Raw genomic sequence first — 67,033 nt, forward strand, 5'->3', positions numbered from 1 at the left:
ATCAGCAAAGAGGTGACACTGTAGTGGGCCACTGACTGTCCTGTGACGATCCCACCTGTCGCTCACAGTAGCCACACCCTTATTAATGCAGAACTTTAAGCCTTGATGCACTTTAAATGGGTGAGCCGCATAAAAATCCACCCCCTAAAACTATCACGACTGAGGAAATTAGCCACATAAAACAAAAATACTTTTTTGTACTTGGCTGAAAGTATGTTTATTTCTACTGTGAAATTGGACCTTTAAACATGGCGGACTATCAAGACTGACTCACTTCAGGGCCCAACCTCAAGTGGACATTTGAGGAACTGCGGTTTGTTGCACTAACAGTCAGGGTGAACTTCATTTTATCTGGGAAATCTGCCCAAGAGCTTCACATCATCACAAATAGCCCCAAAAGGTTCACATTCACAGGATGTCCACTGGTTTCTTATCATTTATTCAATAATACAAAACCCTACAATGGCAGCTAATTTTATGATGTCTCTCTGTTCTGTCACTGCGTATATCTTAAAGTCTTGGCTGCTTCACTCATTAGATAGGACACGAGATGTGTGTTGAAACAATGAAAGTGAAGTCCTGCATTTGCACTGATGCCCTGTTTGTTGTGGTGATGGACTCGAGGCTCTGCGAAATACCTCTATGGACCATTTTTTAATTTGAGTTTCTTTCTCGCCCAGGTTAACTTTTGCAGCCTCTCATCCTCCAGCTATGTCCAATAAAACACTGCAGCAGATTTTCAATTTCAGGTGCAGTTTGCTCTGCTGCAGTGGCCCGTCTGCTGTGATAAATCACATGCAGCAGCTGTGTCCGTGAATCCTGTTCCAATATTTTACGCCCCTGAACACAAATGCCATAAAACAAGTTGCGTGTTCATAAGACCAAATGTGGAAGTTTCAGTGGTGCCACTTTTATTCCACTTTACACATGCAGAACTTGTAATGTGGTTCTCTAGTAAATAAGGACAAACTCAATTTCCCTGCTTATTGCCATAGGAAAAAATGACTACACTGTCTGACTACAGTGAAAAGTGTTTTGCATTTCCTATTGTGTTCTATCAGTAAGAAAGGGACAGTTTAGCCTGAAGGTTTTCAGGTTGTGAACACATTTTTTGTGTATAGAGTTTAGAATGAATTTTGCATGACGACATTTCTTAACATAATCAGCTGTCAGTCACTAGAATAATCACAGGCAGGAATGTTGCATGACCCACAAATTTGTACACGTGCAAATGCATCCTCACACATACTTCGTACTCGATATGCAAATAAAACAGGGACAGGAAAAAAGAAAAAATAGAAAAATGCTCAAACCCCAAAATTTTACACTAAAATTCCATAACCTCAGTCTAAATCCAACCACAGATATTTTACTGTGGTCCATACTTTAGTTAAAGTTTAAAATCAGTATCTATCCATCCACCATGCACACGCCCTGTTATCTGTCAGGTCGGGTCATGTCTGTATTCTGGCCAATGAGGAAGCCTTCACAGTTTAACCAGATGTGCTGCTGAGATTACAGGACGGACGGGGACGACCAGATGTGCAGCTAACAGAACGCTGCCAAGTTTGTTTTGATGTTTTTGGTTGTGAAATCAGCTCAGAAACAGACGAGAAGTTTGTCCAAAGGGACAGCTCATCAGAACGCACAACTACACATTCACACAAAGTAGGAAGAGCGACAAGTTGTGCAGTGATGTGTGTTGCTGAGGCCACTGACACCATCATGGAGGTCTACTGGGGAATCAGTTCTGTTCACAACAACTTGCTGACTCGTGAACAGAAACTTCGGCAAACTGACATAACTTGAATAACAGACAGATGAGTTATTGCAGATATTCATCATTTTCACCAAAAACTAGTTTTTCAGTATTGCATTTCAAACAAGCCACACTGATCCGGTACCTCTGTCGTTAGGCAACATTTACACAACAACTTCTGCTGTACTTTAGTGACAAATTACATCTTTACTATTGCCTCCAGCCTGCACAGGACTGATGTTAAAATTAATGCTACAAATGAATGTTTTTCTCATCTGTCACCTCTATAGTAGACAACTACATTAGATTATGGCCCTGATTAAACAACCCAATGATATCTGCTGGTAGGAGACAGGATGTAGAGTGTGGTTTCCAGTGTAAAAGCTGTCACTTTGTGAGATTGTGTCAGTCCAGCAAGTGATAAACTAGTCCGTCACAGAGATTACTGATATTTTGACTATTTGTTTATAAAACACTTGATAAGAGCTCATGACTTCTAGTTTGGCAGCCAAAAGAAAGTGCTACATTCCCAGAAAATCCTCTAGACATGAACCAATGTGAGTAGCAGTAAAATTCTGGAAGCTCCAACTGCGATCGTTAAACTGCAAAGAAGCCAACTGATAGATTTAGTACACGCAAAAAACTGAAAGGTTGACTTTGATACAAAAACTTTTAAAACATGTATCAGGCACTCAATAAATCGACAGCAGGAAACATTAAAATCAACCGGAGACAGCCTTTTCATATGAGTTAACTCGTTGGCAAATGTTTTACCATTCCAGTCATCAAAAGAAGAAGAATTTCGAGTAGTAAATCTGTCACTGTTATCACATCAAAAGTGCATTAGGTGCTGTGCCAGAATGGAAAGCTTCGCAGGTGTGGCAGCAGACTTTTGAATTCAGCTGCCAACCAATACTGGTTTCTACAGTCTTTCTGGATGCAGAGAAACACACTGCAAGAGAAGCTTGTTGTGATGTGATGAGGATAGTTCAGTACACAATATTAACCTCCTTCTGTGAGGTATCAGCATAGAACCAATGTGATGGGTGGGTATTAGGCACCAGGTCAGCTGTGGATGACGTTTGAGTGTCTGTATGTTGACTTCAGTCGTGAATAGTTGTTGTAGTTATTATCATAGTTTTGGTTTTGGTTAGAGGTAGAGAGGGTGGATAGCTTCAGGTTCCTCTGGGTCCACATCTCTGCGGACTTCACATGGTCCACCCACATCTCAGACCAGGTGGGGAGGTCCCAACAGAGACTGTACTTCCTCAGGAAGCTGCGTCAGGCTCATCTCCCCCAAAAGCTGCTCATAAACTTCTATCGCTCCACCACTGAGAGCCTCCTGACCTACTGCTGTACAGGTGGTTCACCTGCTGCACTGCAGAGGACAGGAAGGACCTGCAACGGGTGGTGAGAGCAGCAGAGTGGGTGATTGGGACCACACTACCTCCCCTCAGAGACGTTTACACCAGCAGACTTCAGAGGAAAGCCGGGGGAATCACCAGAGACCTCTCACACCCAGGATCCTCTCTGTTCTCTTCCCTCCCCTCAGGTAGATGTTACAGGACACTTAGAGTCAAAACCAACAGGCTCAAAAGCAGTTTTTATCCCCAAGCTGTCAAATGTCTGCTCCCTCCCCCCTGAACGACAATACCACATACCTGCAAGTGCAATATTTATGAGTCAGTGCAAGTTATACCATGTGCAATTTTGCTCTCTTATGCTGTATATATTTTTGTAAGCTGTTTTATACAGACTATTTTTGATGTTGCTATTTGGAGAGCACTAAACCGATTTTCATTGTTCTCTGTAACAGTGACAATAAAGATCTATTCTATTCTATTCTATTTCTAGTTCCTGTCCTCCCAAAGAGACTCTTGAATGTTTGATGTCTGATGGTTGCTTTGTGAACATCACACAAACAGTTTTAGTTAAATTCAGAAGCAGGCAAGATTTAAAAAGCCACTCATTTACAGGAACCAGAGCTAAAGTAAGACTAGCCAGACTGTTGACAAAAACAGTAATTTTACCTTCCCAAACACTAATCCCACCACTACTTTAACTAGTTAGTTCCTTTGTGTTATTGTATGACTTTGGTGGTTTAATACATTCGCTCCAACCAGATGTAAAATGTTTAATACGTTGGTTTGGATCTGGCTGAACTCCTGTATTCTAAGAGGTAGAAATACAGTTATTGTCAGTGGAGTCTGGTGGCTTCAAAGAGAGCACAGAACTGCATGCAAGCTTCACTTTCCTGTTGGACAGTACTGTCTGACTAAATATAGTACACAATTAAACTGGTATAGATTTTTTTGGCTGGGCTTTTTTTTAGACGGCTAAAATCCATGTTGCTACCGACCCGTCAACAGCAAGCCCATCTCTGCAGGTCCTCCTGTCTGCATACTGGGAGTGTGCCCATTGTAATCTAGTTTAAGTAATAAACTGATCACTGATAACTACTTCATGCAACCCACTTAAAAGAAACCAAAATATCCCTTTGTCCCCTTAAGGGCAGTGCACTGTAACTCCCAGTAAATCACATTGACTGACCTCAGACAAGTGAATGAAAAACTTGGAAATGATAGTTTGTCACACTAACGCATGACCAACCAATTTATAGAGGTTCTGGGACGTTCAAATATTAAATCTTACTTTTTAATAATGGAATTAGAACTCGTACAAAACCTTTAGCTTGCTCTTGGATCTTGACACAATACAAAGGTTACTAAAGGCGTTTCTGTGTTAATCAGTGAGTGTGAACTAAATGAGGCTTTCTGTTATGGCTCTTTTATTATGGAGCCTTTTTCAGAATTTAGCCTAAAAGTTTGAGTCTTGGGGAACCTGTCAGATGTATCCAAACACTACATACAGACCCAAAGGTTGCATTAGTCACGCACGCACGCACGCACACGCCCCTAATTCGGTGTCCTAATTCATGTCAGCAGGCTCACTCCGCCACAGACAGCAGCCGCATGCATGCAGGTCTTTGCTGCAACATGCGCCAAGAGCCATCTGTCCTGTAACAGAAAGAGCGGCGTAGATTATGGTGTCCAGAGAGAGAGAGAGAGAGAGAGAGAGAGATGGAGGGAGGGTTGAGAGAGAGAGAGAGAGAGAGAGAGAGAGAGAGAGAGAGAGAGAGAGAGAGAGAGAGAGAGAGAGAGAGAGAGAGAGAGCATTACGCACACCCTGATCTTCTCTACACAGAACCAATGTGGCGCACAGACAGGCGGCAGCCCTCAGAAAGTGGGAAGTTTTCGCCAAAGGATTCTGTGTAAAAATTAATCACCTTCATGTCGACTCTGTTGGATACTAACCCACCGATGCTATGGTTACCTTTATTACGGTAGGAACACCTTTTATTTCATCTCACTTGGTGCGTCTTAGAGCATTTTTGAAAACTCTTTGGCTCCTTGAGTGACAGTGAATGAGCCTTAGTGTGCACTACGTTCAACAGACTTTAAAAGGTGACAAGGTCTCAAAATGTTGCACCTGAAGTGTGTTAGACATCGTGGTAAAAAGCTTTGGAGCTGCTGGAGATACAACTTGCATAAATAGCTTTAAAAGTTTAGAAATGGTCCGATTTGGCACTAATCGCTTCTAAACTTTGATTGCACATTATATTTTGCAAAATAAATAAATAAAAATACGAACTGCGTGATACGTTGAAGGGCTTATTCCTTCCTCTAAGCTTGAGCCTCGGCAGGTAAAACTAAACAGACTGTAAGACACCGTGCGCTGCCTCCGGGCAAATCAGCATGGACAAACTCCTTTTACTCGTCTCGCTCTCTCCGTGCGCACAGGTACACAAAAGGGTTGGGTATTTCCAACGCAGTCTTACGCACACAAACATTAGAAACTGAGATGAACTCGGGAGTTGAGCTCTTTTTCAAAGGCGTGTGCGGCGCGTTGGAGGGAGCGGATCTGGCTGAATGCGCACGGGAACGGTGTGGTTCAAGCTTGTGTCTTCGGATTACCCACGCGCTAATTGTGCCTCGGCTCGCGGTTAGTGGGTGTGAAAGCTGATATGTCACAGATGACTCTCAAAACAAAGGCGGACTGTGCGCTGAAGCGGCCTCCTTGTGCGTATTTGTTTGTGTGCATATAGATTATGAGAAGCTGGAGAGGCTGAAAGGCCTCTGTGCGCAAAGACGCACCTCTCCAACGTCTTCTGCAGCCCTGAACTTTCCCAAAACGTTTCTAAATAATTCATCTTTTTTTGGAACAAGTGTAATGTTACACGTGCCAACGACACTCAGAGCTAAAATGTGTATTTTACAAACCGTGGAAGACTTTAACAGCAGATCAGACCAAGTAAAATACCGAGAACTGAAGCTTTCTTGACTTTGTGGAAGTGAAGTTTTCTGTGCAGAGTTTTACCGTTTGTTGGTGCACCAGCATTTGGAAGCTGGAAGCAGCTGATGGAACTGGACAAATAATCCTGTAACTACAAAATTGCCCGTGTGAGCAGTGTGATAACATGGATGGGATTCTGCGTAATGGCCTGGTAGGTGATGCGGTGCAGTTGTGTGATCGGGCATGTGGTCCGGGCAGCTTTTGCGTAATGGCGGGCATCAGCAGGCGTCTTGAGCCTTTGGTGGAAGCGTTCCTGCTGTTGCTGGAGTCCACTTCAGTGTGTGCGTGCTCGTGGTGAAGTGTGTGCGGGCGCGCAAAGGCCGCTGGAGCAGCTGTTGCAGCGGCGGATTTGACGCAGAGCCTCTCCTGACATGCAGGCACACAGCGGGAGGAGGAAATTAGGGCGCACGGACAAGCTTCTATTCTGTAACTTTCTTCACGGGCGCTTGAGTCAATACCAGCCTCCCAGGCATCCTGAGACAAGTTCACTGCTCCAGCTGTGAGCTGTTGCGTGCATGTAGTGCATCTCTCAGCGCAGTGCAGCTGCAGGGAGTCAGTTTAACAACGTTCATGTTGTGCTTTACTGCGGTAGGAAAAGAAAAGTGAGGAGTGAGGGGTGTGAACAGATCATAGGCGGGGCTCATGGGAAGAACATGAAGTACAGTAGATACGGTTAAAACTGATTATGTTACTATGGAGAGGTCCAGTTGTCCCTTTTGGCACCACTTTCCAATCTTTTTGTGCTTTTGTGAGTATCCCACTCCCCTCCTCAGTCTGCTCTGCTCTGCCCCTCTTGTACCTGTTTCATCCACTGCCCCAGATCTTCACGTGTTGCAGAACTCGTCCAGCAACAACAGAGGACAGAAATAAACATCAATCTACAAGAAGTCTAGGAAGCAGTTTGGATCCAAGGATTCTGGTTCAACTGAGAAAATGTGTCGGGAAAATATGAATGTGTAGCTCTCAAAGTGGCTGTGAGGAAGGATGACTGCCAGTAGCTCAGGAGTCAAAGATCAAGATCAGTGTAAACTTCATTTCAACAGAAATTATTTCAGTTCATTTAACACTGAACCTCAGAATTATCATCACTGACTCTTTCTGTACAGTGTTGAAAATGACTGCGGTTGTGTTTGAATCTCACAAAAATGTGCATCTATAAAGTGGAGATTATGTTACAAGTGTGCTCAGTCAACTATCCGAGGCCAGTTAGAGGTTTAAATAAAGAAACAGATGCAACCATGTGATGTGAGTTTCACTTGTTCTGTTTTACCGCTCTCCTGCTGATTGATGGGGGTTGGATCAGAGCGTCAGAGTTAGAGGAACAGGCAGCCCGGGTGGATCTCCGCACAGATGTTCTATTAACTTCAGTTCATGACACTTCCAGAGAAACTGGCTGGGAGTTGTAGCGTCCTTCAGCCCCGCCTCTTCTGGAAATACATTCACTCAACATGTGATGCTTCACATTTTTTAACCCTCTCTTCATGCATCTTGGTTACGCGTAATTCAATTTATACTTAACATTTCCAGAAATTTAATAATAAATCTTTTTTAAGTAGTAGGATCAGTTGATAAGATCACAGAAAACAAGGTCGTGTGACACTGAATCTGGCAACGTGTCAGAAATGTGTAATCAGCTGGAATTATTCCCACCACAACAAGCAGAAAATCACATCGGGGAAGTTGTTTCCGGAAATTATTCAGTGGCACAGACCTGGATTATGAATCGTGGCCACTGCCCTGCTGCCTGAGGCTGGAAAGGGATCCATAAGTCCCATGTTTACTGAATGTCAGCATGATGCGGTTATCTGACTAATTGCAAATTAGTTTGGAATTTTGCACAACTGAACTCTAACAAAAGCTACACAGGATCCTGCACTTTTAGCTTATCCTGCAGCTCTGTCTAGTAGTAGCAAAATAAAAATTAAGTTATAAAAAGTTGCTGATATTGTGCTGAGATGGTGCATTTTCCTAAAATAAGTGGAATTTAATCAAATAAATAAATTATGAGAGACTGCCATTGATGAAGTGTTTCTCCGGGATATGACTGTTGATTCAATTGGACTTAATAAAAACTTGAAGAGGGTTGGACAGTAGAGGGTCGCAGTGAACAGTAAACAAGATCATGGGACAGGTTTATGTGGCCCTGCTTAAAGGCCTCAGCAATACAACTATATACAGGAGTTGCAAAGAACTCACTAAACCTTCATGTTTATATTTACCAAGATGTCGGCTCACGTTTGGCATGAGGGTCATTTGAGTTGGGAGCTGATCCACACATACAAGCTCATATTAGACAATTTATTACTCTGCCAAGGAACACGGTGGAGCTTTGTGACGATTGGTGATGGTTTGTCTGTCTGTCTGTCTGTCTGTTAGCAACATTACTCAAAAACAGATTAACAGATTTGGATGAAATTTTCAGGGAAGGTCAGAAATGACACAAGGACCAAGTGATTAGATTTAGGCAGTGATGTGGCTTATTGTCTAGATCCATAGATTTGCTAAGGATTTCTGTATCATTGTGAGATAGCAGCATGGCATCACTGTAACTATGACAACAAGTGAACGCTACGTCAGCTGCCTGCTGACGATCACATGATTGTGATCCTACTACAAATCCACCACTGTGGACTTACAGGGACTTATCCATCGGAAAGGATGCAAGAAATAGTTGATTAAATTGTGGGGGTGTTTTCGAGTCCCATCAATTCCCGCCGCCTGCTACATTTTAGGTCACATGATTTGGTATCCGTACTTAATGTACACATGCATAACACTGTGTTCAGCGTACAGTAATTTTGTTTGTGGGTACATCTATATAAAATGGCCACATTCTGTGTTGCCGTGATTTCTGATCATCAATAACTAATAAACAAATGTTGCATTTCTACAAAAAATGCTGTATTTCTGACAATGCCGGATGGAGGAATGGACAGCCTTGGCAGAGTACTGTGCTCTCTGAGTGCTTTTCTAGTTTTCTATGGCTTCATAGCAGTTATGTTGCATTGAAGTGCATTTTTTAACTCCCAACTCCCAGACCTCCCAAACAGCAAGTCATACATTTGAAGAAGACATGTGGAATGTTTAACAGTCTAGAAAAACAGTTGAGTAAGCTACTTAACACCTCAGAATTAATTTTTACTCTAAAAAGACAGGTTACAACTGCTCATAAGCATTTTGTGAAAACAGTGTGCTGCACACAGAGATGAGTATTAGCTTCTATTGATGACAAAAATAGTTTAACAACTACCGTTGCACTGTGCACACACTCTACATAGTAAGGAAATATTGCACGGGTATTAATACAGATATCCTAAAATGGTTATGAGCATTTGAATCATGAGGTTAGGAGCTTTCAAAAGATACTAAATCAGGGCTGATGTCATTTAAAAAGAGCAGAATAATATTTACTTGGTCTGTATTTCAGACCTGTGAGTGGTAATGGATTAAACCATGGCAGAAGAAGAGGGAGCCACAAGAAGATGTAGCCAAAACAAATAAATACATAAAGAAAACATGTCATGTATTTTGGTAAATGGTCAGTACTTAAATGTCACCTTTTAACCACAGGTACACTGTAAAAATATCATGTTTAAAAAAAGTAAAAATGTGGCAGTAATTGAATGAATGTAATAGATATTATAAGTACTTTAACAAAACGTGGACAATCTGTAAAATGATAATTAAATAGATTATTTTAAAATTCTTTCTATACATTTTTTCCCTTTCAAACAGCTGTAAATGTCTGTAAAATATTTTTTTGCTGATTTTAGTACAGTAAAAATGTTTTGTAGTTTCTGTTTAAATGCTGTAAAAGGGAAAAAATGATCATTTAAAAAAAAAATAGAGTCTTCACAGTTTTGGCTTGTTTTTGAACTTTCAGCATGTAAATTAATACCTTTTCTGTAATTTTTGTTATCTGTATATTAATAAAACAGGCAAAATCTGTAAAATAACAGTAAACTGTTAAAAACGATAGTTAAAAGGTGCTAAATTTTTTTTTATCATGTAGGCTCAACAAAGTGCTTTACAGTGTATATTTCATTCATCCATTCACAAACACTAGTAGCATATGTGCCAACATAACTGCACAAGGGTTTTCTAATCATCAATGAGCCTTTCAACACCATTAGCTAACACAATGTAGCATTAGAACACAGGAGTGATGGTTGCTGGAAATGTTCCTCTGTACCTCTATGGAGATATTCCATTAAAAATCAGCTGTTTCCAGCTAGAATAGTCATTTACCACATTAACAATGTCTACACTGGATTTATCATTCATTTAATGTTATCTTCATTGAAGAAACTGCTTTTCTTTCCAAAATAAGGACATTTCTAAGTGATGCCAAATCCTCTCCACCACCTGAGGACCAGCTCTGTTATTACACGTTTGAATTCGGGCAGGTTAACTCCTCATCCCTCATGTTTTTGTCATTACACAAACCTTCCCACCTCAAACTAGTACAAAAAACTTTTACACAATATTCCAGATTTCTAATATTCAACCATTTTTATACACTAATTTAAAAATGTTCCTAAAACAGGTGGATGACGATGAATTTAGTGTGATAGTGAATTTGAAGAACAGCTACAAACAGTAGCTTTTGCTTATCTGAGGTCAACACCTCACTTTAAAACACTAAAATCACTTAGCCATACTTCTTGTGAATTGTTTCTGCTTTTCAGAATGTTCAAGGGTTTTGTAATTAAAGTCAAGTGGTGCTCAAGCACAAGATTTGTGTTAAAAGCGGTGTTTGTAAAAGGTCAAACTTCTAAATCAGGCCTTTTGTAGCAGTTTACTGGGTGTTGTGACATCATGTTAGAAGATTTCTGATCTATGAAGCTAATCAAAACCTCATAAATATTCTTCACAAGTGATGCTAGTAAACTGCAGGCCTCATACCAACAGGGTGAGAAAGGGAAGAATGTTTTTTGAGTTTATCCTCGGCGTTTTTTTCCTCAACTTTCCCTCATTTTTCTGTGTGGACCAAGCTGTGCCTGTCGTCTTGTGGAGGCACTTTCACAGCTCCGTCTGCTCCAAGATGGTTTACACATTTAGCAAAGTGTTTACACTCTGCACATTCTTATGGCTAGTTAGAGCCAAACATACTGTAAGGATGTGGATTAGACGGCTCTCTTCTCTGTGCAGCTTCAGTGCAGACACATATAGACACACCAGGACACTCATTTAGGACGTTCATTCCTTTAACCTGTAACCTCTTACCTTCATGTAAACAGTCCTAAATCCAAACCAAAGTTCTCAGCAGCACCGTCCGGTCTTTTCTTCTTGGCTCTTTATTGTTTTTCCCCACAATTCCCTGCGAGACAGAGCAGATAGAGATCATGTGATTTCAAGGTGAGGCCCAGCCTTCCCAGTACTTTGATCATATGATGGTTCATCCGTCCTCTTTCTGTCCATTCTGACCTCGTAATCTGCCTCTCTGTCTCAACAATTTTCTTTATCTTCTTCACATCCAATGTCTGGATCTTCATGTTCCTCATTTCCCCCCCTTTCTCTTTACATCTGACTTCCTCCCAACCTTTTTTTTTTCTTTCTGCTCTCTGTTTCTCCATTAAAAGAGGGACTCGGTGACCTCCAGATAACATCCTGATCCAGATACAGCTGATCTCTGAGAGTGTCTGCTGGGACGAATTCCCACACAAGCCCGTTTATCACTTAATACGTATAGCCAGTTATAGATCGGGATATTCATTTTTAATCTAGATAACGACAGGGTTGTCTGTCTCCTTCGCTGTCCTGCGAGTCTTCAAAATGACAACTTTTAAGGAGCTACCAAATGTAAGCCAGGTTTGTGACATTGTGCACTTTTAGATGATTTCACAGAGTTTTACAAGAATTATTAGGTTTGAGGAAATTTCAAAATTCATACAGGAACACTTAATCCCTCAGTTTAGCTGGAAGGAATTCATAATAATCTAGAGATAAATCATTTTGACTGGACTGTTCAGAACTTACAGGAATATGAATTGTTGGGGCTGGCTGAAAACACAAATTTTACATCCTATGAAACTGACAGCAAACATGTAATATATCGCCTCCTCTGTCTTTGCTGACAATACATTCACAGGAAGCAAGGAGATAGCAAAATAACTTATTTCTGTCCGACTTTCGAGAGTCTGGCTTGCAAATCCTTATGCAAAGAGCACATATGAACCTGAGACGCAATGACAGTTACATTTTGTAGATCAGCTAGTCTGTGGAGATCATTTTCAGCCTTGTGGGTTCACATTTACACCCGTATTTAGTTTGTGTTTGTGTATATAGCTTTCAAAAGTTTGGGTTCATGTTTTCCATGAAAACTCACAGTTTTTTGCATGTGCTAACTTAACTGCACAAGGGTTTTCTAATCATCAATGAGCCTTTCAACACCATTAACTAACACAATGTAGCATTAGAACACAGGAGTGATGGTTGCTGGAAATGTTCCTCTGTACCCCTATGGAGATATTCCATTAAAAATCAGCCATTTCCAGTTAGAATAGTCATTTACCACATTAATAATGTCTAGACTGGATTTATCATTCATTTAATGTCATCTTCATTGAAAAACTGCTTTTTTTTAATCCAAAGAAAAGGACATTTCTAAGTGACCCCACACTTTTGAACAGTAGTGTAATTGTGATCCACACGAAACATATTAATAGCAACTGCAAAATTTGATCTGTATCAGTGGAGAAGTATTCAGACAAGTAAAAATACCAAGAACGGGATAGATAAATACTCCATTACAATAAAAATCTTACTAAAGTAAAAGTACTCAAGTATTACCCTCACAATGCACTAAAGGTTTCTACAGTTTGCTCCCTCTGGGTTGGAGAGGTGTGTTGTTGCATTAAGCGAAATAATTTAAATATCACAGGATTTTTTTTCATGACTGATGGGAAAATAGCCATGGCTTGGTAGATGGATTGGTGCAGTGTCAGCAGTAATGCAGGTGTACTCCATCGTGGTAGTGAAGAGAGAGCTGAACTGAAAGGCAAGGATCTCAGTTTACCAGTCCATCTCTGTCCCAACCTTCACCTCTGCTCATGAGCTTTGGTTAGAGCTCGAAAGACTGAAGTTCTACTGAGAATGAAGAATGAAGTTCTACCAACAATGACCAACACTCCTGACTTTGGCACAGCAGATTGGTGGTTCAAATCCCGGTCAGGGTGCAGTTGTCCAGTGAGGACCCTTAGGCAAGGTCCATCGTGCTTCCCTGCCTACCTACTTCATGTTGTATCTGCAGTCAGATGTACGTTGCTTTAGGTAAAAGCTAGATGAAACTGCAAATTGTAAGTTGTGGAAACAAGTGGCTGAAATGATGTTTCTCCGAGCTCAAATCATTGAAGTAGAGTCGCTGCTTCTTCGCATTGAAAGGAACCAGCTGAGATGGTTGAGGCATCTAATCAGGATGCCTCCTGGGTGCCTTTCTTTGAAGGTTTTCCAGGCACTTCTAAGTGGGAGGAAACACCAGGGTCCACGCAGAACTCACTGGAGGGATTTCGTATCTTATCTGGCCTGGGAACACCCCAGGATCCCCCAGAAGCAGCTTGAAAATGTCGCTGGGGAGAGAACATCTGGAATGACCTGCTTAGCCTGCTGCTACCACAACCTGCCTCTAAATAAATGAAAGAAAATGGAGCGAGTTAGTGAGTTTGTTTCCCCATATCGACTGTACTTAGCAGTGTGCACCACAGTAAATACACATCTTAGTAGTTAGCCTGACTGTCACATGGTTGTCTAGAGGACCCATGTCTGCATTTTCATTACATTTAGTATATAAGTCACACAGATATACTTTGCAATTGGATTACATTCAGTGATTATATGAGATTAAGATCTGGAGCCTTTCGCCATTAAGATGATTATTGTTTCCAGCTAAACCTATGAAACTACAGGTAATGTCAGGACTAATTTACTTCAAATCTGTCTCAGTTGAGAGTTAAATCGACTTAGTGGCTCTTTTTTAATCTGCAGTGCTTTCCTGATCTGCAGAAAGAAAAGGCCATGATATAATTTACAGAGATGTGGAGGCTCGGAGGTCTTGTTTTTGCCAGAGACTTTACTGTCTTTCACTGTTCCTTCTCGACCGCCATGGAAGAACTGAAAAACCAGTTTTTTGTTAAAGGGCGGCTGCTTTTCTTCTTCTCTCACCCAGTTGACCCATCACAGTAGTAATAACAGACAGGCTGCATCCAAAGTACTTCTCAGTTAAATGATGGTGTTGATATAGTGGAGACAGGAGAGAGTAGGAATGTTAGCAGTGATTGATTCACTTTGATAACAGTCAGCTTGTAGTGAAATAAAAGTGCAGCTCCAAAGTGTTTCAGACAATCCAGCTGAAACCACCTGTTGTATGATCACAGCTCAGGAGTTTCGTTTTCTTCCTCTATAGGTGACATTGTGTGGATTGATGTGGCCACCTTTGATATTTGAGCTGACAGATGTTCAAGATGGCCCGAGGGTAAAACCTGCTGCCTAATGTCCCATCCACAAACCCAGTCCCCGATACTTGTCACCTCATTTGGTTTAACATAATACTAATGCTTACTTCAATCTTTACCCTGAGGCCAAAAGCTGAGCCCCAAACTCGACTGATGAATCTGGAAGAATCATCAAATAAAAGTCCTCAGTTGGGTAAAACTAATGGATCATACCAGCGTCAACCACCACATTTATCTATACTGTGAAAGTCACATTTACTGTCACTGTGACATGAAAGCTTTAAAGAGGTTTTCTGCAGTTAATGACACCCTGCAGACAAGCTGTTTGGTTTTCAGCTTTTAAAAAGTCAGCTGTTCTGAAGTTTGACTTTGAGGATGAAGGCATTGCCGACAGCAATATGGAAACTGACATAAAACCATTAGGCAGACAAGAGCCCATAAAAGCTCATGAACTGGCCGGCTCTAATGTGAGTTATCGATGAATATTACAGTTCTCTTTTTATTGGTCTTTATCTGTTTACATTTTGGCAAATTGGTACCAAAAGTGTGCAGAATTAGTGATCTTCAGTCCCTGTTTGCACTGTACTCATGGACATATGCACAACTATCACTGGATTAGTGATTAATATGGAAGGAAATCTAAAATTGACACCATCTCAGGCAAGTTCTGAGGTGTTCTTTCTGTCTGATTTCCAAGTAAATTCTGGAATATTTATTTCCGATGGACAACAAAGAGAATTCTCTAGAACTGTAAGTCACACTGATTGACATTAATATCTGTATCACGTCTCTGTGTCAAGATTTGACTGAGATTTGTGGAAGAAGATAAAAGAAAGAGTCAAATTTATGATTCAGACATATTTTAAACAGTACATTTACTTTTTCCTGAACCCTTCTGTGCCTCCCTGATAAGGTGTTTAACTGTCTGTTTGGTATTTGTCTTGCAGAATAGCAAGTAAAATACCAATGAATAGAACTAAATCTAAAAAAAAAAAAGAGAGAGAGAGCACGATGGATATTTAATTCTTCACCAAATTTGGCTTTAAATTGAGATTTAATGTCAGCAGAGAGGACTGTACCTTTGTTTGTAGCTGAATTTGAAAGCAGCTTTCTTGCATCAAACTCGTTCAAGTCAAGTGAAAACAACAAAAGCACTCAGAGAGCACAGTACTCTGCCAAGGCTGCTCATTCCCCCCATATGGCATTTTCAGACATGCAGCATTTTTTTTCTATAAATTCAGCATTTGTTTATTAGTTATTGACGATCAGAAATCACAGCAACATAGAATGTGTCCATTTAATATAGATGTACCACAAACAAAATGACCTAGACCGTGTGCATGCATGTGTACGTTATATACGGATACCAAATCACGTGACCTAAATATGTAGTGGGTGGCGGGAATTGATGGGACTCAGAAACACCCCCACAATTTAATCAATTGTTCCTTGTATTATTTCCAATGGATAAGTCCCAATAAATCCGCAGCGGTGGATTTGTAGTAGGATCACAATCATGTGATCGTCAGCAGGCAGCTGATGTAGTGTTCACTTGTTGTCATGGTTACAGTGACACTGTGTCGCTGTCTCGCAATGATACAGAAATCTTTAACAGATCCATGGATCCAGACTATAGGAGGCATCAATGTCAAAATCTAATCACTTGGTCCTTGTGTCATTTCTGACCTTCCCTGAAATTTCCATCCTATTCTGTTAGTCCGTTTTTGAGTAATGTTGGTAACAGACAAACATTCAAATCAACGCCAATAGTCACAGAACTCTGCTGAGGCTCTGCATCCTTGGCGGAGTAACAAGAAAAGCACATTTGAAAATGGAGGGGGCTTGAAATGTATGTTGGTAGTCATGCATCTGAAAGCCTGTCTGTATGGTGTGTTCATATACTAGTTGGAAATATCACCAGTATTGCTGTTCTGGGAAACCCTGGACTACATCCATGTCCGACTACTTTCACATCCAGTGGAAACATTTTACAAGTTCTCACTTTCTGTTTTATATGCAGATGGACTGTAAGGAAAGGAGTCGATTATGGGCTGCTCAGAATTTGTGTTTTTAGATTCCTTTCTTGTCCTCAGGGCATTGCCGAATGTAGTAGTTGGGGATATTTCTCAAATTACCTGCTGCTATTTTTCGGTTTGTATTTTAGATATTTTTTACTTTACCTCTTTTACTTATGATGGAAGCATTAGATCACGATGCCTGATGCAATTGCTTGAGGCACTTGTATGTCGCTTTTATCTCAACGTGGCCAGTCAGTCATTTAACAAACTCCTCCACTTTGGTACAAACTGTTTAGAATCTGCAGCAACATACACCAAACATTCTACCATATTCTTCTCTTTTTCTTGTTTACCAATAAATCATGCCTGACCTTAAGTCGGGACAGATGGAGGATAGATACACAAAAGGAGATTATTTGTAGAGCTGGTTGAACTACCCAGCCATAGGGTTTGGCAAGACAAATAGTAGAACCAAAGAGGAAAGAAAACCCAACCACATAATTTAATTTTTATATTGAAGAACAATGGCTTCTTGGCCGCAGTGCGTGTGGAAGGACTGCGGTGGTTGATTTCCTTACATCTGATTAGCAATGAAAAGCACAAATTGGAAAATAGAGCACAGAAAATGGTCGACTTTATTTGTACTAGAAGTGCATTGCATGAGACGGAGCACACTTTAGCAGAACTGTCAACAGATGTATGAAGGAAAAAAAAGACTTCAAATAGCTGCGATCATTTAAATGTTTAAATGTGGGAAACAAAGAGATTTATCACTTAGAAGTCCAACTCTGCATTGCACAGCTTTCCCGTGTCCACTGTGTATTTTACACATGTGTACAGAGCTTTTCTTTGGTCTGTAGATTCTTTTTTTCTTCGGACAGTATCAACATTGCTATTTTGCTGATAAGGAGTACAGTTTTCTCTATTATTTTCATTGCTATTTGTCCAAAACTCACAGCTGTTCAGTTAAGAGGAACTGTTCCCATTTAGGAAGCTGGATCCAGCAAAAGTTAATCCTTTTTACTGAATATTTATTGAAATTGTTAATCAGTTATCATCATTTTTGCCAGTTAATTTTCTGTTAGCCAGCTCACATCACAGCAACATTGTTTCTGGCATCTGATTAGAGTAACATGTTTACAGTAGGATCATTTCTTTGCCAAGGCAGAACTAAGGTTGAGACTTGTTTTCAGTCCTGTTTGTTAGTCTGCCTGTCTGCAAGGTTTTGCAAAAGCTACTGTGCTGAATTTCATGAAACTTGGTAGACAGGTGGAGCGTGGCCAAAGGAAGAATTCAATAAACACTGGTGTGAATCTGGGTTGTTTTTATGAGACTGTGGTCTCTGACTCCTCTTCTGGTTATTTTTCTGTACATCACCTGTTAGATACTGAACATAGCCATATGTGTTTCCTGTCTACATTTCCTTTGTCCATTACTCCGCCACAGTACGCAGCACAGTTATGTGATGATCAGCATTGGTGGAGTACTGTTCTCTGAGTGCTTTTATAGTTTTTAATGCAACGTAGTGGTTAATGTCTATGGTACTTGTTGAGACCGTGCAGAATTCATTTCAAAAGCTCGCTGTAGCACACCAACACTTACATAGGAGTTTATTAAGAGCAGCAATAAAACAGCACGTAGCCACAGCATTCTGTTCCACTGAGGACATCTTGGCTACATATGACTATGCAAGCCAGATATAGCTGAATCTAAATTTAACTGAACATATTTTTTTCATAGTTTTGGCTGGCTGGATGACCAGTGTTGGCCTAAAGAGAGAGCAGGTTAACAGAAACAGACAAAAAACAGCTTAATTGGTTTTTGGACATGTGGCATCTTTTCTTACAATCCGTCATCATTCCCAGATGATAAAAGTCAGTGCAGTTATTTGCTTTGATGTGACAGGGCTTAAGTGCAGCTTTGGACACAGAGCTGTACAGTGTTTTATTTGAGAAAACACATGCTGAGTCCAAGAGTTAAGTCCCATCTGAAAATGAAAGGACATCCCGTCTTATAAAAAGATCACCTACTGAATATTCTGACAAAGTTGGCACCAAAACACACTGAAAACTAAACAGGAAACTAGGTACAGCAAATTGTTACCTCTAAATCTTTCAAGACAAGTTGAATTTTATGACTGATTTTCATAAAAGGGTTGTTGTTTTGAATCTGCTTTGAAATGCTTAGTGGTTTCAGGTAGACCGTTTACTGGAACTGCTTTTTGGAAAGCATAAACAGTGTCTTGTCAGCATCTGGTAGTTTGGGGTAAATGAAGGAGTGAATCCTCTTAGTCACACAAGACTGTACAAAGCAAAACAAAGAGATTCTAACGAAAACCCTCAATGTGCCAAAGCAGACCAGATCTGCTGCCAAACCATTGACAGAAGGTTGTTAATGTGTCAGTGAATGTGATGCTCCCTGCTGTCAGAGACTCTCAGACAGAGGCCAAGAACAACAGCATGTTCACAAGAAATTTGCACCAAAATGGTTGTTAAGGAAACCTGAAACATCTGTGAGTATTGATGAAATATTATCCACTTCTGTGTGCACAGACATGTGACTGAAAAGCTGGTTTAATGATGCTTTTATTATATTTATAAGTACCTGCCAGCACCATTAATACTTATGTTTGTTGAACTGGTAGCCATAGTTGAAGAAACAACCAAACGCAAGTGACTATATTATGATGACAGCATTCATCCCAAAACCTTCACACTCATGTAAAGCTGATCAGAAGTCTATAAGGTTAAAATAAACTCCAGTGAGAACTACTGAGCGTGGAGTAAGCTCCTTGCAAGTCTGATCTGTTTGAGAACAGTTTCAAGTTTCATTTGTAAGTGAAAGACGTGGTCTGCGTGTTGCTTCTTCACACAGAAGTTGCATCAAGTATGAAAGTACAACAAAAGTTTGCGGCAACGTTTCAGGCAATCTGGTTAAGAATAAGTGAATCATGGTTATCAGCTCAGACATCGGTCTGGCTACAATTCCTGCCACTTCTCTTTTAACCACGAGATACACAGCCAGGAAAACATACCACCTCTGGACCTCAGTCAGATGATGAACAGTTCCTGGGAGAAGAACAGAGCAAAGCAGGTTCTTTTGTGAACAGAGTCATCACTTAAGTTCCAGAGGCTCAGTAACTGTCAATCCTGTTGTTGACATGCAACGAAGATTGAGCCAAGATGAAACGGATGATTTTCTTTCTAAATGTGCCCTTTGCTATGAGCAGAAAAAACAGTGCATGTAGGTGTGCTCCGCATTTTACAGTACGACTGCATTTTTAAGCGTAAATACCACATTACATCGCAGTTATAAAAGTACTACTTTCCATCACTGTGGTTAACACATTAGCTGTCTGTGCCGGTTAGAGCAACACAATACAGCTTGATGATATTTTAACTTTTAACTCACATGCTGTCAGAAAAAGGTCACAACTGCTGGTCGCAGTCTGGAGCCCTGCTTTGTTTAGGTACAATTCTTGGAATACAATCAAAACACACCACAGTATTTTTGCCACAAATGGCCTCTTCTACATACAGAGACAGACCAGGGAGTTAACAACATTCGCGCAAATCAAGACGGGCTCTCTAGTTTGACCTGTTTTCAGATGGGTCATGACCGCCACATGAGCTTGGCCAAATGCACTTGCAGATGGGACACCTTGGAGATGTAAGGAGAGTAGTATCCAGTCAGAGTGCAAGGAAACAGAAGCTGACGGTCCAAAACAAAACCAACAGCAGGGCTACAAAGAGGGCAAAGATGGGACACAGCAGATTGGGTGGATTGTGTGGATGTAAGAAAAGGAGCGGAGGCTGATTGAAGTGAGTGACTCCTTGCTTGTTTTGTTGACTATCCTGACCCGTTCCCTCCTGTCACAGATCTCTCCAACTAGAGTAACTTAATCACTACATCTTGTTTGAGATCAGTGTTCATGTCTACATGACAAAAGTCAGTGGTGGTGTGGCCTGCACAGCGCTAATAAAAAATACCCAGTCAGCTGGCAGCTTCTATGGCTACACCTCCGCTGCCTATTTTGCCCATTTTGTTGGTTATCTAGCTGCAACCATTAATCCAGGAAATACTACTATCACACACATATGCACACAGGCACACACAGTAGCAAGGTCAAAGCCACTGTCGAGCTCCACAGTCTATTCCTGTGTCTGTGATTGTATAAGGCTTGACACCGGATTAGCTCCCCTGATCTCTGTGTCTGATTTGGTTTGGTAGCCTATTACTGTTCTGTCTCTCACTCAGCCTTTGCCATCAGTTCATTTACCACATATTTTACTTGGTGTGCAGATCACACAGTTCTCAGCTGTCAGCTCACTCCTGTGCTCAGCCTTTGTTCGGCCTCCTCCTGAGGCTCCATGTCAGGCCTGTGGACGAGCTGTGGAGTTAAGTGTTGGTGAGATATGAAGTCTACTTAAACGTAACTCTAGAGTCCTTTCAGCAAATCAAATGTGTCACAAAATGCCTCGCAGACAAAAAAAGAAGCAGAAAATTGATTGAAAAATGAGACCAAAAGGAGGAAAGACCACAGACTTTGCTCGGTGTGGGAGTGTGTGTGTGAGTGTAATCTCAGTCAAAGTGGACCTTGTCAAATGTAGGACATAATGAAAACCACATCAAAGCAAGAAAAGACTCTTTTCTTTTAAACGACAGACATCTATTACAGCTCTGCTGTGTCTACTCAGCCTGTTGTGTAAGAAGGACTAAAGAAACGTGTGTCAACGCTGCAGCACTGGTTGATCCAACAGAGCAGGGAGCAGCAACATGTACCATCGAGGGTCAGGAGGCTTCACTACCAAACACTTAGCAGCTGCTTTTACTCATCAGATCTCTTTCTTCATTTGAGGTGTGAAGGCTCTGACAAACCAAAATGTGTCAGTGAAACACAGGACTCTGATATGATGAAGTCTTCATACTGTGGCACTTGTTTATGAGTCTGTGGTACATTTTGTCTACGCTTCATCCAGTCTTAATGCCATAGTTGGTAAGACACTCCGCCAATATTACAATTCCAACAATTATATTAAAAGTGTCGCATTACTGAGCATGTAGAGTTGCAAGGAGAAGGTGTTATTCTAATGCCATCTGGCTGCTGTAACAAAACATGCCGGTAAACTGCATTATGGGAAAGCAGGATGTAGTGCTTTGAGAGTCAAACTTCGCACTAAAAGTCAGGATTTGTCAGCCTCTCCTGCCTCAGTTCTGTTACATTTTAAAATCTACCTCACATAAGTAACTATGCAAGGACTAAATGGATGAAGTAGTTCTTAAATGTAAAAATTAGTGATGGGACGCGATTGAAAAAATGTATCTCATTTATTCAAGGCTTTCTGATTAATCACAATTAATCACATTCTTGTCAAATAGCAATATTTGACACAATTAGCAAAGTTTTTCAATTCAAATAATTGGTTGACGACTGAATCAATGAATAGACATATATGTGAACTTAAACAACAAAAATGTTAGTTTCATTTCTATTTATCTGCATTTTTCATCTGTCTACTATAGTCACAGATTACTGCAAACTCATAGTGCAATTATATATATTCCACATTTTAAGACTTTTTTAAACTGAAGCACTTCCAATATCTTGAAAAATGGCCTATTATGGGATGGCTACACCGCTTGCCGGTACCAGGACTGTCGTAGCTAACGTTAAGGTACATGTGAACAGGATCCATCAATTTCTCGCATCCCATCCATTGTCTATGTGAAATACACAGTGTGTGCACTTTTTGAGCTGCATTCAGGTGCGTCGCCTCAGAGCTCATTTGCATAAAGTATTCATTTATGCAAATGCAGCGCAGGGAGCGGAGGTCTGAGGCATGGCAAAACTTTCATTAAACATCTAAAGTAGCCATCATTGAACTAAAACGAGGGCAGATTCAGCAGCTTATTTCTCACCTCAAATGTTTTCAGAAATACTTTTCGCTGAACTGTTTTCATAATAAAAGAGAAAATTTGTGACTGAGCCGCTATGTTGGTCCGATGCTTCAACCGAACTGAAGGTCTGAAGGCTGTCATGTGACCAGCTAGTGGTCCACTCATGACACGCCCACCAAGCAGGTGATATTCAGATGCGTTTCCATGCAAGAAAAAACAGCCCTGTGGACATGTAGCTTTAATTCTGGTGCTAACAGCAACATGTTTTGCATTGAGGTGATACCGTCAGCTTGAAGAGCTGCAGTGCTCAGAAAACTCTCTGCTGCACAATTTGCAGATAACCAGGCTTTTATCCAAGCTGACATCGGAAAGATTTTTAAAAGAAAACTTTCCGCTCAACAAGCTCAATGCAGTCTCGTCTTCCTTCACTGTTCACCAAACTTTCTTGTGCTGACGTCACTCAGTGCCTCCTGTACATCTTTTTCACAGCTGGAAAAAAGACTTAAGGTTCAATACCACCACCTACTGAATGCATTCCTTTTTTAATGTGTTATTTTTTGCAATTAATTAATTGAAATTAACGTGTTCAAGTTCCTGCGAAAGTTAAAATAGATCTAATAAACAAAAAATTAGGGTAATTGCAACAAAGACTAAAACGCCACCTTGTCCTGAAGTGTGGTTGTCGTAACCACTGTTCTTTCTAGAAGAAAGAGGGAAGATGACGTACAACAGACATCTCCATTCATACTCAAACTGAGGAGCCACGGGCTTCCAATTTCCTTGTAATTGTTTGAAGTTGTGTTTGCTTGCCTGCAGCTTTTCTTTCTTAATTTGCTGCCACATTTCTTTGCTGCATGTTGTGGAACAGTGGAAAGCATGGACAAGAATGCGTTTTCTGGTTGCATTTGTAACAAAATGGAGACCCTCTCTTAAAATTCTCATTATAATTCCTCAGGGTGCAGTTAAAGCTGAGGTAGGCAGTATTCCTTTGCCGTTACAGTGCAAAAATTTCACACTAGCCTTTCAACATATTGCAATTAATTAGACTGAGAAGAAATTAGACTTCTGCACCTCCTCTTAGGTCTGTTTTCAGGCTCTAAAAATCCAGTCTGTGATGGTAGATTAAGGGTTTGGGCAAGTCACAGGTTTGGTCACCCACAGCAGTGGAGTTGTGTGACTGGTGTGATTAGGATGTGGTGCTGCAGTGGGTTGGATGGAAGACTTTTACTCACAGATAAGTGTCCACATCCCAGTAGAAGCTACAGGTGAATGTTAACTTTGAAGTGTGTAATTGTCTGTCTGAGCCTGATTTAAGAGTTATTTTTCTCTGTTGAGAGAGCTGGATTTCACTGGCAAACATGAAATGTTTTAAACTGCAGTAGTTTGAGACATGTTGTGGGTGAAAACACGATTTAAAGGCAGCTCCAGCAGAAAGAATCAAGACTGTTGGCACAAATGTTCGTGTCTGTAACATTTACAGGAACAATCTGCACTTGGCTGTCATACTTTATGGCAGGTTTCAGCTAATGGATGGAGTCGCTGACAGATAGAAAGCAGTTCTGAGGGCCACAGTCTTCTAGTGGGTCCTCCAAGACAATAAAAAACTGAGGTTCAGTTACTAAAGCTCAGCTTGGCAGTAACAGAATAGAAGATCAGTGAGGACACATTTCTGTACTAAGTCACTATATTTTTCAATTTCAAAATGTCTGGTAACTTTTTCTGCTGAAGTCACAAGTATAGACACTTCTTGGGAGTTATTGGAATAATATAAGTGAGCCGATGACTTGCAGTTTGCACATTTAGATGCACACAGTGGGTCAGTAATAGTTGGCTGGACTGTGTGTTTAGAGAATCAGCAGGAAGAGTCCCTCGTTCTTCTCTCCACAGTTTGTCTGCAGTCTTGCTGCGAGGTGTGTGTTCTCCTTTGTTTTTCCTGTCAGGTGAAGGAATGTGTACCTGTAGGTACGTACGTAAGAATGTATGCACATGTGCTCAGAGTTAGAACTCACATCCCACCTCGGTGCACAGACGCACTGCTCTTCTAAACGCACTTTGGCCTTAACATGCTTAGGAACTTTCCACTGCCTCTTTCTACACAGAGCTTGAAACACTGCATACACTTTAACATCACTTTCCCTCTTTTACACAAACACACAAACACCACTAGGAAGCAGCTTGCTTTTGCATCCACGCACGAGCACAAACTGGTTTTCTCAAGAGATAAATCACAGTGAATGCGCATGACTCACCTGGCTCACGGCGGCGAAACATTCAGAGGGTAATTCACTGTCACGATTGGAATTCTGCCCTTCCCTGCACTTACCCTAACACCCCCGGGGGTTAAAAGAAAGCAATGTGGGAGGTGGAGGAAGATGAAGAGAATGAACCACATGTGTAGACAACCTAAATAAGTGTGTAAAGTGGCGTTTCTCATCCATTTGTTGGCAAATAAAATGTGCTTTGGTCACTTTTGTGTCCAGACGAGGTTCAAACTGTGCCTCTCCCACAGCCGTCTTTTATCTCAATCAGAGCACTTTTATGAGTTTAAATTGTATTTGTACTTTCTTTGTGAATGTTTTTTTCTTCTTCTAAAGCAACATCTGACTTGCACCACAAATTTCCAAGTGCTTGAAAATTGCAGGATATCTGGGGAATTCCTTTATCAGTGGAAAACCTGTGAACCCTCTCTGGTTCTCCATCATCTCCTTTTCTCACTATGCAGACAGAACAGATGGCAAGGAGTATGAGATTTAAAAAAAAATCCAGATAGAAGACTTGCAATCAACTTTCCACTCATGCTGCACATTGCCCATGTTTTAATTCCACTCTGAGCAAGTCAGTTTTTACGAGCTGCATAAAAACCTTTGGGCCTTTCGCCATTTTCTGGTCATTTCTGCAGCACAGAAGCCACTTGTAAATAGTTGAGTGATTACATACAGCTATTCAGCATTACACTGGTATATAAAACATGTCTATATCCATGCAACAAATGTGATTAGCAAGGTTCATAATGACATTTTTCTGTCTCTTTTTTATGGGGGCACTCAAGACCATGTTTTAACATATTTGTTCATGAATTACAATTTGTGAAACTGAAATACTGGGCTGGAAATTGAGCCACAGACTGTCGCTCTGTGCCACAACATCTGGAGTCCATTGGACAGAATCAGGGCTCAGACATTGCTGGGTGAAAATCCCTCTGGAGGATTTGCTGGTTTGGCACAGTGCTCCCTTAAGCCCCTTCACTAAGCGCCCCTGACTGCATCATCACTGGGGTCTCCACGGTAACTGCCCAGGATACCATCCTCGCCAAACTGAGACATTTGTGCTTTCCGTAGCCAACAGGTCCTAACAAATGGGTGAGGGCTGTTTCTATTTTAGATGAGCATGCTTTATAATAATTAAGACTGACTTGGGCCATAACAGTACTAATATGGAAAAGTAGCTATTATCCCTGTTGCCCCAAGCCGTGCATGTGAAAACCCCCCAATGAGTTTAGACTCCAGTAGTTTACATCCGTCTGTGTGTTTTAAGGTTTTACTCTAAACATTTTAACTTTATTGAAAAGTACAGACAATGCAGATTTAGCATCTTTCTGGAGTCTATCCCAGCTGACTTAGGGTGAAGGCAGGAGACACCTGGACAGGTCACCAGTCTATCACAGGACTACACATAGAGACAAACAATCACACTCACATTCACACCTACAGAGAGTTTAGAATCACCAGTTAACCTCAGCATGTTTTTGGACTGTGGGAGGAAGCTGGAGAACCTGGAGAAAACCCACACATGCACAGAGAGAACATGGAAACTCCATGCAGAAAGATCCCAGGCCCGGATGAGAACTAGGGATCTTCAAGCTGCAAGGTAAAAGTGCTAACCACCAAGCTACTGTGCAGCCCTAAATAAATATAAATAAATACAATAAAAAAGGAGTCAAAGGGCACCATCTCAGTCATCTTTTATCTCCTGTTAACTAACCTATTCCATCTGTAAGACGCTGCAACTTTGCACCACTGTAAGCCAGGAACAAAACTCCTGTGTTTGACTCATTTTTCTTTGGACATTATTCACTCAATGAAATGATTTTGTAGGAAATTCTACAGACCAAGAAAGTTCTTAAGAGGTTGGAGGTGGTGGAGGCATTAGTCTAGCAGGAGACTGAGGTTTGTGTCCCATTTTCAGCATTATTATTATTATTATTATTTTGACTTAAGTTTTAATTTTCATTCACTGTTTGATTCGATTTCAGCACCAAAACGACTCTGTTACGTTTAGGAAAAAAAATCATGCTTCCTTTCACAACACGTAGCTTGAAGCTGCTCCTACATTTTCTTGGTCACCGTGGTGACAAGTCTTGCTCCTGTCTAATGTTTGACTGGTTGGCTGATAAAAGAGCAAAGGAAGGAATGCGATACATGATATGATGCTGATTTGAAGCATTCCATGGAAGTGCGAATATCAAAGTCTGCTGATGCTACAGACTTAACAGTTATTAAACCAAATATCCGCAGCGTTCAAGATTCCACTGTTAATCTCTATTTTCACTTTTAAGATACACTACTGTTCAAAAATTTGGAGTCACTTAGAAATGTCCTTTTTTAAAAAATAAAAGCTGTTTTTTCAATGACGATAACATTAAATGAATGTCTAGACAAGTCTAGACGCTGTAAATGTGGTAAATGACTATTCTAGCTGGAAACAGCTGATTTTTAATGGAATATCTCCATAGAGGTACAGAGGAACATTTCCAGCAACCATCACTCCTGTGTTCTAATGCTACATTGTGTTAGCTAATGGTGTTGAAAGGCTAATTGATGATTAGAAAACCCTTGTGCAGTTATGTTAGCACATGAATAAAAGTGTGAGTTTTCATGGAAAACATGAAATTGTGTGGGGGACCCCAAACTTTTCAACGGTAGTGTACATTCAGCTAACTATGACTTAAAACTCCTTCTGTTTGTTGCACATACAGTAATCTGTTAGTAACTTGCAGCTAGAATTCCTTAATGACTGTTGCAAGCAGCAGCCTGTGAGCAGCAGTGAATATTTCATACCAAAAATATGCAGTGCCCCGTACAACCTGTATAATTAGTCCCCTTTTGATATTCCTAAGAATAAAACCAGCAGAAGAAAAAAGAAAAGGTCTGACAGGAGTTGGCAGATCCACTGTGGGACATATATATATATATATAACCGTTCTTCAGGTACAGCACACTGGGAGTCGGTTTCACTAATAAGATTACTTTGCCAAAAGTGTCGTTGTGCAACTGAGACAGCAGAACACACCTGCATCCACCTGGAAATGTGGCCAAAAACAACATACATTAATCCAGCTTGGGATTGATGGACGATGCAGATGCTAAACTCAAGTAACATGTTTGTTTTCACTCCTGAGATTTGGTCATGTTGCTCTGCTTTCTGCCATCAGGGCGTGATGTCTGAGGATAGTTACTCTGTGTGCTGGTGGTTAGGGCTTATCTCTACTGTCCTGCTGTTGCTCCACATGCAGCAGTTAATCACTCATTGTAGAGCAGACGTCTACTACTGTGGTCTGGAAACAGAAATCAGAAGTTAAAAGTGAATGTCAGGTGACTGAAAATGGAAAATGATATCACAAGCTATGAATTATTGCCCCATTGATCTCCGTTTCCACAAACTTTAAAATGAGTCTCTTTGAAATGAGGGACTAAAATATTTGGTTGCATGTCTCCTGCTTTCCTTCCCTCTTGAAGTGTTTCACAGCAGTTGGTTTTCCTTATTAACCCTTTCATGCATGAATTATGATAACCTCAGTCAGTATTTTTTTTTTTTTACCAACTGTTTTTATTCATCTTTAGGCATGAAAAACAAGGTTTGAACTTTATTTTTTTCAACCCATTTTTACAAAAATATATTTGCATGTCCACTCAGATGGACACCATGTATTTTGTTTTAGAAATATGGATTTAACAAACAAATGAATAAAATGATATACAGCGTATCGAACTGTGAAATATGATGTGAACTATAAAATCATATAATGTATGCATAAATAATCAAAACAGTATTGAGGGATTCACTCTCCTGTATAGATTCTCAAGTCTCTCGTTCATTATCCACCGTCTGTCAGCCATATCAGGATGTACTGCCCCAGCACTAACTTACACTGAATGCTTTCATGGCTAGCTTTACTGCAAGGAAACTATTCTAAACTTTGCCAGTATGTCAAAATAAAACTAAAATCTGTTTTATTAGCCAAGTCACAACAGAAAGAGCATACACTCCACTGGCATAAAATTGGACCCGTCTCTGAACTGAGGATAGCATGACACTAATAATAATATCTTGGCATAATACCTTGTGATGCATCCTCAGCCTCCTCTCCCTCAGCACCCTCTCATTGTCCTCAGCTCCACTGTCACTACTACTATTTACTAATCCTTTCCTTTCTGGTAGCCATTGCTCCTCACTTCTACTATCATCGTCCTTCTCACTTGACTGTGGTAATTCCTCTACTATCCTGTAGGCCCTGCTCCTGAGCTCTACAAAATGTAAATATATACAAAAGCTTGAAGTTACAGTCTAAAAACATTAACAAGCTTATTTACAGCCATAATAAGTTCCTTCAGATGATGTATTTTCAAGAACAGCAGCAGTAATAGCCTAATTGTAGCCAATGAATTGTAGTTGAAATATAGCTCATGATGCATGATGTACACTTTAGTAGACATGTGATTAATCTTAATTTCCTCCCAATATTAAATTAATACTTGGAAAATTCTGCAATTACATGACTCCTTAGATGTTACTTGATGTCACCATATTTTTCTTTCCTGCAAGGGTCTCTTTTTATAGCAGCTTTGACCAAAAGAAAATGAGCAACTTGGTGTTTCTGGCTGCCTGTCGGCCATCTTGGTTTCACTCTTTTTTTTATTAATTTGCAATGGCTAGCCAATCACTGGCAGTGCATGAAATGATGCAATAGGATCCACTGGAGTGGCTGATGTGCAACTATGCTATCAAAACTCATGCACATACAAGAAAACAGCTTTTGAATAGCTGTACACTGCAGTGACCTCTATGCATGGAAGGGTTAAGCATCACTGCAGGTAGATTACCAGGCTGACAGAGGTTCCACACTGATTTACTGCTCACTGTCCTTTTCACAACAACTTCTTAAAATAACCATCTTCTCCCACTCACTCCTTTCTGAGGCTCTTTTGCCTCCTTGCCATTTTCATTTTTCATGTGCTCTCCTTCCTAAAAACTTGCCTAGTAGAGTGGATAGGAAGGCCCTGTGATTGTGCTGTTGTGGCCAAAAAACAGTGCATAAACACTGAGTTGTGCATTAGAGCCCCCAGATGCCACAGTTTAGGTCATTTTCGTCAAATGTTCTCCCTCAGACGGGTCAGGATGCCTCAGTAGAACCCTGCTAGTCCAACTCTAATCCATGGCACACAACCACGTGCATGTTAAATAAACTAACAGCAGGCTGCGGATGTGCCTTGTCCTGTTTTGTAGACTGGAAACTCTTCCTATGTGAAAACTGCTGTTTCTTCTCATAGCTGCAGACCCACCTCTCTTTACCTGTGGTGATCCTCAACACAAAAGTTGGCTCATGCTGCTGGCTGACACAGAATGTGATGTTTTCTTCTCTGCTCTAGTCTGATGTCTACGCAGTGATCACAAAAACATGTGAACACAGGTCCTGCTGTTGATAGTTTGGTATCACATGGTTTCTTGACATGATGCACATGTGCGACTGTGACCCGCCACAAACAGTCCCAGAACTTTTTAATCGCGTCACATAATGATAAGATCCAGGTCTATTCAGCCTCCTTTTAGGTCTGTTTTGGTCTCCAATAACTTCTGAGAAATGTCTTGGCTCTCTAGCTGCTCAGTTGGGTTTCTTAAAGTCTGGACTATTCAGATGTGCATTAATATTGTGTGAACATTACTGAAAACCCTGCAGCAGAATGTTGTTCTTAAAGATCACAAAGAAAAGAATACTAACCAGAATAACAAAGAATTGACAACTGAACAATAGAAAGCAAAATATATATAATTATAATAGTTCATTCTCCGGCAGGCCATGCATATGAGCTGGTTTAGACATTGGTTAGACAGGCTAAATGTTGTATTTCTTTCCATACTTTCTCTTAAAGATGGTCGAATTGACTGTAGTTATTACTTCGCCAAGGAAGGTGTCGGAGTTATGTGACAGTCGGCGTTGGTCTGTCTGTCCGGATTTGGATGGATTTTCAGGGAAGGTCAGACATGACACAAGGACCAAGTGATTAGATTTTGGCAGTGATGCAGCTTATAGTCTGGATCCACGGATTTGTTCAAGATTTCTGTATCATTGCAAGATAGCGGCACGGCATCACTGTAACTATGACAACAAATACAGGCCACTTAGAGTCTAAGGCAAGGAGCATGGATGAGTTGTTAGACATCGTTTCAAATGATGATTTTGTTCACTTTTATTTACGTGAGTGCATATTTATAGTATTGTTCTCGACCTCTCACTTTGATATTTGGGATTTAGTAAAAGAAAAATTTGTGCTAAATGCTAACTTTGTCATCTGGTGCTGTGCAGGTACAGTGGGCCTATTTATTGGCTGCAGTTTGCAGACTCAAATGATGAAACGGTGACCTTAAAGATGCGAACAAGCAGCTGTTAACCTTCCTTCTTCCTATGCTTTTCTTTCCTCCCTGTCTTGGCACATCTTTTAGCTGGCTCTGTGTGCAGCCTCTCTGCCAGAAGTCGACCAAACTACTTTGATCCTTCACTTTGTGTTAATCAGACAGATGGGCTGGTGTCTGTCTTGCTCTGACATGTTACTGCTCTACTGCTGGGAAACAGCAAGGCAGAGGGGTGTGTGTTCAATTATTTGTGCCAATATGGAGTGTATTATTAAAACACAATAAGGTTATCCAGAGCCTACAAAAAATATTCACAGCCCTCGGAAGTTTTCCATTTTCATTGCCTTTCAACATTGAATCATGGTTGGATTCTTTTGGCTTTTTTGACAAGAATTTACAAAAAAGCATGAGGTTGTAGTTCTGAGTTTATTTGAACTGGCCTTTAGTTCTTCACTGTCTGTGTCCTTCATGATCCTCTGAGTACACAAAAACAACCACTGGTATGCACATGCACGCACACAAGCACGAGAATGGACGAAAAAGACACATACACTGACAGGAGCGCACATACTTGACAAATAACACAAATGTACATGTTGCACTTGTGAAATTATTCACTGACAAAATCATGAAGTATAAAATATCCGAAAAGGAGTATTATGAAACATAAGCTTTTTTCCTAAAACCCCATCTCAGTTTTGACCATCAGTCACTCAGCACCCCACTCCCATAGTTATTTATGTACATACTTACAAATAAAATATTAAATAATTAACACAAACAAATATTAAATAATCAGTGATATACCCGTGTCAAAACCCCTCCTCCTCCCTGTACCTCATGAAAACCATATTTTCTGCTGCTTTTTAAACTGGGTCGTCAGGTATGTTGGCTTATTAGTTTTTGCTTTGTTTTGTCTTGTTTTGTTGTTTTCTCATGTCTGAATAAAAAACATTAATTAATCAATTAATTCATAATCTAAAACATAAACCTGTGAATAAATACATTTAGGAGAGACGTCTACATATGATGTCGATCCAGAATATATTTTGCTTCAACATAATAAAAAAAAACAAAACACAGCGTTGCAGGAAGTTATCTGTAAGGTTGCTAAAAGTTGGCATCAATTTTAAACAGTCTCTGACTATATATTTAACGGGTTTTCTCCGAATATCTATGCAGCAACTCAACACTCAAAAGATTTGCAAAAGATCACGATAAGACATATTACTTTCTCACAAAACATCAGCTCTTTTGATTATGGTGAAGGAAGAAGAGTCTTCTCACTGTCTCTCTATCTCTGTTTTTTTCTGTATATCTTTGGCAGTGTGTTATATGTCTGAATTACAGTACAATTTCAAACTCATTTCTGCTAAGTTCACTGTACAGATTCGAGGTACACAACTAAACCTCGAGAGAGAGCTGGTTGAAATCATGCCAGTGACTGCTTTCACTTGAAAAAATGTTGCTTATGAGCACAGGGTACATTCCAGTCCTACCATCCGATGTGGTATGCAGAAGATTTAGTATGTCTCAATACAAAGTATGCCAAATGCAGCATGCCAAAAATACCAGGATGTCCGACTATTCCCCTGCGCAGTGGAAGATATATTCTATATATTCTCCAAGCAACAGAATGTTCTTAGTAAGAGCAGCTTTAGTATGTGCTGACAGTAAAAATTAAAAAGTTTGCGATTTGGAACGCAGCCATACAGTAATTCAGACAGCCATTACGTTTACATCCATGACAGAATTGGCAAAACAAATGAATTTCACATCATTTCCAGGAGGCAGAACTCAGAAATACTTTGTGTTGGGACACTCTGGTACTTTGTTTACGCTGAGGCTCAGGTCTATCAAAGTGCTGCTTTGGTTGGTTAACCTCTGCTCTGGACATCTGGACAACGTTTAGAGGTTCACTGAGTCTTTGTGGTCTCTGATGTGGGTTCAAACCCGCAGTGAGCAGCAGTGTCCTTTCTGAACTTTTCCTTTTATGTTGACCCTCAAAAGGAATGTGGATCCTACACCGTTTGTGCAAAGTTTTTATATTCTCACTCTACTTTTGGGGGCTCAGGTGTTTTTACCTGGTGGCATGTGTCCCACTGTCTGATTATTGAAACTGTTTTTAACAAAACAGTTTCAATAATTGCAAAGAAGAAAAAATTGTGGGCAACATTGTTGTAATAAATTTTTAGATATTCACTTTTCCCTTCAAAGCCATTATTTTTTTTAGCTCGTTAATATTTCTTCTTCCTTTCTTCTTTCCTCATAATGTAAAACTTTTTTTAAAGATCACACTTTTCTAAAAATATCTAAAATAAACAACTACTTTCAAAATATTACAAACTTTTTCAAAAAATATTTACTTTTTTCTTAATATCTAAAATATTTCAGCAAGTTTTTTCTGAAAATATTCATACCTTTGTCTAAATATCAGAAAAACTTTAACTACTGTCTCAAAATGTTAGATTTTTTTCAGATTTTTATGTTTTACCTATTAGAACATCTTTGTTCTGGAGTATTTCAACCGTTTTCTTGAAATATTTTCTCTGTCTTTTGTTAGATGGCGTAAATGATGATTAAAAATACTATTAAATATCTCTAATTAAAATGAAGGAATATTATGACTCCATTCTTCTAATGTTCTCAGAGGTTCCACTGGAACTATTTCTAAAGGAGACTCGACATGAATGAGAATGAAGCTCACTGATCAGGTGAGTTTGTTTCACCTGAACAGTCGAGGTCACGATGGTTCCGTTGACTCGTCCTGGTCTTCGTTCTTTGAATGAAAGTCCTGAACAGTAAATGTTGTCACTGTGTTTGATATACATGCGCACACCAAAACAAAGGCATCCCATTTATAAGTCAGTCTACAAGCAAACACACCACAAAAGCCCAGTCTGTAAAAAAATACAGCTGAACTGCTTTCCACATTATGTTTTGGGGGAAATATGTTTTCTGCTGTATTGCATTTCTTTGTCATGTTTTACAGACACGTTCCTAATCAACATATATTTGATTTGTTTTATTGCTGTACTGCTTAGATCAATCAATCAATCAGACCTTTTTTTATATTGCACATTTCATACGAACAAAAATACAACACAATGTGTTGTACAAAAATAAAAATTGCAATAAAACAGTGCAAGCAACCCCTACTCTCACAGTCAAGTTATGAATAAAGGACTCTAAAACACAGGGAACGCTATCCTGTATAACACATGCAATGTGGAAACACCGCATGAGATAAAATAAAGTAAGATAGAATAAGCTAGCTAGATAAATACCTGAAATACAATAAAGGAAATAAAATATCTATCATTAAAATAGAGATAGATAGAGATAGAAAATATGATGGGGCAGAACTCGTCACTCTGGTAACCCAGAAAATGGAAAAGAGGCTTAAAATATGTGGTGAAAGAGTCGGATTTTAATCCAAACCATGCTTTTTTTCTACAGCTAGTGGAAATGAAACTTAACTGGTTAAACAATATTGTTCCCACACATGACATGAACCACGGTTGCCTGTTTGTAAATCCTGTGACTGATGCTTCCACCTATTGCAAACTTTGAGAATACAAATGTTTCCCACTACGTCACTGTGCTACCTTACCAGGAGAACATCTCTTTCTTCCTAAACATAACTGAAAATTCAGTTTAGTTGTATAGGAAGTTCACTTTTGGGAGAGAGGGTTTTCTCAGAGCTGCACATTGGCTTGGTGGTGAGCACTGTCGCCTAGCAGCTAGAAGATCCCCGGTTCATGTCCCGGCCTTTCTGAGATCTTTTTGCATGAAGTTTGCATGTTCTCCCTGTGCATATGTGGGTAATCCAGCTTCTTCCCACAGTTCAAAAACATGCTGAGGATTCGAAATTGTCCATAGGTGTGAATGTGAGTGTGATTGTTTGTCTCTATGTGTAGCCCTGTGATAGACTGTTACCTGTCCAGGGTGTCCCCAGCCTTCACCCTAAATCAGCTGGGATAGACTCCGCCCCCCTGCGACCCTAATGAGGACTAAGCGGTGTATCGATGGATGGATGGGTTTTCCCATAATAACAAAGTCCCCTGAGTGTGTGAGCTCTGAACGCTGCCACCCTGAGGCTGATTATCTGAACCAATCCCTCAGGTGTTAAAAGCTCAAAGGGCATAATCCTGCAGCTACCTGGGACTCTCCCACAATGCACACATAATCCCTCTCACATTTGTGAAGCCAACATATGCATTTGCATGCATTTCTGCGTAAAGTCTGTGGTGGTCACCGACAATTTCTACACTGTGGTCTGCTGAGGCTAAAGCCTGCGGGTGGACAAAACCGAAAGAAGAAGCAACTTATTCAAAAGCCTGACTCAGTTCTGGACCTGGATTATCTACATGGATGCTGTGGAAACTCCTCTCCATCATCCTCTACTCAGTGTCCTGGTCAGACATTCAACCAGACACTAAGACTAAAAGCTGCCACTGAAGGTCAAAGAAGTGTTTCCTTTCTGTGGCTTCAAAATTCCACAAAAAAATAAATAAATTGAAAAAAAAATTTCTGCAGAGGTTAATAGTTTATTTTCTTATTTTGATGTTTCAACACCAGCTTGCATTAGATTAACACCTCCAGTGAGCATGAAGAGCGGGTGAAACGAGGATCTTGGCATTTTTCTCTGGCCCTGTTTTCTACCTCCGTAGTTTGGAAACAGCATCAGAAACAGAAAGTAAGACACATGCACATACATGCACCTGGATAAGTGATTTGCATGAGACATAACTGGTTTGTGTTTACAGTGGAAAATGTGCTGGATTGATCGATCAGTTGCTTTGATTTTACTCTTATATTCTCCTCCTTTACTCATGGATAGAATTTCTTCCGTGACACATGTTGAAATGAAAACTCATTTGTAAGACCTGATCCTGTGACACTTGTGTTGGAGCTGGTGTTTGAGGAGGGTTGCTTTTCAAAGACTCCTGTGGCTGAGCAGGGCTTTAGCTGAGGATGAACACACAAGCGGATAGAGAAAGGAGAAAGAGGAGAAAGCAGTGAAGTGAGGATAAATAAGAGCAGATAGGAGGGTGAGATGATGAGCGGATGAAGAAGGGATAATGTCAGACATTGACCCAATGGCTCTTGATCCCCGTAAGCTGAAATTATGAAGAGAGCAAAGGGGTGAGAGAAGTGTCCCTGTAGTGTGGACAAATGTTTATTCCTCCAAAAATAAAATCTAATTTTCAAATTTTCTTTTCATTTTGACATGAAATCCCCACATGTTATCTGTAATCATCTGCACTTGACCTGAAAACCTCAAGATTTGTCTGTTTTATACTGCAGGTCTTGTGACAGTAGGTTGGATGCAGTTTTTATTTTTCTTGGTGTGCAGCCGGTCATTGCATTCCTCTATTGCCGTTGGGATTTAAGTTACTAAATGATCATCTATTGAATTAAATTTTAAAAAAGAGACACAAGGATGTGCTGATTACAGAAATACAGAAAAATGTTTAGAGTCACTTAGAAATGTCCTTATTTTTGAAAGAAAAGCATTTTTTTCGCTGAAGATAACATTAAATTAATGATAAATCCAGTCCAGACATTGTTAATGTGGTAAATGACTATTCTAGCTGGAAACAGCTGATTTTTAATGGAATATCTCCATAGAGGTACAGAGGAACATTTCCAGCAACCATCACTCCTGTGTTCTAATGCTACATTGTGTTAGCTAATGGTGTTGAAAGGCTAATTGATGATTAGAAAACCCTTGTGCAATTATGTTAGCACATGAATAAAAGTGTGAGTTTTCATGGAAAACATGAAATTGTGTGGGTGACCCCAAACTTTTGAACAGTAGAGTAGAAAGTAAACAGAGAAAGTGAAAGGAAAGTGTTGCATGGTTATCCCATTCAGTTATTTCTAACAGCTAACAATCACTCAGCCAGCTCCATTTCTTGCACATGTGGACATAGTGTCAAAATTTCCAAGTGTCTTTATTCACGTCTTACTTCAATGCACTGAAAGTAGTTCAGCCTCGGCTACACCTTTTGCATTAATTACGCTTACAGTGCAGTTATTAGTATTCTATAGTAAACAAGAAAAGCACTCAGACGGCAGTACTCCGCCGAGGCTGCTCAGTCGCTGCATCATTTCCGACAGCTGAAATTGTGAAAAAATTTGTGATGGAAATCACGATCCTATAGAATGTGATAATTTAATATAGATGTATCCACAAACAAAATGACCTTGCGTTGAGCACAAGTGTGTGTTATGCATGTGTACGTTATGTACAGATACCGAATCGTGTGACCTAAATATGTAGCGGGTGGCGGGAATTGATGGGACTCAGAAACACCCCCACAATTTAATCAATTGTTCCTTGTATCATTTATGACGGATAAATCCGGATAAGTCCACAGCTTTGGATTTGTAGTAGGATCTCAATCATGTGATCATCAGCAGGCAGCTGACGTAGTGTTCATTTATTGTCATAGTTACAGTGACCTTGTGCCACTATCTCACAATGATACAGAAATCTTTAACAAATCCATGGATCCAGACTATAAGCTGCATCACTGATAGACTCTAATCACTTGGTCCTTGTATCATTTCTGACCTCTGAAAATTTCATCCAAATCAGTTAGTCCAGTTTTGAGTAATGTTGCTAACAGACAGACGGACAGACAGACACCGATTGTCGCATAACTCCGCCATCTCTTGGGGGAGTAATTATCTAAGTAGACATGACAGCATTAGTTCATCTTTCAGCTCAAAGTGTTATTTCCCAGTAATGTTCTACTTCACAGGCGTTTAGCTTGGGGTGCATCACTTTTTGTGAAATCCATTTTTCCAGGAATTTGTCATCTTAAAGTGCAAAGAGAACAGTTACATCAGCTCTAAATGGCATTACACAGTCCTACAGCTATTTCTACTGAGGGTTATAGGCCTGGGCAAGTCTTTATCTGATGTCTCTAACTCCTTGTTAAGTGGTTATTGTCATTCATTCAAATTCCCTTGGAATCTTATTGGAAACCTGGGCTTTGCATGTTCACAATGGAGGAAGTAGTTCTTGTGCGTCACTGAAGTCCACACAGGTCCAAGTTGACCCATATGCAGACATCTCTGTGCATTTGAAAATTTGATGGTCCGCACTGCACATGTGCCAGGAAAACAAGTTGTGCTTAAAACAAAGGTTTTTTATGAGGAGGGACTGTGTGAGGAGATTCTTGGTCATCCACAGCTTTTACAAGAGTTTCAATTGAAGTAGTGGCTGCTGGACTGCTCTGTCTGCCTGCTGTGCTCAGGACAGCTCCAGAATAATCCCACTGACATGGTCCTAGCCCAGTCTGACACTAGCTGCTGTATTCTGTAAAAAGTGCAAAGTCACAGCCTTTCAGAAACATCATGGCGTCACCATGGACCTGTTGTGGTATGAACGGAACCACGAGTGCTTCTACTGCGTGCTTTCAAGGTCCACTTTTCTGGACAGGCAGAAATTCAGAATTTGCCTTAACAACTGATTCTGAATGCTCTTTTTCATTTTATTACTGCCTGCAATATTTCAAACTGATCTACTCATAAAATAAATGACAAAAATGATGCTTTTTGAGGTATTTCTAAAAATTACAGTAGTCTAACAGCGCTATCCTCTGTGGAAAATATACTGTTTACTGTGGCTGCTTCACAAAAAAGTCTTTGATCCGGATTGATTTCACCATTTAAATGTTATCATGGGGAAACAGCAGCCAGAGGAAATGTTGGAGGATATGAGGATACAATACTTTTATATATGACTGGCACAGTTATAGTACAGTAGATGGCGATGCTGATATCAGTGACATAAGACCACTAATAGTACCACTGGATTACATGCTGCAATGATTCCTGTAAATACCTTGTCTGTAGGTAGACAATCTGAATCTAGCCCGGCAATCATAGTAGGCTTTGACAAAGACTGTGCAGAATTATGAAGACAACATCTCTGATTCTTGTTCAGTACTTTTAAAACTTCACTCTGTTTGTTGATTTAACCCCTAACGACTCATATATGTGCAGCAGTGGTCCACAGTTAGAAGTTTTGTCCACGAACATAATCTTTCCCTGCCTTAAAATTTCCTCGATGTAACTACACCATTGATTGTTCCAATACACACAGATCAATGTAGTTCCTGCCACTCTCTCCGCTGCTAAATCACTTTAGCTCCAGCACACCAGCTCACCAAAACTCTGTTCAAACCCTGTAAAACTCGACACGATATTTTCAACCACACATTCAACACGTGTTGGAATGAGAAACTGATTCTGAAAAAGAATAATGATGCAAAAAGCTCCACCCTACAAGATGACCGGATTGTTTCTTAGATGTATTACCCATGAAACCTAAGAAGTCAGAATTTTCTCCAACTTTCATCAAGGTGCAAGTACTTAGCTATGGCAGTGACTGCTTATTTTGCTCATGATGTGTCTCTTACCATATAAAAAACATATGAACATGTTAATAAGGTTAAAAAATAAGTTAAGCTATCCATACTGTGTTGATGATAAATCAGTGTATCACACTTTTAACAAAAGCCTCTAGAAACAGCTTATTGCCATCCAGACAGCAAATACTATATTTATATTCTGAGTACATTTTTACACACAGAATTTGAACTACAAAATTCATACGTGAGCTCATCCAAACCTTTTTCATGGCCTCTGCATGTAAAAACTAACAATAAATGTCCCATCCAGCCTGCTCCTTCTCCTCCTTACTGCCTGCAGTAAAAAGATTATCCAAATAAAGCTGACATTTAAATAAAGAAAGCAGTTCCTATTTTCTATAATCTTAGGATGTAAAAGCTGACACCCATTAGAACGGCTTGATCAAGCCCTGACCTGTCCTCAAACTTTTGGCTTGCGTGTCAATGATGGAGAATCAAGGTAGAATAAAAGGCTTGGAGAATAAAAGGCCTGCATCTCTGCTTTATGTTGCTGATGTACTTCCAATGTGGTTTCGATTAGCGTCCGCCCCTCCAAGTGTGAGGGGTAACTGGTTCATCAAGTGAAAAAGTTCAAGTGTCTCAGCCTCACAAGCGTGTAATGCAGCAGCTGCAGTGTTACAACCTTATCTGGACTGTTTTGGTGAAGAGGTTGTCTGAAAGCTAATCTTACAATTTACTGCTCACTTTTACATTAAAACCAACACTTGTGTTCATGAGCTGTGGGTAGCTGAGAGGATGGAGCAGCAGATGCAACTGGTTGAAACATAAGGCTCTTTCGAAGGGTGTCACACATTATCTGTCCATCTACAACATTGTTATATAGTAACGTTGTTGTCAACTGGAGCCATTTTGAAACTGTCCATACAGGAAGCTGAGACTATGTGTTGTATTTTATTGTTGGAGCCTGTCAAAGAAGAATTTCTGTCACCATTTGGGACAGACAATAAAGTCTATCTATCTATCTATCTGTCTATCTATCCATCTATCTGAGACTTGGCTTCCACAAAGAAATCCTGCACTCGTCCTGTATGTTGTCTTTTGTCCATGATGTCCATGTTAGTCTTCATTGGTTCAAGGGTGCTTTTTCTGACATGGAGCTGTCTGCTGTTACTGTCAGACTCACTTTTAGCAAACTTGCAGTCAGGTTGAATTGTGTGCGACAGTGAAATATGGTGTAAGTTTCTGTTGTCTAATGGGATAGACATTTATGTATGTAATACTGTATATAATCATAAAAAGGGAGAAGGGGCTATTTCTGTCTAATTCCTGTGAGGACTGAGCAGTTTCAGAATCAGCAATAATTTCTTGCTGGTATTTGCCATATCACTCTTCACCCGATCCCAGTAAACAAACAGACTCTGTCTTGTTCTGTAGTGTGAAAAGTCACAAGAACAAAATTCATTTGGACTCACGACCACCCAACACTTTTACACAAAAATGAATACAAAGAACTTCGTAGGTTCTTAGGTGCTAGTGCACCCAACAGGAAATTATATCACGTGTAGAATTTATAATTTTCCTCTTTTCTGGAAGTGTTACTGTTATCCATCAGCTCTCTTTCAAATGCCACCACTGTTTGTTCAATAATGTTTGAAAATGTTTTATTTTCTTCAGTAAATGGGCAAAGACTATTCTATAGCCTATATAATGATTTTGATCATGATATTGATATTATGTTATTAGCTAATGTATAGCTACTATACTTCAATATTTGTTCATTTATCGCAAGGCATATTGTTATTGCAATATTGAACAATGCTTTTGTACATTGTGGATTTTTCACATATCGTGCAGGCCTCGGGCAGCGTTAACTTTTACTTCATCAAGTACAGATTTTCTGAAAGATCATTAGGTTGGTTGCATTAGTCTGCTTGTTGAAGTGCCAGTTGGTCGGATATTAGGCTCATGGCGATGTGTCTGTCTTTGTACAGTGTAACGCTTATAGCGTTATTATTCCAACACCTACTGGGAAACAGCCAATTTGGTGTCTGCTGCCTGAAAGCAAGTATGTGGAACAACTATACGTTAGACACAGCAGTGGTTTGATCTAAGCACTAACTTCAGCGTGCTAACACACTGATGATGTTTCCACTAGGAATATCACGAGAAACAACAGTTTTTGCTACGGTGAGACAAAATTCTAGAAATGTGAGGATACTTTTTTCTTTGGTACTTAAGGGTGTTGCTGAAGGAAGTGCGGGTGAATTAACAGGTCCATTGTGACCTTATTTTAGCATGATGTGGTTGGGTTTTCCCAGAGAGTTCTCCAGCTAAAAGATTAACAGTGTGGTTCATTGACAATAAAAAATCCAACAAGACATCTTTTGTTAAATTGAAGTCACATGAGGTGTTGTTATGTGGGGTGACAAAGTCCCTAAAACACTACATTTCACTTTCACCCAGTAGTGAGACTGTATTTAGTACACAGTACCATTTGAATGTCACATGAAGTATATATTTTCCTGGACTAATTATCCAGTTAAGTGTGAAGTACAGTGCTGAGAGGCATATGGTGAATTTCAGGCTTACTGCTTTTTCCAATCATTTCCTGTTTGAGGAGGGAAGTCAGTTTAAGGAAAACTATGCAACAGATCATCAGTTAACAGTTAACAGTTAACAATTTCCTGTCCTGAACACCAGGGCACAGAATCTCTGGTGACATGAGGATTACGTGAGGAATCCTCTGATTGTTCCCTGAGGCCTCAGATGTTTCTTCTTGTCCCTACCTGTTCACTGAATAATTTACAGCAAGTACAGTGTGTTTACTCATTCACCTGCGTGCACTGAATCGGAGTCAATGTTTCGGTGATTACTTCAGCCACACCTGTGGTTTGAGAAAGTGTTCAGACCTCTGTGGTTAAATGAGCAATTTGGGTTCCTCAGAAAATCTTGCTCAGACCGCAAGCTAGAGGCAGTGTTGGTTGTAATGGTTCCAAGAATAACTCTGTGGAAAAGAAGACACCAGCTTGATCTCGTCTTTGCCACTCTATGACCAATCACCCATCAGTGAGCTCAGGTGTTCAATCAACAAGCCAAGCGTATCATATGCCTACCTTGGCAACTGAGTGGAGCACAACACAACAGTAAAACACTTGCCTAACTCTGTGTAGGTCTCTCTCATGCCAAACAGCTCTGAAATGTAATGTCTGGCACTGAGACATTGACAGTGGATACTTTGGGTCCTGTGGAGTGTTATCCTGATACAACATTTCTATCCTGATGAGAGTGGTCTCTTCTAGGATGAGAATGCTCACATCCATAGGGTCTCAGGGGTCACTAAATAGTTTGATGAAAATAATGTGAATCAGATGATGTGACCTTTGCAGTCACCAGATCTCACATATGGGAGGTTTTGAACCAACCATCATTAAGGGTGCCATGTCTCCTAGAGTTTCACAGACTTAGAGAATCAAGTCTACAGAACAATGAAGCCATTATTACAGTATGTGGTGGCCCCATACCTTACTAAAACACTTTTTGTTGTTCTTCTATTTATTGGTCATCTGTAGGTATCCTTTCTGCCTAAGACAAAAACATGCAGTTTGGACAGCCCAGACATTCAGTTTAACAGGTTTGAAGAGAGACTGAGCTGCAAGTTCAGATTACCAACTTTCTTGCCTCTCAGTTTCAGACACTATTAAACAATCCAACATGCACTTCAGCACTGTGTCTGCACAGGAGGTGTAGCGAGTGCAGTCAGCTAGAAGAGCAAGAGCAGCTTTACTCCTCTGTCTGTTAACACAGATTGTGTTCAGGCTCAGTCCTTGGTCACTTGTATTTGGCAGAACTGAGAGCCTAAAACATATTTACTGTCACACAAGTAAAAGAGAATAAATTGGACTGGAGGTGTAAAAATACATTGTGGCTTCTGTAGAGAGGTTGATTAATTCAAACAGAAGCGAATGACTGTAAAACAGGCTGAGATGCTGAGCAAGTGGACAAGTGTTCCCACATACCTGTTCTTTCTATTGGTGTTATCCATGTTAGCACTGTGGTACTATTCTGCTGACAACATAACGTCTGAGTTTTATCTAAAAGAAAAAAAAGAATAAATAATAGGAAATCAGTTTGTCATTAATTATTAGCCCTGTGACCACACATTCAAACCTAGTTAGTTTGTAAATAAATTCACCTTGATGCTTTTGAAACAAGTGGACTAATATCCTGACAATCTGTGGTTGCACTCCAATATATTGTTTCACATTTTATGCTTAGGGAGCATTAACATCTGCCAGCCTTGTTCTCTTTTTCCTCATCTCTCTCACACAAACATTTTGACTTTCAATGACTAAATTTACTCCTTAACCTTTAACCTTTGTGTTACCAAGAACTAATTATATGCTTAACCCTAAACCCTCGTCCTAAATACCATCTTGTACCAGCGAGGACAGGCAAAGTGTTCTCAGTGTGTCCTTGTGCGGACATTTGCTCCTACAACACGCAGAAATACAGGCCAGGATATAGCACACACAGACTCTCAATATCACCTTGGTCAGTGAGAAAGTTGTCGCTCAGCCACAGTACCTTGTTTTCCTCCTAGAGCCTGAATGTCAACATCATAGACTACATGGAGAGCTTTCATGGCAGTGATTATAGCAGCAGAAGGGAAAAGTAATTTGTGGGGTGAATTGTTTTCATGAACACATGCTTGATTTATGAAGAGAACCTTATTCTTGTATTTTTGGACTTACGTATTAAGTGGAGTGGAAACTTACAGTTTACGTCAGTTGTCATTAATTTTATAACAAGTCCTGTCCCATTTTAAGGACCAGCAGGTATTACTGTACTGAAATTCTTTTTAATGTGCACTATGTGACTATGTTTGCATCACTGTTTGCTTTAACTGTGTGTGTCATTCAGAACAACTGATGGTGTTTATTTGCAGTGTCGCCAAATTTAGCATTTTTCTGGTCTCCCCAGGCTGGGCAGGGTGTGTACAGAAAGGGTTTTGGGTGGATTGTGTTAGTTTTGGCTATTTCTTAAAAGCTGTGTTGATAGAAATGATGCTGCAGCCTGGTCTCACGCCCGACTCGTCACTTACAGGAGCTCTGTTTGGATCACAGATTGTATCGACGGTATGAAAAGCCTAACCTATGTCAATGTGCTTAAAACCTGCATTCCCTCTAACAAGCAGCAGGGGGTGACTCCTCTGTTCGCAAAAACAAGTCAGATTGTATAGACATCTATGGAAAAATGACCCTACTTCTTACTTGATTTAGTACCATGGCAAACATTTTCCTAATGAGTTTTTTGTCTCAATCGCTAGTTTCAAGACTGTTTCAGTACAGCATGATGTTCATTTTGTAGACTATGGTCCCATTCAGATTTAAATAGATTGTAGCAATTAAGCAGCATGTTTTAGGGCAGGGCTACCTTGTGATAGGCCTTTACTATATCGCATACCCAGTGTTCTGAGGATCTGTCAGATCCACCGCTGCTAGTTGCTACACCTGCTTTCAAAAGACCAAGATGGCGATGGCCCAATGCCAAACTCAAGGCTTCAAAACCGTCCTCCACAAACTAATGGGTGATGTCCCAGTCACTGTGTACATCTTTTATATACAGTACAGTCTATGGTCAGTGCCTCATTGTTTCACATTTGAACACACGTGGTACCCTTTAACATAGTTTTTCATCGTGTCCAGTAGACTTATAAACACCTTTAAATGTCAGAAATGGACACTTTGAAACCATGAATCAATGATTATGAATGTTCTCTACTGATGTAGTCACTGTTGTTGCTCTTCAGGCAACAGCAAGTTTGCCTTAAAGCACATGGCTAATGTTGTGAAAGGGTATATTTTAACTCAGATCTGTTGGCTCAACCAGCAGCCAACAGCAAGGAAGAAACTTTAGGTCACAAAGTAAAGCACAAGGGAAACAATGTACTAGTCTGACATGTGACACAGACCTCAGTCTGCTGAGTGAACGTCTCCTCCAACCTCATTATAAGGTTCTTTTGAACTAGAAAAACTGTCCACTGTTCTTTTTGTTTCGGTCTGGAACAGGTGCACAAACATTTCACTGAGCATTATACTATGAATAATTGTGTTTGTGATAAAGGTCTTGAATCTTGAATCTTGAATTCACTGACGTCACATATTCATGTGGGTGGCAAAGACACCAGACGACAGGTTGACTGTTGCTGTGTCCAGCTGTCCACAGGTTTAAGTAAAGAGGACTGACATGGCACTAGCGCTGGGCTCAACAACCTTTTCTCCCAGAGAATAAAATAAAATATGCAATTTCAAATTGGTATGACACAGAGATGCAGGCACACTTGTTACAATAAAACCCACACAAAAAAATTCATCCACACAAATGTGACAGTAAAACCTCTAGCATGTTGAAAAATATAGTTTTATGATAACTGTGTAAGTTTGAAGCTGTTTATTCCCTCATCACATTACATACCATCTGTGAATGAGTTTGCAGCAATATTGCAGTGATGCTTCTCACTAGACCTGCACACAACTGCTTTGATTTATAAATAACAAAGCAGTACGTGTGTATGTCTTTTCTGAGCCACTGATTGTAAGGTGACATTGCTGTTGAACACATTCCCCCTCCCTTCGCCCATACAACAGCTGTATCATCCAGCCAAAACACTGCTGATGGGAACAAGTCACCTCGGTTTGCCTGAGGCTGTCTGGGAAGCCCGCTACCTTCCACCTCTTTCTTCCTCGTCTCTATGAAAGACATTTGAACGTTCATTCATCCTTTGCTTATAGGCATGTCTTTTTAACTTGTGTTCAAGCAGAAAAGTATAACTGAGCATGACACTGACACACAACAGGATATGTTGTAGCTGGTGATCATCAAACACAATCTTGCTATTCAAAAATCGACTCCCAAGTGTTTCGTAATGGGTTTATTACTAGATGGTCTCACATGGGTTTTGCTGTGAGAAGAAGCATCTTTTGAAGTTTAAGGATTCAGTTCTTTAAAATGTCATAACTCTGCCCTAAGCAATTTTTAGAAAACCATGTTTTATGTAATACTGCAGTAAAAGCACCTCATTGTTGGTTTTACTGCACATCAGAATCTGAAAAGCTATCAAGGAATGCTGCATGGTTAGATTGTTTTTACCATGCAAGTCAGCGAAAGCGAATCCTACTAGCAACTGACAACTGAGTGCATATTTCTAATGAGGAGATGAACAATCTTTGCAGTTAAAGTCGAGGCTGATGTAGATTTGTCACTTTGGACAGAGGCAGGTCAGTTGCTTACCTCTTTGTCTAGTCTTTCTATAGTGCAGACATGAAAATCATTTAGTCCATCTCTTGGAAACGCAAGCAGACAGACATGTTTTCCAAAAATGTTGAACTCTTTAGTCTAAAAAATGACTGTAAAAGGCAGTGCAGGAGAAACTAGAGAAGCACTCAGAGAGCGCAGTACTCTGCCAAGGCTGCCCAGTTGACGTATCATTTCTGATGGATGAACTCTTTAATAAAAAATGACCTTGCACTGAGCACAGGCATGTGTTATGCATGTGCACGTTATGTATTGATACCGAATTGCATCTAAATTATTCTGTTGATCAGTTTATCACTTTTGCCAAGCCTTTGTTTTGCTAGTGTTAAAATAACCGTTCCCTCCATGCTTTTATTTTGAGGGCGTATTTTTAATGTTATGGGCTTTAATTTTGTCACCATTCCAGCAGCACAGGAAGTGTTTATCTAAGAAGCAGCTTCTTGACATGACGAAGAAGCTGCTGAAAAGTCCGAAAATTCACATAAAGATGAAAGAAAACAGTCCGTTGCTGTTGCTGTCTAGTAAAGGATGTGTCTAAACTTAGAAGCATTGAGCTGGAATGGGGGCAAGCTCTTACTGTGTTTCCTGAAGAAAGGAGTGAAGGACAGAAAGGTGAATTTGTGTTCAAAATAAGGCTGACGGCTGAACGTGAAGGCTTTGTGAAACACCAGGAGCTTCACCATTGTCTGGCTGGGGTTTGCTACATTGCGCGACCTAAATATGTAGCGGGCGGCAGGAATTGATAGGACTCAGAAACACCCCATAGTTTAATCAATTGTTCCTTGTATGATTTCCATCTGATTAATCATGGTCATTTTGTAGTAGGATCGCAATCATGTGATCGTCAGCAGGTAAAGGACACAGTGTTCACGTCATGGTTACAGTGATGCCGGGCCGGCAGCTATATCTGGCAATGGGAAATCCTTAACAAAGCCGTGGATCCAGATTATAAGCCGCATCAATGCCAAAATCTAATCACTTGATCCTTGTGTAATTTCTGACCTTCCCTGAAAATTTCATCCAAATCTGTTAGTCTGTTTTTGAATAATGTTTCACACAGACAGACAGACAGATTCACAGACAAACGTACGCCGATCATCACATAACTCCACCTTTCCTTGGCGGAGTAATGAATAAAAACACTTCCACCAGGCTTGCAGGGCTGTTGTCCAGTAGTTGGAGACTGACTGGATTTGGAGACTGTTGGAGGATACGTTTTTGAAGGATATGCAGAACATCATAAATGAGAGGTAATCAGTTCCTTTTCCTCCAGGAAATGATGACTGACTTAAACAACCTTTCTGAGAACTACGAGCTGAAAACCTGGGAGAGAACTGGTTCAAACCGGAGAAGATGGTTGCGTGCAACCAAGTTAACTGTAGGACAAATGTCTTTAAGGACACTGAAGCTTAGAACAGAGCCAAGCCATAAATCAATGCATTAGAAGTAGCGTCTTGGTAACATCTTTGCCAATACCTGGCAGCAATATAACTAGACTCATGGCTGCAGTAATGCAGAAGTCTTAGACTAATATGTCCGGAGGTTCAGACTAGAGTTGGATTTTGATCATTTTGGACAGTATGCATTTAGGAAATGTGATGATATCATATGAAAAGTTTAATAGGTATGTTGATCTGCAGTGCAAAAAATATTTTCACAAAAAAGGCTGTAAACTTGTGAGATGCTTGTATATTTAATGGAGATATTTTTGTGACAGGACTGGTCACCTTAGCAATGTTAAGAAACAACCTGAGCTGTTTAATGTTTGCACAGGTGTATATCAACCCTAACCACAATCTTTTCCTGAACCTAACCAAGTAGTTTTGTTTGTTTTGTAGCACAGACAAAAGCAGATAGCTACTGAAAACAGTGACTGAAAACTGCAGGATACAGCAGGAAACAACAGACAGCGGCAACTGAAAACAGCAAGTGAAAACACAGAACAGATAACAGCAACTGAGAAAGACAAAACAGTGGTTAGCCTAACCCTAACTCTGTGAACTAACATACATACTGCACTTTTGATGTGAGACTACACTGTAAAGAGAAAATTTAAAAAGTGAAACGTACCCTGACAGCTTAATGGCTCAACAGTCATAAAGGCTATTTCTGGTTGTTCCTTGTAGACAAGATCTTTGTGTGCTGGAAAATCTTACCTATCATTAAATATAAAGTTGACCAATTTGACCTTTAAGCATCTCTATAATTACCAAGAATTTTGGTATCCAACAGTTAGGCAACTGAATCTGTTCTGTTCACTAAGAAGTAGGGCGTTCCCATCTGGAATCATCCAGCTGGTATGGGGATGTAAGCTGGAAACCATCCCATTACAAAACTATCACTCTACCAAGTAAACTACTGTTACTATTCAACACTGCAAAAAAGCCTTGTAAATTTCAAGGCCAAACTTTCCAAATGTAAGCATGGTTTCACTCACAATCAGGCTGTCTGACCATTAAAATAGTACTTGAAATCTCTAAATAGGATCAAAAAGGCAAAGCAAAAAGACCTTCAAGCAATCTGAGCCTAGGTAATGCAAAAGAAGTGTATGGATAAATAGATATATGCCTTGTTTCTAGTTAAGAGCAACTCAAAAACTAAATTTCTTAAGCTGATAAGGCAAGTAATACTTAACTTTAATTCAACACTGTCCTTAGAAAGCACCAAATAATCCTTAAATGGTAAAAACAAGACGAGCTACATTTTTTAATCTAAATATAAAGTTTAAAATCTTGAGATCATGAAGACATCGATACAAGTGTGATGGGACAGAGACGCCTTATGGGGACACAGCTAAGTGTGCGGACAAGTGACAGGAAGGTTTCAGTGTGCAAAAGAACACTAGTTCCAAGTGACTCGATGTGTTCCTCAGAGAAGAATTGTGGGTGTTTTATGGCCGCATGGTATGTTGCACATGTTGCAGCATGTTAGTTCCCATGATTAAGGTGTGTTCAGTTGGAGACACGCACTGCTGCTGTTATTTACATTCTGGTAACTGGGCTGAAGCCCAACATTCTTGCAAAGCCTTAAATTGTAACACAAATAAACTAAGATTTTTGAAGTGTGACACTGTATAAGCCCCGTCCCTTACGACAAAACTATGCAACCCTTCCCATTATATTGGAACAGGCCAACAGCCAACAACTCCTCCCTTTAACGATTTTTAAGTTTCATTTATTTGAGATGGACATCAGTAAAAATGATATCTTTGTAAACTGCAAGTCAAAGTCACTGAATTATAAAATGCGTACAATGTCTTTCTGCATTCAGATTTGACTGTTACTCTGAAGAAGGGTTCATTTCTGAGGACAAGTACCAGAAATGGAGCATCTTTTAAAAGTTTATCTCTTTCTGTCTTTGCAGATCTTACAGGTGAATCTAGTGATGTCCATCCTGCTGTATGTGATGGTCCTCGTGTACCTCTATGGTATCCAGGCAACCAACATGGACAGCAGTCACCAGGGGCAACAACAGCAGCAGCAGCAGCCAAGCCCCGACCCTTTAAACTCCCTCATCATCCAGCTGCTTCAGGCTGACCTGACCAGGGGGAAGAGCAGGGGCAACCAGAGCCAGCAGGGGAAGAGCAGGGACACCGAGTCGCAGGACACGCTGCCTCCTCTCCTGAGCGCAAACTTTCCTCTAGAGGAGCAGGGAGACAGGGAGCAGTGGGGGGCAGGAGGTCGCAGTGGCGGGAGCAGTGATGGACTCATGGACCAGCAGGTCATGCTGTTGAACACTGACCTCCTCAGGCAGCACAAGCGGTACAACTCGCCTCGAGTGCTGCTGAGCGACCGGCCGCCACTGCAGCCGCCACCGCTGTACCTCGCAGATGATTTTGTAAGCGGTGGACCGGACGGGATGGCAGCGGGAAACAAAACACGAAAGAAGCGTTATGCTGAGCACAAGAGCTACCGAGGGGAATATTCTGTTTGTGACAGCGAGAGCCAGTGGGTGACGGATAAAACCCAAGCGATGGACACCAGGGGGGACCCTGTGACTGTTCTGGCCAAAATTAAAACCAGTGCCACGCAGGACATCAAACAGTACTTTTATGAGACACGCTGTCGAACCCCCAGACCCTTCAAGGGAGGCTGCAGGGGCATCGATGACAAAAACTGGAACTCTCAGTGCAAGACGACGCAGACTTACGTACGAGCACTGACGCAGGTTCGCAATTCAGTGGGCTGGAGATGGATACGCATAGACACTTCCTGCGTTTGCGCGTTGTCGAGGAAGCGTCATAGGACGTAAATAAAACAAGCCTTGCTGGGGACTACCTGTTTGGAATTCTACATCCCATATAGGATTTAATTTCCACTTCACAGAGCTCTCCACCAAAGGATTATATGTCACGGTGGCGAACAGCAACGTTGTGCTATTAAGTGATACTTCTACTGAAGAAATCTTGGGTCCATTTAAAGGATATTTCACACCAATGTGCTGCACATCCACACGCTGGTGCAGCACTACTGTTACGGAAGAACTCACATGAGAGGGTCTGGGGAGGGAGGGAACGAGAGTGTGAGGGAGAACTGTACATATAAATTATTTAAATTATATGAAATGCATGTAGTTTATACATGTTTATCTATCTATATATGACGTATGAATATATTTGTGTTATTTATTGAACGAAGTCTTCTTCAAAAGGAAAACAAAATGTCTATAAAAAGAAATGAAACAAGCTATGAACTCACTTTGAGACTATGCAGCAGAGCTGGGCTGCAAAGGTGCTTCACAGTAAGACTTTACATGTGCCTTGACCAGTGTGGCTGCAGAGCAGACAGGTAGGACACGGTGACTCATGCACAGCAGTGGCCGCACAAGTTTTGGAAGTGAACCCAAAAAGTGACAGAGCTGCAGGGGCGTGTCCTGTCCAAATTCTTAGCATTAATGACGCAGATTACTCTATCAGAAGCTACGAGACATCCTACGACCAAAACAAAGATTTGAGATTTGTGACCAAACATATGCATTCACACAGCACTCACAATTGACACTACTTTTATGATGTAATGCACAGCGAGTCCATTTATTCCTCTGGGAGACAGTTTTGTCAAATAAAAATAGAAACTCCTCTTGTGGAATCTGCTGGCAGTGACTGATGGAGATTCAACTGTTTGGTTTTCCACAGACCACCGTGACTGTTCACCAAGTTTTACTCTCACCTGATATCATGAGCTGTTTTTGTTTCTTCCTTTTAATAAAAAAAACTTATATTTCTTAAATTTGGAAACATTTCATTAACAAATATACATTTCAGACTATTGTGGTGCCAAAGACTAAGATTTCTTGGGTTATAGTATATTGCATTTCTTCACCAACTAATACAGCCTTCCATCAAGATCAGTTGTGACCTGCTGACTTTGCAGCTTTGGTGGGTATGTTCCCTCAGTGAGTTATTAGGCAAATATTATTTGTTGTATATAAGCAGCTACAGATGAAAGTCAGAGTGTGAGGTTAAATAATGTAATGGTTTAGATAAGACTAGTGATAACCTTTAAGTAAATGCACCCATTGGGACAACAGCCAGAGTTATGTTGGACTAAACTAATTACAATTTAATGGTCAAAGTTATAAAGTCATATGACACAGAAAACCTTTTTTGGCCATCACTCAAGAATTCATGCTCATGCCATATTTCACACAGATGTCTAATAGAATGATGCAGTGATGACATTTTAATATCCAAAAGGTCAAAGGTCAACTTTACTGCTTCATCAGTATGTCCCAAAACACTTTTCTGGCCTTTATTCAACACCGTAACTCAGGAACAGAGGGCAGACACTGACCATATTTGTCATTTGGTTGGATACTGAACTGGTGACACTACTATTGGGAGCCCACCTTGAAACTGTGGTGACTGTACAGATTTTCTGTGTCATATTTGTGTTCATCCATATTTAGAATCCTACTGTCACGGCTACAAAGAATTTGACTCTGTTTTTGTTTCTCCCAATGAACTTATATACATTACTGTTCATATGTTTCAGGTCACTTAGGAATGTCCTTATTTTTGAAAGGAAAGCAGTTTTTCAATGAAGACACTACATACAAAACATTAACTGAGTCATAAATCCAGTCAGACATTGTTAATGTGTAAATGACTATTCTAGCTGGAAACAGCTGATTTTGAATGGAATATCTCCATAGAGGTACAGAGGAACATTTCCAGCAACCATCACTCCTGTGTTCTAATGCTACATTGTGTTAGCTAATGGTGTTGAAAGGCTAATTGATGATTAGAAAACCCTTGTGCAGTTATGTTAGCACATGAATAAAAGTGTGAGTTTTCATGGAAAACATGAAATTGTCTGGGTGACCCCAAAATTTTCAAGAGTAGTGTACTTCAGAGTCCTCTCTACAGTGTCTGCACTGTCACTGATGTAAAATGCAACATGACTGCTTGACAGAGGAATACAACTGTAAGGCATTAATTGTTCTTATTTTCCACAATCCCATTACAAGACCACAACCAACAATGAATTGATTCGAGTAAGCTCCAATGTAATACCAACAACAGTAGGACTTCCACAGAGTCCACAGTTCAGGCAGAGAGAAAAACAGTAAAGGTTAATCAGAGATCTATTCAATAGTCATTTATTCTGCTCGCTGATCATAGGAGTCACAGTTTATTTACAGCACATAGCGACAACTAAAAGGAACCCACTCACAGAACCCATATGCCTGAAGAGCAGAGCAGCCCTAAGGCGACAGCGGCAAGAAAAAAATCCCTTTTAACAGGAAGAAACCTTGAGCAGAACCCGGCTCATATGAGGGGACCCATCTGCCACTGGCCGGCGTGTTGAGAGGGACAAGGAGACTTATAACCCATTGGGATACAAGCATGATAAGAGTAACATAGATGCTACATACAAAGTAGAAGGCAACATTGAAAGTGATTCATAAATTTACTGTTTTGTTGCAAGCCTCTGGCATTAAATATACTACATATATAGCTGGTAGTAAGATGCCAACAGTGTGTAGATGAACACATCAAGTATAGTGAGGGTGATGCAGAGTAGACTGGTAGAAATGTGCAGCTGGGAGCAGTGGACTGGAGGAAGGAGCAGCAGCATCCCACAGTGGACATGATGAAGGCTAACCCGGTTGACATTATTCACTCACATTGCAGTAATGATTTAACAAAATGACAAAAATCAATTATCTGTGGCACAAATGGAAAGCAGATGCTGGATCAATACAGATGCACTCCTACAATGGTTTCCACTGTTTGCAGCATTGACATGGGATAAATTGCATGGTGGTGAACCTCTCTGATGTTAATCACCAAGACATACTTATTTTCAGATATTAGTTACAATACTAGGGTGGGATGTGCCAGAAAGTTGCAAAACTTGAATTTGTTGGTAAAAATTTAAAAGCAAACCATTGTGGGTTACAATCTTCTTCCTTTTTTTAAATGAACAGATTCTGCCTCAGAAAAACCGCAGTAAAAATACACTATAAAAATAAGACAGCTATTCGGTCAGTTCATTGGAACAACTTGTAGCCTTAATCAAACATCAGACCTCATAAGTGTGCTGAAAAACTAAAGATCAACACAGGCGGAGCAGCATTAAAACAACAGAGGAACTTCAAAGACAAATTCCAACGTGCCACGGAAGCAGATCAGCAGCAATGTGAATGGCAAAGATACGAATCAGCCATTTACAAATTCCTGAGAGGTTACTCTACAGCACAGAGATGTGTGTGCTTGGAGTAAAAGTATTGAAGGAGACATGGAAACTCAGAGGAGCTTCCAGTGTAAGAGCAAAACTTTAAGGATGATTGTGAGTGTGATAGCAGCACATGTCCTGAGTCACTATGAATGTCAGTCAAAGCAATAATTAACATGTTCAGAACAGATTACACTGATTTTCAGGAATAAAGTTTTTCAAAAATGGATACGTGTGTTTTTAGAATGAAACTACCCCAGTGTCACTAAAAGGATCAGAGGACTGTTGCTGGATTTAAAATACTCTGCCTGTCCAAAAAAAAAAGTTGCCACCTGGATTTAACTCAACAAATAGGTAAGAGCGTTCCATTGGATCTTTACTGCAGTGATGAATACGTTTCAGCTGCAACAACTTATTTAACCCTAGCTGATGCAGGGAGGAGCTTCTCATTTCTTAAACAACCATGATGGAAGACATATCCTGTGGTCATGGAAAGGATGCTAATCTGTCTCAGAAGGGTCAAATTATTGGCCTGCATCAAGCAAAGAAAACAACTAAGGAGATTTCTGAAACTACTAAACTCAGGTTAGAAACCGTTCAATGCATCATTAAAACCTGAGGGATAGTGGAGAACCATCATCTTCATGGAACAAATGTGGTCGGTCATGTGGTCTGATGAGTCCAGATTTACCCTGTTCCAAAGTGATGGGGGCATCAGGGTAAGAAGAGAGGCGGATGAAGTGATGAACTCATCACGTCTAGTGTCTACCAGTCTGTGGGGGTTAGGGTTATGATCTGGGGTTGGTCAGGTTCAGCAACGTTATGTTCCTAAAGAATGAAGCCAGTTGACTACTTAAGTATAGTATAAAGTACCAGGTTTTTCCATCAATGGAGTTTTTCTTCCCTGATGTTCATGGACATGTTCCAAGATGATGATATCAGGATTCATGGGGCTCACATTGTGAATGAGTGGATCAGGGAGCATGAGATGGATTGTCCTCCACAGAGTCCAGATCTCAGCCCCCTTGAGAATCTTTGGGATGTTCTGGAGAAGACTTTGTGCAACTCTCCCATCATCAATATAAGATCTTGGTAGAAAATGAATGCAACTCTGGACAGAAATAAATGCTGTGACATTGCAGAAGCTTATCAAAACGAATCGAATTGAATGTGTGCCGTTCTCAAAGCTAAAGGTGGTCCAACAAAATATTAGTGTGCGACTTTTTTTTTGACGGGCAGTGTACCTACAGAAAAGAAAACGATATTTTGTGGACTATCTATTGACTGTGTGACATCATGATCAACCTGATGTTTCCTAGAGTTGCAATGATGTTTTAGATTAGATTTGTGGGTGAGATGAAGTACATCAACAATTGAGGGCCTTTATACATGAGTGGCAACATCAATATATCAATAGCAGTACATATCAGTCAGAGGTGGCTGCTTTGCCTAGAGACATGAATTCAGTGTTGCTATTGTGTTCTCTACTTAAACAGCAACTTTAAAATCTGTTTGCAAAAATTTCAACTATGTTCTGCACCTCATTAGCATAATACATCATCCATTATTATTCCTATCATCAGTCAATGCCACTATTGCCACCATTCCTATTAAACATTACAACTAAAAGTATTTTCATAATATTTGGTCTTTGTTCCAAATGTTTATTAGCAGGTGATACTAAGATAGAATTTGCTGCTAAACTTCCACCAAAGCTTCTCTGAGTTACAACCTACTATCCTTAGGCAAATTATGGCTAAAGTCAGTGGGAAATAAATTAATGCAAGAGTGGGTAAGATAATTTAAAAACAAAACAAAAAAGCCCAGAAAATGTACTGGTAGATTTCAAAGAAGTGAGAATAAACATACTCTTCAGTTGCATTGTTTCAAAGCAGAAACTGTAGATGATACTGTGGTTAGGTTCTAATATTCTGACCAAATTACAGAGGATTTCAGATTTCCCAGAGTAGCTTCCCTTCCACCGCTGCACCTGTGACCTGCAGGACTGTTGTATCTCTCAGTCTGACTGTAAATGTTGAGTTATCCGGGTGCCCCAGTATTCATTTTTAAATACACTACCACATTAGCAATGTCTAGACTGGATTTCTGATTAATTCAATGTTATCTTCATTGAAAAAAAACTGACTTCCTTTCAAAAATAAGGACATTTCTAAGTGACCCCAAACTTTTTAACAGTAGTTTATATATTTGTTGATGTTCCTAGGATTAATCTCTCCTTAATTTGACACAAGTATAGTCTGGAAGTCATTAGGGTGATAGAAGACTTTTTCATTGTGCCCTTGAACCAGATAAATCCCCACAGTGCTCTCCGCTTGTCAAAGCTACCTCCCTGGTTGCTACAACATTAAACAGTAAGAAGCAACCGGGTACCGCAGCTAATCTACACTTTGAATACTTTAATTGTGAATTATCCAGGAAATGGCTTTATGTATTAGCAGAAGGCAAAGCAACATTCAGTATAGTCACTCGTGCTTGTATATGATAGATCTACCTCCACAATCTATAACGTCACCAACCAGTACAACACATTTAGATAGTACAAGAAAATTTAGTTAGAAATGTTGCTGTCTAAGAGAGGGATTTAGCAGTGACTGGCCATAAATTCAGTTCTATGAATATGCCTCGCTGATACTAGCACATGTTTTACCGCATTTATTGTCAGGGTCTTTTGATAAGTCAGTTTTTGGTTTGCTTCACAGTTTAGGCAGCTGTAGGAATCTCAACCAGATTTTCTGCCACTAAATCAGATTTTCCATCTTTTGATGGGATATCCACATGCAACTGCATTTGTAGAGCAGCCAACTGGAACGGCGCCCTCTCTCTGGAATGAGATGTGATTGGTTGAAATCTCCTGTCACGGGTTGTATTTTCTAAATCGGGAAAACAGAGCCAAGGGGAGGTGCAGAGGTTTCCTCACAGACAACTTGAATTACAATATGCTGAAAGGTTAGTGTGGGCTTGTGTTTTTATTACTTTTGTTACGGACAAAACTAGCATTAGTGCCAAGAGAGGTGGAATGTGTTCTGATATCAGAGCAGTCAGAGAGTTCACTTTCTGCCACAGGCCTGCAAACGGTATCTGCCTTTTGATTAATTACAATGACAGTCTGTGTCTGACTTTATCTAAAGTATTATTGCAAACAAGACCTCAAAATTCCCGTATCTTTAATGCAGCAGTCACCAATCCCTAATGTTAACCAGAAACTTAATCTAATTTTTCTTGTATTCTTTCCCCCAACAAATTTGCTAAACCAAACCAAACCTTTACAATAGGATCAGGCAGTGATTTCTAGAACTATTACAAATCAATGCTGCAAAAATTAAACCATGGACAAATGACATCTTCCTACTGTTAGGAGCATTAGATCAGAAAATGTTTTTATATGTCACCCTACACAGTGAATAGTGCAGAAACAATGCTTACTGTTTAGTTTAAAGGATTTGATATGTACTTTTGAGATATCCGATATTAAAGAAATTTAATGTATTGGCATTGACATAAAAGAAAAATATTATTAAAGCAATCTATTAATCCTCTCTTCTTTTTTGTAAGTTTGATTGTAGGGATTATTCCTAACAGACGACTAAATGTTAGTTGATCAGGGGAGTCTTAGTCGACCATCTTTTGATTTGAAAAACAGATTCGGTCACTTATCGAATCACAGACAGACCTCTTTCAGACGGCTGTGGATTCAAACCAGAGAGTGAAGGACAAACCCAAGACGGTGACATGCAAACTCAAAGTTTATGCCCGAAAATTTGACATGTGCTCATACTTTTAATCTCACCTATTCATACACTCCACTTACACACTTTGCAATGCACCTGCCATTAGGAGCAATTTGGGGTTCAGCATCTTGCCCAGGGATGCTTCGGCACGTGGAGGGGCCGAGGATTGAAGCACCAACCTTGTGATTAGTGGACAACCTGCTCTACCAAAACAGACTGATGGCAGCATTAAGGTATGGTCTTAGAGTTTAACAGTGACTTACTCAGAAACTCAGAAGGAAGTGCTCTCGCTACGCTTTGCCGACCTGATGCTTCGATATGATCATGCCTTTTCACCAAGTGTTCTGCCCTTTTACGAGTTTTTCTGACATATTCACAATCAATAGTTGACTGATATTGCTGGTGTTTTCGTCCGTTCCACTCGCCAACTAGTTCCTGCACGAGATGGTGATGCAACCATGAAACACAGTAGGTTGAGGACGTCGTAAACCAAGGACCTACTGTACTTATAACATTTAGTCCTGGAACTTAAACCATGTACTGATGGCCTCCAAACACATATATCAGATGATATAATGAATATCGCAAACATGCATTGACTAACTGACTAATGACTTGAATTAATGGCTACTAGTTGACAAGGAAAATCTCTGGTTGGGGGCAGCCTTAACTGATTCTGACATGTTGCTCAAATCAGAGCATGAAGTTGGCATGGAAAAATGTGTAGCATGGAGAAAAGTAAAACAGGACTTCCAGATTATCACATATCACATGGAACTGAACCCTTTTGGTACTATAGTATAAAAATGTACCAAAGGGTATTGTACATAACTCAGTCCAACACGTACAACTTTGTGAAGCTTTTCTTTTCCACATTTTTTTTTTGCCAGCAGGTATGATAATATGTACAAGGTTTAGCTGATTGGGGAACCATGCAAGCAGTCCACGAGGTCAACCACTGCTGATTATCTCTCACCTAAGCTTCTTGTAAAATATAACAACAACAATTAGCCCTCCCAAGATTATCCATAACAGTCCTGTGCATCTCAGTAGCCTGATTGTCCTCAGGAGGGAGATGCTCCCTCCATTCTATCTGGTAATGCGATCAGATATGGGAAGGAACATCGTATTTCTGCAGGTGTTGTTTTATTGATTGTTTGACTGATTCTTTGATATTAAAGTGTGGCAGGTGAGGGAAGCAGTGGGACAGACCAGTGTGTTGCTTCTAATGACCCGGGGTTTTACGGAGGGGTAAAGCTGACTTAAGTACATACATGCAGAGCTGGGATTTGAGGCTGTAATCTCCTATTCTAAGAGGAGCTTACCACTTGTCAGGCTGCAGAGGAGAGCAGATCAGCAACACCTTCAATGTGCTGACTGCTATGCTTTAAGGTGCTGTAAGGGCACTTGATTGCAAAGGGCATATTTCAATGACTGAAAGAAATTGTCACCTCCAGGCAGATTTGTGTGAATGAATAGTGGTAAATGTCTTTCTAACAATGAAAGAAAACACCGGAACATACGGACGCAAGTTAACTATTAGTTTATACTTATGTCCAAAAGCAAATTATTTTTGCTTTTAAGCAAGAGTATAAACCATCTGTATGGTCCAGTAGCAGCTCCATACTTTCAAAGCTGACACAACAATTGATAAGTACTTTTCAAAAACATGTATTTCTTCCTTCATGATTATGTTAACCAATCTACTGCTGGTTCTTGTGTTTGCCCACTTACAGCCACTGTCAAAAGTCCAAACATTACTCATCTTGCACTGCCAGACCATTCACAGTGCTCCGTAGAATGGTCTGGCTGCAACTCATTATTATTCTACTTGTTTGTGTTTCTTCTAACTAATTACATTCACACTCTTTGGTGATGCTAATCAATGGTGACCCATCAAAAAAGTGATATAATTTACTGAAAGAACTAAGCAGGGCTGCATTTTTGCATGAGTATTAGTAGGAGGAAATGGAAAAAGTGAATCTAAGATTAGCAAAGGCTAAACCACTGCTGAAGGAATATCCCTTTCAAAAAGCAGGAGCTGATCCACAGATAGGTCAAGGGTAAACATCATGGACGATGGTTTTCTACCCCTACAAATATAACAGTTTTTTTTATTTTTTGTTTTTTTAGCATTTCTTCCCTACCATGCCAGATATGATCCCAGGACTCAAAAAGAACAGATGTATTGCCAGTAAATTCCATGCTTTAATTCATTTTTTTCCAAAGTGCCTGGAGGTAATACAACTGCTTGTTAGGGTCTTAACTTATATCCCTTTTGCATGCTTGACAAGCAAGAAAATGTGGTGGATTATACCCCTTTCAGTGCTGGACAAGACCAGCTTGTAAGACATGGGTGTAAAGAGGGCTTGCCGATATCCAAGATGTTGTTACTCTCAATCCTGCATTGATACCTTTGTCTGTATGTGTGTGTGAATTGGCTGGTTGGGTGCAGGAGATTTGTGAGAAGAGGTATTCTGAATCCAGCGATGGACTGCATGAGATCTCTATTTTAAACTAGGGCACTGAAAGCTATTTGGGGGTTTTCATATAGGCCTAGAGCCTGCTGAGAAGGTCACATGTCACGCAAGTGGTTGCAGATGGCAGGATCACAACAAGGATAAGACGAGTTGACAAGACTTGGCAACTGTCAATCAAGCTCATTATTGTTACTGCATGTCTAACCAGAGCCCACTGATTAGGTCTAAATAGTAGGAAACTGCCTCCAAGCCAACAAACTTCAACTTTGAAAACGTCTGCCAACCACGTTCAAAGGAAGTTTTGTTTCACTCATACTTGTGTTTGATCTCGAGATATCTCAAAGATTTCAGGAAGATTTGAGCGGAATTTCTGTTTGCCAGCAGCGTGTAGTCCAGAAAGCACACTTTTTCATGCTGCCTTCATTGCTGTTGTTACTGTTACAAGTGAAGTGCAAATGTTAGGGTATATCATCACAAAAATGAAAGTCTAACAAAAACACGATAATAGCAAACAACAGTAACCAGCTGTTAGGTCCTGTAAGGACTGCATAAGACATTCGTACTCTATCAAGTATAACTTATAAAAAGTATCACAATGAAATTTTTAAGGATATAAATTTAAAGGGTGTAAACTTTCTACTGACAAATATTACATAAACACAAGAAAGACTAGTGGATTTGGTGCACTGGAGTGAAGACTGAAATGCTTATATTATTTAAAACATCAGACAATTTGCGCAGAAGATTGGTCTGGAAGAACCAAAATATTTTCATCAGGATCATGTAAAAACTGTGTGCACAACCACCAACACAGTAAGCATACAGAGGGATTCTATTTAATCTATTACATCTAATTCTAAATAAAACTGGCTATGAGTTTAAATATCACAGGAGAGTGTACTACAGACTCATGAGCTGATAACATCCTTTACAGGGCACAAGCTTTATAAAGCAACCGAGCTGCACAGGGACAGATGGCTCTCTAATTTGGGGAATTTTATTAAATCAGTGACACTTGCAAATTGGCCTCAGAGGCCCTCTACTAAGGCAGTACACAACATTTTTTATGCTTAGATGGGTAAATGACTTTATCAATCCAGAGAAGTACCCAGGTTAGTTTACTCAATTAGTGTACTTACGATCTATTTTAGTGTACTTTGAGTGGAAACCTGCATATTCTGCTTCTACTTTCTAATTTTTTTCCACTATATTCTCCACAGAGAGTTTTCCTCCCTAAACCTCAGAGATGTTTCCATTTAAATAATTCTTTGAGGTCTATTCCACATTTAGACTACCGTTCAAAAGTTTGGTGTCACTTAGAAATATCCTTATTTTTGAAAGAAAAGCATTTTTTTCAATGAAGATAACATTAAATGAATGATAAATCCAGTGTAGACCTTGTTAATGTGGTAAATGACTATTCTAGCTGGAAACAGCTGATTTTTAATGGAATATCTACATAGGAGTACAGAGGAACATTTCCAGCAACCATCACTCCTGTGTTCTAATGCTACATTGTGTTAGCTAATGGTGTTGAAAGGCTAACTGATGATTAGAAAACCCTTGTGCAGTTATGTTAGCACATGAATAAAAGTATGAGTTTTCATGGAAAACATGAAATCGTGTAGGTGACCCCAAACTTTTGAACGGTAGTGTATCTCACAAAACAAAGGTTTGATAAAATGTAACTGAATGTCTTCCACCACTAGATGGTTTGTGGCAACTTATTAATTGATTTCCGTAATAAATATCCAGGACTCAGCGTGGTGTTTTAGCCAGTGACTAAAACACCACATGATGATGATGTCTTTCTTACATCAACATCCAACTTGAACTTTTACCTACCAAACTGTACTCCGTGAGAGTGCACAGGTCTTAAGCTCAATATCAATCAAAACACAATGGCCTTAGTCTGACCCTGGATAATTATATTGCTTTTAGAGCCCTGTGTCAAAGAATATGTGGTATATATTCCTAAATAAATTCTTATTACCATTAAGGCTCTGTATGAGCTTAAAGCTATTTTTTTCTTCTGCATTGCAGGATAACCCAGCCACAGTTAAGATATGTTGGCTTTTGAATTTATGAATTTCAGTCTTTAAAATATTTTTTAAAAACAATCTGTTAATTTTCAGCCACTTGCAACATCTCATAGTTCTCAAACCTACAAAAGCTTGAGGATTTCCACAGTGTGTGGGAGCCCTGTCGACCATATATTACAGTTTCATGCGAAAAGCCCTGACTTTCCGAGGATTAAATGGTACTTTAGAGGCCCAGGTCGTACCCAGAGCAAGTGCTTCATTCAACATCAGACATTCCACAAAACGGCTTTGAAAGATCCACCAACACCATGTTTTTAAACTCCCAGCATTTCAACATACAAGTCCTAATATGGTCCTCAGTGAGGTCGACTCGCAGTATTGCCTAAAATAGATATGATCTGCATTAAATTTTAAACGTGAGCTGCTCCTCAAATGTTTAATAATGGTGCGATAAGTCACATAATGTGCGGGAAATCAGACAACATAAATTACCTTTAGGTTAAGGTTGTTTCATGGCTTCAAACAATTAACGTAACACTTTAAAGTCAGGGACACAATGTAAATAAGAAAGTTGAACAGCAAAAGATTTACAGTTACATTTACTGCAACTTTTCTACACTCTTGTCACTTACTGACTTTCTACTGTGATAAAAAGGGTCATACAGTTTTGGCCTATTTCTAATTGTCAACATAGAAAGGCATTAAAGACCTAGAATGCTGGATCTACCACATTTAGTACTGACAGCATCCAGCTAAAGCAGAACCTTGCTTCTGGAGCTGGAGTGTATGTGGTACTTTACATATAAAGTGCTTTCCTGTCTGCCAGCATGTCGCATAGAGTCAACACTAGCTGTCTTTGACATCGGAAGGCAAAAGAAAAACAGAGGCGTTGCCAAAAGCTTGATCAAAGCTCAAAGTCTTAAGGGATTTTTAAGCTACAGTACATTCAGTATTGACACTGGCAGTGGTTGAGAGAAGCCGCCCCACATGGAGACGCTTAATTGAGTGACAATGGGAGGCCTGTGTACATGGCAGAGGGCGAGCGCATGTTGGGGCACATGCACACATCAGGGGCTAAGAAAAGAGGAAATAGAGGAAATGAGAATGTGCTGTTCAGCGAGATGATTGGCAGGTAGAATTTCCTGAGGTGTGGGGTTGCTCAGCCTGCAGTGTGAACATCTGGAGTTAAATGCAGCATTGACCACCCACTGGATCTATACGTGTGTGTGTGTGTGTGTGTGTGTGTGTGTGTGTGTGTGTGTGTGTGTGTGTGTGTGTGTGTGTGTGTGTGTGTGTAAATACGTGTGTGCAAGAAAGCATTTAGTAAATAAACCACAATCTTCAAGCCTTTGTTACACTGGATGAGTTTAAAGTTCTGGTGAAATCATTACAGTCTACTTGTCTGTGTGCAAGTGTTATATGTGAGTAAGTTCTAGTGTTGTTAACTTTATCTGCCGTTTATTGTTTTTAATGTGACTATGCTGCTGCCCTCTTGGCCAGGTCTCCCTTGTAAAGGAGATCTCTGATCTCAGTGGGACTAACCTGGTTAAAGAACTGCTAAATAAAAAAAAAAAATCAAAGATACCTTTGAAGAACACATTCAGTGAACTTTTAATCATCCATGCACAGTTCTCAGTCTAATGACTATCAGACGCTGTAGTTCACCAAGTTCATCACAGTTTAAATTTCTCACATTTCACTCCATCCTGAAGCAGAACACTAACTGCAACACTTGTTTGCTCCTGAAAATCTGTGATCAGTCATGCCATTGGATTAGACTTCAGTGTCGACAGAGACCATCACAATCAGAGCAATGTGCCAAAATTAAAAATGAAAAGAGTCTTTGTGAGTTCCCCTCTTCACCCCTCCCTTACCTCCCACAAGCTATTTAGACATCCTGAGAATACAGTTCCTTCAACAAGTTTCTCTTTATTTTCTGGTTGAGGGATTTTTGTCTGTGTTGTGTCCGTTGTTAAACAACCTGGTGTTTGTCTGTTTGTGTAGTCCACTGGCTGCTGATTCACACCCATCAGTATCTGTGTAAGTGTTAATAAATGAACATCCTGGGTCGTATTATGGTTTGAAATCCTCTGAGCATACAGATTGTACATCTTTGTTTTCTCAGATTGTGTGCTCAAGGTGGGCTCAGTTTATACAGCTGCATTCGACAGGGATAAAGGGATTGAATCTGCATTTGATTATGTACAGTGACCCATGTCTGATTGAGTGTGTGTATACCTGGCAGAAGTTTAGAAAATCATTGATTAAATCCAATAATATGAACTCTACAGAAGAGATAATAACAACAGACAAGGAATGCCAATTGAAAAAAAAAAAAACTGAATGTAAACATGCATATTTCCAGGGTAAAACTCCTCAGCATGAATATTAGTTCCCAGTGTCTGTGTTAGACTGGTTTTACGAAATATATCAAACGTTTTGTAAGAATCAGCTCCAAAATAATTAATTTGCTTAGAAATCAACTACTATTTTTTAAACTTTGTATGATGCATTTCCAAGTTTTTAATGCATGCCACTAATCATCTGAAAATGTTCTATTTTAAATATGTACATTTTCATGCGCTGAAAGAGAAAAAATATTTCAAAATGTGCATAAATAATAGTGTATTTTTGGACATAAGGAAATAATGAAAAATTTGCCAATTCTGATATTGCTGTAATTTGCTTTATTGAATGTTAAAATAAAGGATATAGAGGAAACAAATAGAAACACATGACTGATGATTTAAAACTACATTTTGTTGGTGAGCAGTTCTTTTGATGTTATACAAGACAAGCAGCCAAAAGCCCACTGGGGAAACTGTTGGGAAAGAATAACAGAAAACAACTTTGACCCACATTTTGAGGACTGTTCAAGTAGATCAGATGTATGATTGACTTGAAAAACGAAGATTAGAAAGACATCAGACATTCCGTCCTTTAATGATGAGATAAAGAAGAAGTCTTTGCACAAGACATGTTTTTCAGTTTGGTGCACAGACTGTATATAAAGATGGACGGACTCTCTGTGACATCACTCATAGGTTTGCTAAACAGTAGTTTTGAAGCTCAGTGTTTTGGCTTTGGGTGTCACCATCTTGACTCCTCTTAACTCTAAGAGGTGGAACGTAGGTGAGACATGCATACATCGCTGAGCCTTGGATTGTCATAAAACAGCACCTGTCATGTCACCGATAGCTGGCATACCCTTAATTCTGCATAACTTTAAGTGCTAATACAACCTAAACAGGTCAGTTATATAAAAATCTACACCCTGTACACTGTTCATGAACAGGGAAATTAGCTATAGAGACCATAACTGTTTTCCGTTCTAGGCTGTAAACGCGTTTCATTTCTGTTGTAAAGTTGGACATTTTACCATGAGGGTCTATGAGGATTGACTTATTTTTGGGTGTAGGCTCAAGTGGCCATTTGAGGAACTGCAGTATTCTAAGCCTCTACCACCACGTGAGTGCATGCCTCAAGCTAAAAGTCTATATTAATTCATGGTTTCACCCTGGATTCAAACTCAAACCACCAGAGTGAAAGTCCTCCATTCAGACCATAGCACCACCACATCCTGCTGGCCCAATGGAATTTGCAACTATTTTTTGTTTCATCTAATCAGTAAAATGCCCTGAAATGGTTAAAACCGTACATCACAGGCTAGAAAGAATGAAATCAAAGAGGTATGGATTTTGTAAGCCAGGATGCCAAAAAAATACTGCCCACTTTGAAAGAAAAGTGAAGCTGTATCATCAGCATATTTCATCACAAAGGGAAAAATGTATAGTCACGTGTGGTTGGATGTTGTGGTGCAAGACGTTTTTAATGATTTGCATAAATGGAAGTAAATGCAAATCAGCCTCTTAGTCACCTGCACTAAAGATAAATATGATTAATACATATTAAGTCGCGTAGTGAAGTTTCCTAAGCAAAGGAATGCAAAAAGAATGCTTTTAAATGTAATTTCTAAATCAGAAATTTGCAAAAAGCCTGAGTATAGCACCAAAGACCAAACTGAATGTATGACTCACTGTTTGACGGGATTAATGCAGGATAAATGCAGGGTAATACCTCAAGGGCACTTCCGTAATAGCTGCTACTTTATACTACACAGGAAATTCAATGGTTATTAGTCTTGTTATAATAATATCTTAAAAAAAGAGAGCACTGATTCATCTAGCATCTCAGATTTCCTCGAAAAATGACATTACACACTGTAAATTATTTTTATAGTGTTTTTAAGGGTTTTTTCTTCCATTTTTATGAA

General features: G+C 40.0%; 1 protein-coding gene across 1 annotated transcript; it reads left to right on the top strand.

Annotated features, from left to right (window-relative positions):
* Positions 1-4,936: 4,936 nt before the first annotated feature.
* Positions 4,937-52,038, top strand: ntf3 (neurotrophin 3). The gene is made up of 2 exons (XM_023286315.3): positions 4,937-5,102; positions 50,174-52,038. Exons 1-2 carry the CDS (start codon positions 5,085-5,087, stop codon positions 51,059-51,061), a joined length of 906 nt encoding a protein of 301 aa, XP_023142083.2. The 5' UTR covers positions 4,937-5,084; the 3' UTR covers positions 51,062-52,038.
* Positions 52,039-67,033: the final 14,995 nt, after the last annotated feature.

This window comes from Amphiprion ocellaris, chromosome 21 (genome assembly GCF_022539595.1).
Source record: "Amphiprion ocellaris isolate individual 3 ecotype Okinawa chromosome 21, ASM2253959v1, whole genome shotgun sequence".
Classification (NCBI taxonomy): domain Eukaryota; kingdom Metazoa; phylum Chordata; class Actinopteri; family Pomacentridae; genus Amphiprion; species Amphiprion ocellaris.